Source organism: Cetorhinus maximus, chromosome 2 (genome assembly GCF_964194155.1).
Source record: "Cetorhinus maximus chromosome 2, sCetMax3.hap1.1, whole genome shotgun sequence".
NCBI lineage: Eukaryota > Metazoa > Chordata > Chondrichthyes > Lamniformes > Cetorhinidae > Cetorhinus > Cetorhinus maximus.
In genome coordinates, this window is record NC_135880.1 from 79644075 (window position 1) to 79716163 (window position 72089).

Consider the following 72089-nt stretch of genomic DNA (forward strand, 5'->3'; position numbering starts at 1 on the left):
ACAAAGCATCCAGGTAACTTTACCCCTCCTTGATGCATCACCGAGTCCAAAGCTCAGGCTCCAGCTCAATAACTAAGAGCTGAAGTTCCTCAAGCTGCAGACACTTACTGCAAATGTGGCTGCTATGGATCACACTGGTGTCCACCAGCTACAGCTGCAACACATCAACTGTCCTGCCATCTTTATTGTGTTTAATTTACTTAATTAGGTTTCAAGTTTTGAAATATTACTCAACTGTTGTCTGTCATTATACCAAGTAGTTTAACTGGTTAAGCTATAAATTTAATGCAATATTTATATCTCCCCAATATCAGTTTAAACTATTGCCCATGTTTCAGAGGGATGAAATCTTAAAAACTCACCAATTACCTACCTGCTCACCTAATTAAAGCCTCGAATACTCACCAGCTTCTGGAGAATGGGAAAAAAAAGTATATAAGCAGCATGCATGCTGCCACTTTCCTTGCATTCCATGGGCTTCAATTTTGCTGATAAGCCTATTTAATGCATACCTTTTGAAAGTCCATATGTACGACGTCAACCACATTATCCTCGACAACCTCTGTCACCTCATCAAAAAACTTAAGTTAGTTAAACACAATTTGCCTTTAACAAATCTGTGTGGGTTTTCTAAATTAATCCATATTTGTCTAAGCGATTGTTAATTTTGTCCTGGATTGTCGTTTTTAAAAGCTTTCCTAACACCACGGTTAAACTGACTAGCCTGTAGTAGTTGGGTTTATCCTTACACCTTTTTTTTTTAAACAAGGGTATAATATTTACAATTCTCCAGTCCACCACAGTATCCGAGGAGGATTGTGGCCAGCACTGCTGCAGTTTCCACCTTGATGTCTCACAGCATCCTCAGATGTATTCAATCTGGCCCTGGTGATTTATCAATATTAAGTACAGCCATTCTTTCTACCACCCCTGCTTTATCAAACTTTGGCCCATCTAGTATCTCAACTGTCTCTTTCACTGTGGCTTTGGTAGCATCCTCTTCCTTCATAATACAGATACAAGGTGCTTATTTAGCACCTCAGCCATACGCTCTGTTGGTCTCTAATCAACCCTACTCATTTTATAGTCTATCATTATTCACTATCAAAACAATAATTTGCATTTATATAGTGCCTTTGACATACAGAAACATCACAAGGCAAATTAGAAATATGATCAGAAAAAAATGAGCCAAAGAAAAAATTATTAGGTGGTGTGGCTGAAGTTCTGAGAGAGAGGTGGGTCTGAAGGAGAGTCATAAATTAGGTTAGAGACATGGGGAGGGAATTTCAGTGCATGGAGTTTAGCAGCTGAAAGCACAGTGGTCAATACTCAGGCAAAAAGAGTTGGAGATGCATAAGAGGCTAAAATTGGAGGAACAGAATGTTGTAGGACTGAAGGAGTTACAAAAGGCTAACATAGCTCCGCAAGGCCAGGGTGATAGTTGAGCGGATTACTGCCAATGTTTACTGTTTTATTGTCTTATATCTCTGCTGAACCACCTAAAAATCTCCACTCTTAACTTATCTCAACTGTTGGTGGTTTGTAATGTGCACTTTTGTACAATTTTTAGTATGTTTTTGGTTCTGATCAGAGTAGTAATTCGCTCCTCAGGAGTAGCACTGCCACCTCACCCCCTTGTTTCCCTGTGTATTGTTTCCAAAATTGTTATAACCTGGAATATTAAGCTCTCAGTGCTGTCCAAAGCAAAGTTTTGTCTGTTTTGGCCACTATATCATTCTGTTCTAGTTATTAACATTTCTAACTTTCCAATTCTGCTTTGATTGCTTTGTGCATTCACATGATACCACTCAATCATGACTCCAATTTTTGGACCATTAACCCTTTACTGATTTTTTTTTCCCCAAATGTCCCTTTTCCCCTTTCCAACTTTCATTAACTCATTGACTCTTTATTTAATTTTTTTTACAATTTATTTCATAATGCAAACAACAAAGAATTCTAAAACAAAAACAAAAATAGCTGGAAAAACTCAGCAGGTCTGACAGCATCTGCGGAGAGGAACACAGTTAACGTATCGAGTCCATGTGACTCTTCATCAGAAATATTTTGCTTTTATCAACAAAGAATTCTGCTGGTCAGTTCAATTCTTTAGTATTCATAAAATGATACAGTTAGATCCCTTGCCTCCAAGATGGAATAGCCCTGAAAAACAATATAAGAAGCAAATGTTTATATGAAGAGACAAAATAAAGGAAATTTTCAATTTTATTTAATCTTATTGAGTTTTTTCATACTAATCACTTACCGATGGGGAAGAAACAGCATAGGCCCACCGCCATTTTGGCCTGTATCTTTGATGTGTTCCGCCCAACCTTTAGTAGGTTTCAATAGTCTAGATGGGTCTCGTTGTATTTGAGCATCAACCTGGGTAGATTTACAGCATAACAGAAGTTTAACGCGTTAAACCTCTCTCTCAAGGAAAAAGATACTTCAAAATCAGTTTTTCTTCCCTCTCCTAAAGGTGGTGACTCAAATTGCTCTGGAGACCAGGGTTCGAATCCCACCACAAGAGGGTGGAATTGGAATTCAATAAAAATCTGGAATTAAAAGTCTAATGATGACCATGAAACCATCTGGTTCACTAATGTCCTTTAGGGAAGGAAATCTGCCGTCCTTACCTGGTCTGGCCCATATATGACTCCAGACCCACAGCAATGTTGGTTCTTAAATGCCCTCTGAACAAGGGCAATTAAGGATGGGCAATAAATGCTGGCCTAGTCAGTGACGCCCATATTCACTCAGCACAAACCAGCGATTGAGCCTGGGGCCTCCTTAGCCTATATGGGTCAGTCAATACCACATCAGTTGTCAATGACTCAATGAATGTTGTGTTCAAAATCTAGTTGAATGGGCATTTTACCTAGCAAAACAATATCCAAATTCAAGATGAAATAAAGTTTCCTATTTTAGTGTTTGTGAGGGTTTTCAGTATCAGGATGAAGTATTCAAACTTCAGAATTTTATTCATTTGGGACAACAGACAACAGTATTCACCCTGTTTACCTGCTCATTACCTCAAATATACCTTCAAGCCAATTCTCTCAATGTAATCCAGGCTACCCCGTCTGTACCATCTGGCTGCATTTAAAAAATGTAAAGAGCCATCAATATCAAATCCCGCCTACTTAGGTTTTCAAATAATTTACGAACAATTTTTTCTGTTAATCTGAAGTGAATGGGGCCTGTGATCAGGATACTAATCACTGAACCAACTATCAAAAGAGCATTAGAGCATTTTGTGTAAATCATGGTATGGAATAAGAAATATATTCAAGTAACAATACTTTGTATTTGATCTATTCCCTGGTGAGTGGATATAAATTGCATAGCATACCGCTAGATGTGTTTATATTATCCTGTAAAATGAACTTTTGCGACTGCCAACAGGTGCAAGGGAAATTCCACGTTCCTTGATTCAGTTGTTAACTGTACCATGTGCTAAAACAAACACCCAGTCTAGTAAATAAGACAACTAAGATATTAGAACCTTTATGGCTGCAACATCTAACTTAAACTATAAATATACAGGAAGATAAATTTGTTTAACTCTTCATTTGTGAACTTTCTTTCCTCCATTACCTATTGTATTATTAAATTTTACATTTTTGCTTCACCTAATCTATTCTAATTAACATTTCCTTAAATGGACTCTTGGGGGGGGAGCGATTCTCCCATGTATTTGTGGGAGCAAAACCTACAGTTTAATTCGAAGCTTGACAGCCCTCAGTGCTCCAGACTCGAAGACATTCAGTGAATTAGTAGACCTCGTTAAGGGACATTTTCAACCCAAGCCCTCAGTCACAATGCAGGAGTTCAGGTTCAATTCACAAAATAGAGCCCTGAAGGAGACCATTGCTACCTACATGGCGAAATTAAAACAACTAACGGAATGTTAGGATGCTATTTAGCAAAGATTGCTGGATGAAGTGGGTCTTGATTTTAAGAAAGCATTAGAAATAGTGCTTGCGATGGAAAGCGCTGTAAGGGATTCAAAAGCGATTCAAGGTGCACAAAATGGCGCCGTTCTCCTTGTTGGTCAGGAACAGTCAGCCATAAGTTGCTTGAAAAGCCGGGATTCTGCCACGAAGTGGGAAAAAGCCCCCGCTAACCAAAAATTTAGAGGAAACAGCTTAGCAGCAAAGTCAAAAACTAATTTTTATTGACATGAAAACAATCATACTCCTAACTTTTGGCAATTTAAAAAGGTAGAGTGTTATTTTTGTCACCAAAGTGGACACAGTGAAACATTGCAAAGCAAGATTTAAACAGGTTTCCAGGCAATAAATGAAGCCTAATGGTGTGGAAGAGCCAGAAACAACTAATTCTGACATTTATTGTTTTTTATTCATTCACGGGATGTGGGCTTTGCTGGCTGGGCCAACATTTATTGCCCATCCCTAGTTGCCCTTGAGGAGGTGGTGGTGAACTGCCTTCTTAAACTGCTGCAGTCCATGCGGTGTAGGTGCACCCACAGTGCTATTAGGAAGGGAGTTCCACAATTTTGACCCAGCGACAGTGAAGGAATGGTAAACTTTCAGGTGGTGGTGTTCCCATCTATCTGCTGCCCTTGTCCTTATAGGTTGTAGTGGTCGTGGGTTTGGAAGGTGCTGTCTAAGGAGACTTAGTGAATTCCTGCGGTGCATCTTGTGGATGGTACACAGTGCAGCTACTGTGCGTTGGTGGCTAAGTGAGTGAATGTTTATGGATGTGGTGCCAATCAAGTGGACTGCTTTGTCCTGGGTGGTATCCAGCTTCTTCAGTGTTGTGGGAGCTGCACTCATCCAGGCAAGTGGGGAGTATTCCATCACACTCCTGACTTATGCCTTGTAGATGGTGGACAGGCCTTGGGGAGTCAGGAGGTGAGTTACTCGTCACATGATTCCTAGCCTCTGACCTGCTCTTGTAGCCACAGTATTTATATGGCTAGTCCAGTTCAGTTTCTGGTCAATGGTAACCCCCAGGATGTTGATAGTGGGGGATTCAGTGATGGTAATGCCATTGAACATCAAGGGGCAATGGCTGGACTCTCTCGTTGGAGATGGTTATTGCCTGACACTTGTGTGGCACAAATGTTATTTGTCAGCCCAAGCCTGGATATGGTCCAGGTCTTGCTGCATTTGGACATGGACTGCTTCAGTATCTGAGGAGTTGCGAATGGTGCTGAACATTGTGCAATCATCAGCAAACATCCCCACTTCTGACTTTATGATGGAAGGAAGATCATTGATGAAGCAGATAAAGGTGGTTGGGCCTAGCACACTGCCCTGAGGAACTCCTGCAGTGATGTCCTTGACCTGATTCCTTATTCAATATGAAAGTTGGGAAGACAGAGCCAATTACTGTCACATTGCAAGTGAATGGTAAACCCTTAAAAATGAAAGTAGACACCGATGTTTCTACCACTGTGGTAGGGGGACACACTTTCAGATATTTAAATAAAGGAACCCAATGGTTAAATTTGGAACAAGCTTCTACCACGTTGAAAACGTACACAGGCGAAGATATCCAGGTAAAAAATATCACCAGAGTAACTGTTCATTATACACACCAAACAGCACAACTACCAGTGATGGTGGTAGAAGGTGAAGGACCAAGCTTTCCAGGTAGTGATTGTTTGAAAGAGGTTAAATTAAACTGGTCCGAAATCCTCCAGTTGTGAACAGATGGGCTGTCAGAGTTGCTAAAAAAACAAAACACCGTCTTCAAGGATGAACTGGGGAAAATCTAAGGCATTATTACAGGCCAAGATTTACATGGACTCAGAAGCAACTCCTCACTTCATGAAAGGAAGACCGTTGCCATATGTCCTGAGAGCGAAGGTTGACGCTGAGTTGAACTGGCTAGAAAGGGTGGGTGTCATAAAAGCAGTTCAGTTCTCAGAGTGGGCAGCACCCATAGTCCCTGTCCTTAAACAATATCAGACTGTCTGGATTTGTGGGCACTATAAACTAACGGTCAACAAAGCAGCTAAACTGGACCAGTAACCTATTCCCAAGATTGAATACCTCTATGCCAAACTAGCAGGAGGGACAACGTATACAAAACTTGACATGAGTCACATATATCAACAAGAACTGGATGATGCCTGCCGAGAATTTGTGACCATAAAGACCCATAAAGGGTTATATCAATACACGCACTTGCCCTTCGGTGTTTCTTTGGCCTGTGCCATCTTTCAAAGGACCATAGAGAGTTTGCTACAAGGACTACCTCATGTTGTGGTGTACCTGGATGATGTACTGATAACAGGATTAACAGAAAAGGAACACTTGGCTAACCTAGAGGAAGTCCTAAAATGATTTTTAGAAGGAGTGTGTCAAAAGAAGGAAAAATGCACTTTTCGGGCATGTGAAGTAATTCATTTGCGCCACTGGGTAGATGCCCAAGGGTTACACTCTGTTGAAGAGAAGGTTAAAGCAATCAGAGAGGCACTTGCACCTAAGAATGTCTCTGAACTTAAATCATTTTAGGGATGGTAAATTATTATGGCCAATTTCTACCAAATTTATTTATTTTTTATTCATTCATGGGATGTGGGCTTCACTGGCTGCACCAGCATTTATTGTCCATCCCTAATTGCCCTTGAGAAGGTGGTGGTGAGCTGCCTTCTTGATGAATAGGATGGGAATAGAGGGATACGGACCCCGGAAGTGCAAAATGTTTTAGTTGACGGGCAATATGATTGGCGCAGGCTTGGAGGGCCGAAGGGCCTGTTCCTGTGCTGTACTTTTCTTTGTTCTTCATCTTGTTCTTTATCAACATTTCTAGCCCCTCTACATTCACTGCTAAAGAAAAACCAACGTTGGGTTCGGAAGTCATCCCAAGAAGAAGCCTTCATGAAAGTAAAACAGCTACTGCACTCTTCAAATTTGTTAGTGCATTATGACCCGACAAAGGAATTGTGCTAACCTGCAATGCGCCCCCCCCGCTATGGAGTGGGAGCAGTACTACCTCAAGATGGACAATGGTATAAAGAGGCCGATAGACTATGTATCCAGGACACTTACCACAGCTGAAAAAGGATATTCTTAGGTTGAAAAGGAAGGTCTGTCTATTATTTGTGGTGTAAAAAAATTCCACCAATGCATGCATGGGTGACATTTCACGATAGTATCAGACCACAAGCCTCTTTTGGGGTCTGTTTAGCGAGGAACAGGCTATCCCTCCCATAGCTTCTGCACAAATTCAAAGATGGGCTCTAATTTTGGCAGCATATGAATACATCTTTGTACCGATGCCCTAAGTCGCCTTCCTTTCTTTCTTTGCAAGAGAACAATGACCATGTCCCAATTCCCCAAGAGTTCATATTAGTGATGAATTTCCTGGATTCCTCACCAGTCTGTACCAGGCAGATAGGAAACCGGATGAATCTTGATCCAGTCCTATCTCGACTGAGAGACCAAGTGTTACATGATTGGTCCCAGGAAACACTCTAATGAATTGAAGCCATTTTTCAACCGAAGACACGAGATGAGCAGTCATCTCATGTAGTCTCAGTCAAGTAGCAGTGGCTTCACAAGGAAGGGAACAACTTTTAGTAGAGTTACACAGTGCCCATCGGGAATCTCACAAATGAAGACGATAGCGAGAAGTTATCGTTGGTGGCCGGGAATGGATGGCGATATTGAGAAGGTGGTTAAAGACTGTGTGCAATGCCAACAGCTACAAATGTTGTCAGTGGCAGCCCCATTACACCCATGGGAGTGGCCTGGTAGACCCTGGGTGAGATTGCACATAGATTATGTCGGTCCTTTTCTTGGAACCATGTTTCTACTGAATATAGATGCTCATTCCAAGTGGTTAGACATTTATGAGGTTAAGTTGCTGTCAGGCGCTACTATAGGAAAACTATGCCAAAGCTTTGCAATCCATGGATTGCCGGAAGTAATCGTCTCAGATAATGGTACTGCATTTACGAATTTCAAAGATTTGTCAGCCTAAATGGCATCAACCACGCGAAGGTGGCACCATACCATCCGTCATCTAACAGAATGACAGAAAGAGCAGTACAAACCTTTAAGATTAAAGTTAACAGGTGAATCATTGAAAACTAAACCTGCTCGTTTCCTATTTCACTACAGAACAGCACCCCACACTACAACAGGTGCAACACTTGCAGAATTACTGATAAGGCGCTGTCTTTGAACAAGACTAAACCTGATACTTCGCAATTTGGAGGGGAAGGCGGAGAAAAGTCAAGGGAACCAAAAAGGGACTCGTGATTTGCATAGTCATGAATGACAATTTACTGTTGGAGAAGCAGTGTATGTAAGGAATTTTGATGGGGACCGAAGTGGTTACCTGGTAAAGTAAAGTACCATTGACGTACCACATGGAAGTGGAGGGCCAGATCACCCGTAAGCATGTGGATCATTTAAGAAGGGAGATACCCCAACAAAATGATGTTCCACCTGTAACCATTGCTGAACTTGTGGTTCCTGTTGAAGTTGCTCAACCAAGGATAGACATGCCCGATGTCTCTGTCAGAATGGACAACATTGAACTCCATGTACCTAATGAGGTATCTGATGTTAGTGCGGTTCTAGAGAATGTGGTTCCTGCAAAAGAATCGGAAGTTGTGGAGCTACGATGTTCCACGTGGATCAGGAAACCACCTGAAAGACTGAACTTGTAATTTCATGACCTGTGTAAATTTTGCAATGTCATGAGATAAATATCCTTGTAAATACAAAATCTACAAAAAGTTAAAGAGGGAGGAATGTACTAATTATAGTTTTGATAAACGTAGGGCTGTAGCTTTAAGAATACTCCTGTGTTGTAAGATCATATGATGTGTAAACCAATTAGTTAGCAACACGGGAAACATCTAGGAGAGAGTTCTTCTTTAGAACATAACACAATAAGACGTAGCAGCAGAAGTAGGCCATTCGGCCCATCGAGTCTGCACCGCCATTCATGGATGATCTGATAATCCTCAACTCCATTTTCCTGCCTTTTCCCCATAACCCTGGATTCCCTTACTGATTAAAAATCTGTCTATCTCAGCTTGAATATACTTAATGACCCAGCCTCCACAGCACTCTGGTAAAGAATTCCACAGATTCACTACCCTCAGAGAATAAATTCCTCCTAATCTCTGTCTGAAATGGGCGACCCCTTACTCTGAGATTATGCCCTCTGGTCCTAGGCTCTCCCACAAGGGGAAACAACCTCTCAGCATCTACCCTGTCAAGCCCCCTAAGAATCTTTTATGTTTCAATAAGGTTGCCTCTCATTCTTCTAAACTCCAATGAGTGCAGGCCCAATCTACTCAACCTCTCCTCATAAGAAAATCCCTCCGTACCCAGGATCAACCTAGTGAACCTTCTCTGGACTGCCTGTAATGTCAGTATATCTTTCCTTAGATGAGGGGACAAAAATTGTTCACACTATTCTAGGTGTGGTCTAACAAGCGCCTTGTATAAAAATAAAAATACCTGGAAAAACTCAGCAGGTCTGACAGCATCTGCGGAGAGGAATACAGTTAACGTTTCGAGTCTGTAAGACTCTTCAACGGAACTAAGGAAAAATAGGAGACAGGTGAAATATAAGCTGGTTTAAGGGGGGGTGGGACAAGTAGAGCTGGATAGAGGGCCAGTGATAGGTGGAGATTGCCAAAAGATGTCATAGACAAAAGGACAAAGAGGTGTTGACGGTGGTGATATTAGCTAAGAAATGTGCTAATAGGTGACATTAAGGGTAGAAAGTAGGCCGAGCAAGGTAAATAGTCCTAGTGGGGGTGGGGGGAAAGGATCGAAATAGGCTACAAAGTAGAGATAAAACAATGGATGGAAATACATTTAAAAATAATGGAAATAGGTGGGAAAAGAAAAATCTATATAAATTATTGGAAAAAAGGGGGATCGGAAAGGGGGTGGGGATGGAGGAGAGAGTTCATGATCTAAAGTTATTGAACTCAATATTCAGTCCGGAAGGCTGTAAAGTGCCTAGTCGGAAGATGAGGTGCTGTTCCTCCAGTTTGCGTTGAGCTTCACTGGAACATTGCAGCAGGCCAAGGATGGACATGTGGGCATGAGAGCAGGGTGGAGTGTTGAAATGGCAAGCGACAGGGAGGTCTGGGTCATGCTTGCGGACAGACCGAAGGTGTTCCGCAAAGTGGTCACCCAGTCTGCATTTGGTCTTTCCAATGTAGAGGAAACCGCATTGGCAGCAGCGAATGCAGTAGACTAAATTGAGGGAAGTGCAAGTGAAATGCTGCTTCACTTGAAAGGAGTGTTTGGGTTCTTGGACGGTGAGGAGAGGGGAAGTAAAGGGGCAGGTGTTGCACCTTCTGCGGTTGCATGGGAAGGTGCCGAGGGTGGGGGTTGAGGTGTAGGGGGCGATGGAGGAGTGGACCAGGGTGTCCCAGAGGGAACGATCCCTGCGGGATGCTGCCGGGGGGGGTGAAGGGAAGATGCGTTTGGTGGTGGCATCATGCTGGAGTTGGCGGAAATGGCGGAGGATATGAATGTGGAGGCTGGTGGGGTGATAAGTGAGGACAAGGGGGACCCTATCATGGTTCTGGGAGGGAGAGGAAGGTGTGAGGGCGAATGCGCGGGAGATGGGCCAGACACGGTTGAGGGCCCTGTCAACCACCGTGGATGGAAAACCTCGGTTAAGGAAGAAGGAAGACATGTCAGAGGAACTGTTTTTGAAAGTGGCATCATCAGAACATATGCGACGGAGGCGAAGGAACTGAGAGAATGGGATGGAGTCCTTACAGGAAGCGGGGTGTGAAGAGCTGTAGTTAAGGTAGCTGTGGGAGTCGGTCGGCTTGTAATGAATATTGGTGGACAGTCTATCACCAGAAATTGAGACAGAGAGGTTAAGGAAGGGAAGGGAAGTGTCAGAGATGGAGGGGTGGAAATTGGAAGCAAAATTAATAAATTTTTCCAGGTCCAGACGAGAGCATGAAGCAGCACCGAAGCAGTTATCGATATACTGGAGAAAGAGTTGTGGGAGCGGGCTGGAGTAGGACTGGAACCAGGAATGTTTCACATACCCCATAAAGAGACAGGCATAACTGGGGCCCATGCGGGTACCCATAGCCACACCTTTTATTTGGAGGAAGTAAGAGGAGTTTCAGGAGAAATTGTTCAGTGAGAGAACAAGTTCAGCCAGACAGAGAAGAGTAGTGGTGGATGAGGATTGTTCGGGCCTCTGTTCGAGGAAGAAGCGGAGAGCCCTCAGACCATCCCGGTGGGGGATGGAGGCGTAGAGGGATTGGATGTCCATGGTGAAGAGGAGGCGGTTGGGGCCAGGGAACTGGAAATTGTTGATATGATGTAGGGTGTCAGAGAGATCGCGGATGTAGGTGGGAAGGGACTGGACAAGGGGAGAGAGAATGGAGTCAAGATAGCAAAAAATGAGTTCCGTGGGGCAGGAACAGGCTAACATGATCGGTCTGCCGGGACAATTCTGTTTGTGGATTTTGGGTCGGACGTAGAAGCGGGCTGTCCGATCGGTCTGCCGGGACAATCCTGTTTGTGGATTTTGGGTCGGACGTAGAAGCGGGCTGTCCCAGGTTGGGAGACTATGAGGTTGGAAGGTGTGGAAGGAAGATCTGCAGAGGAGATGAGGTCAGTGACAGTCCTGGAAACAATGGCTTGATGTTCAGTGATGGGGTCATGGTCCAGGGGGAGGTAGGAAGAAGTTCAGAGTTGACGCTCAGCCTCTGCGAGGTAGAGGTCAGTGCGCCAGACAACAACAGCACCACCCTTGTCAGCAGGTTTGATGACAATGTCAGGGTTGGATCTGAGAGAACGGAGTGCAGCAAGTTCAGAGAGAGACAGGTTAGAGTGGGTGAGAGGAGCAGAGAAATTGAGACGACTGTTGTCACGCTGACAGTTCTCAATGAAAAGATCAAGGGAAGGTAAGAATCCAGGAGGAGGGGTCGAGGTGGAGGGAGAATATTGGAGGTGGGTAAAAGGATCCTTTGAACAGGGAGAGGACTCCTGCCCAAAGAAATGAGCACAGAGACGAAGGTGGCAGAAGAAGAGTTCAGCATTGTGCCGAGCCCGAAATTCGTTGAGATGAGGGCGTAAGGGTATGAAACTGAGTCCTTTGCTGAGCACTGAACGTTCAGCATCAGAGGCGGGAAGATCAGGGGGTATGGTGAATACACGGCCGGGGCTGGGATTGGAAGATGGGATGGGGACAGAGGGACGGGCAGGGGTGGAGGGTCCTGGATGGGCGTTGGTGTCGATGAGTTGTTGGAGCTTGCGTACCTTTGCACCTGAAAGAGAGACAAAGTTTCTTGTTGAGGCTTCCGATGAGATGAAGAATAAAATGAAGCTGGGGGCACGGGCAGCTTAGAAAAAGGGTGCGTCGGTGCTGCTGGAGGGAGAGGTCGAATGTGTTCATATGGTGGCACATGGCACTGAGTGTGGGTCTCAGGATGCGACGAGAACAGCAGTCCGAGGAGGGTTTTATGTCCCAGATATACCTGTAATCCTGGGTGGGTTCGAAACATGAGGGATGGAACTTCAGTTGAAATCCATGTGGGGTAAGTCGGAGACGGTCACTGAGGAAGGAAATATGGCTGTGAAAGCGGGTTTTAGTAAACACCTTGTCAAACACCAGGAGAGAAATGGAAAGCAATGAAGGTGAACAAGGCAAAAGAGAGAAGCGGAAATCCTGTTGGAGAAAAGAGCAATACTTCTTCAAGGTAGGCATTGTATAGTTTTAGCAAGACTTCCCTATTTTTATATTCCATTCCCTTTGAAATAAAGGCCAAAATTCCATTTGCCTTCCCTATTACCTGCTGAACTCGTATGTTAGCTTTTTCGGATTCATGCAAGAGGACCCCAAATCCTCTTGCTGCAGCTTTCTGCAGTCTTTCTCCATTTAAATAATATTCAGCTACTATATTCTTCCTGCCAAAGAGCATAACCTCAAATTTTACATTATATTCCATCTGCCAAGTTTTTGCCCACTCACTTAACCTGTCTATTAACCCTCTGCAGACTCCGTGTCATCCTCACCACTTGCCTCCTCACCTAATTTTGTAGCATCCGCAAACTTGACAACAGTATATTCACTTCCCTCATGTAAATCATTAATATATATTGTAAATAATCGAGGCCCCAGCACTGATCTCTGTGGCACTCCATTAGTTACAGGTTGCGATCCCAAAAATGCCCCCCTTATCCCAACTCTGTCTTCTATTAATTAGCCAATCCTCTATCCATGCTGATATACTACCCCCAACACCATGGGCTCTTATCTTATGAAGTAGTCTTATGTGCGGTACCTTATCAAACACCTTTTGGAAATCCAAATATATTACATCTACTGGTTGCCCTTTATCTATCCTGCTTGTTACTTGCTCAAAAGAATTCTAATAAATTTGTCGGGCATGATTTCCCCTTCATGAAGACATGCTGACTCTGCTTGATTCTAAATGCTCTGCTATTACATCCTTTATAATAGACTCTAACATTTTCCCAGTGTCAGATGTTAATCTAACTGGCCTATGGTTTCCTGTTTTTTGTCTCCCTTCCTTTTTGAATAAGGGTGTTCCATTGGCAGTTTTCCAATCCTCTGGGACTTTTCCAGAATCTAAGGATTCTTGGAAGATTACTACCAATCCATCCACTTTCTCTGTAGCTACTTCCTTTAATATCCTAGGATACAACCCATCGGGTCCAAGGGCATAATCGGCCTTTAGCCCCAATTGTTTCCAATAGTACTTTTTCTCTAGTGATAGCTATTGCATTTATTTCCTTTTTTACATGCCCTCATTATCTACTGATTTACTCTCTGTCCTACAGAATAGCTACTGTTAGGGAGCCTATAGGCTGCTCCCACCAGTGTCTTCTTCCCCTTGTTATTTCTTACCTCCACCCATATGGTTTCTACATCTTCCGACCCAAGATCATTTCTTGCTATTGTACTTATTCCATCTCGTACGAACAAAGCTACCCCACCACCCTTTCCTTCTTACCTGTCCTTTTGAAAAGTCACATACCCCTGAATATTTAGTTCCCAACTTTGATCTCCTCGTAACCATGTCTCCGTAATAGTTATAAGGTCATACCCATTAACCTCTATTTATGCCGTTAATTCATTTATTTTGTTCTAAATACTACGGTGCATTTAAGTAAAGAGCCACTAATTTTGCCTTTTTACCATTTTTTTCCCCCTTTGACCTATTTTCTGCTTTTTAAAAAAATGTTTGTACACTCTGTCCCTCCCTGTCACAGTCTGGGTATCATTACCTAGTGTTTAGTTATAGTGTTTGATGCACACACACTGCTGTTGCTGTCTTGTAAATAAAGTTCAATGTTTCCACCAAGAAAAGTTGCCTGAAAAATCAACTCTATAACAGGTCCCCAAGACAAATTTTGTTTCCTAGCCACCAGCTCCATCCTTCACTCTGGCAACTGGCTGAGGCTGAACCAAACTATTTGCAATCTTTCTCTCTCTCTCCTTCCAACAACTATTCTGTCATGAATTAGCTCCTCTTTTACATTGTCTTACTCGCAATCTTCTGTTAATCGCTACAAATCATTAATAAGTGCGTCAATGCTTTCTGAGCTATTAGTACTTCCTTAGCAGGACTTCCTCCCTGTTGCTACCTGTGCTTTTTGCTCCAGCATGGGACAAGGCAACTAGATTTACCTCTTTCCTTTACAAATTTGTTTCCGGTCACTTTAAGATATCCTTTCACAGACCTGTTCTTCCTCCCCACTTTTCACTTGCTCAAAGCCTATTATATTTCTATCTTCCTTCAGTTCTGAAGAGAGGTCCTTGACCTGAAACGTTAACTCTTTCTCCCTCCAAAAATGCTGCCAGACCTGCTGAGTATTTCCAGCATTTTCTGTTTTTATTAAGATATCCTTTGGCACTGGACAGGGAACACACCCTATGGAACTGTCATTCATCTGCAGAGCGTGCCATCTATCTCCGATCATGACCACATTTCTATTCTGTTCTTCCCCCTCGGACAGTATTCTAAGCCACTGTGCCTTGTGGCTGTCCTCTTTGCAGTCTTTCTCCATGTCCTCACAGGTAGCAAGTACATTGTACCTATTGGACAGGACCAGTGTCTGGGGGACCTCCCTTTCAACTTCTCTAGTTCACTATCCGTCTCCTGAACAGTCACACATCCCCCTCCCCTCCCCCCTTTCTGAACCTAGGCTTTCCTCTGGGCTGTGACTGTGGACTGTGTTTCTTCAAGAACAACCCAGAAATTCCTCTCCTCCCTCATCTTTTGAAATATCTCTTGTACTATAATGGAGTATGTTAAAGTAAGTCCCATCAAGGGTTAACTGTAATGGTCCATGATGTCATAGAAGGGAGCAACATATACTAATGTGATGTGACACCCTGGGACAGTCTAAAGTAAATGAAAGAGGAAAAGCATGCATGGTCAGAAGTTTGTAAGAGTGTTCACCATAATCTTTAAATAGATTAAAATAAATGTAATGGGGAGGATTTTCCCCTCGTCTGGCGGGCGTGGCAGGTGGGCCCGGGAGCAGCCGTGAAATGTGCTGCCCGTGATCGGGCCCCGATTAATAGCCAACCAGCATGAAACAAGCGCTGGGAGCCTCAGCGCTGCCAGGGCGGGGCGGGAGCACAAGTGCTGAGGCCTGCGCATGCACGGGGCAGCCGTGCTGAAAGCTCTCTGAAGGCACAGAGCTGCCTCAGGGAGCTGAAGATTTTAAAAAACAAAATTTAAAGTTGTTAAAGTCCAGAAAAAATGTCCGCACAGCGAACTCATACCTTTACATGGTGATTATTAAAATCCTGCCCAAATGTTTTTATTTATTTTTTAATTAATTACTGAAATCTCATCCCACCTGTGGATGAGGTTTCACAAAAATTGCAAAGGCTGCCTAGCCTATTCGCCCACCTGCCAACCAAGCGGTTGAGCGGGCAGTGAAAAATACAAATTAATTAATTACTTAAGGCCCTTAATAGGCCTCTTAATTGTTGGCAGGCGCACTGACACCTCTCAGGCGCGCCCGCCGACCGAAAGATCGCGAGAGTGCGTGATGACGTCCGGGCACTTACCCAACATCATTGCGCACTATTTGACTCCAGTTTGGGTCGGGCACACGCCCGCCTGCGGGATGAAAAGTTCTGCCCATAGTGTTTATAGCTAGCAGTCTTCGGAAATCATTGAATCTACTCCAACCCAACAACAGAATAATATATGGTGGCAAGCGGTAAAAAGATGGGGCTAGAAAGATCTCTACATCTATCAGAGAGTCGAGAAAGTTGCAGGCTGAATCAGGCTGAAACGTAGCTAACGTGGTAGGAGAGATTTGATTGATTTCACACTGCATTGGGTGTTGCAGTGAAGCCAGACTGTGAACAGGTCAGCACACTGTTATGCATAATGGGAAACGGTGCGGATGACATTTTAGTTACCCTGGGAATGAATGAGGGTAAAGCCATAAAGGTTTGAAATTACTGATGCATTAATCTAAATAAGAACACCACTGTAGAACACACAACATTCTATAAATATACCCAGAAACATTAGGAAAGCATTAACGCGTTATTAATGATTTGTAGTGGTTAGCAGAAGATTGCAAGTACGACGATGTAAAAGAGGAGCTAATTCGCAACAGAATAGTTGTTGGAGAGAGAGGACAAGACCAAATCTTAAAGCAACAGATACAGATGAATTCGTCAGATATAAAAAGAGATAGGTGCGGCATGAAAAGCAATTAATAGCAGCAACCCAAACTAGCTTTTGTTGGCACGAAAGAGAAAGAAACGGGAATTGTCCTGCCAAAGACTTGCAATACCAATGGTGCAATTTTGGGCAGACCATGCAGAAAGAAAAGTTTTAAAAGGAAACAAAGTCCATGAAGTTGAAACTCTTTCGAGTTATCAACAGTCACAGATTGCAACTCTTTCGAGTACAATCACAGTTCTTGGTTTCCGGGAGTGCGACATGAACCCACAACCCTCTGATTCAAAGGCGAGGGTGCTATGAACTGAGCCACAGCTGACATCTCGTCCATGAAGTTGAAGATTCACAAGACAGAGATACTACTTTAATCTCTCCTAAGAATGTAGAATGGAAACTTTTGCAGTGCAGACATCCTGGTAGAAGGTCTTAGAACACACTTTAAGTTAGATACTGGAGCAGCAGTTTCAGTTCTTTCGGATGCTGAACCATGGTTAAACAAAGACAGTTCTTCAATCATCCTAAAAAAAGCTACACGGACGAGGAGGAACAGAGCTGAAGGTTCAGGGAGAATTAGCAGTTACTTTACAGCACAGAGAGAAAGTAATTACTGAGTTCTGCATGTAATTTAAGATCAGAGTTGTTCACTTTTAAGTAGAAAGGCATATATGGAATTGGATCTAATCTGCAGAATAGAAGAAATAAAGAATAGTGAAGGTAAATCAGGAAACTTCAGAACAGAATTCCCAAGGTTATTTACAGGATTAAGAGAGTGGAGAACAGCTGATCATATGACACTAAGGCCAGATGCAAAACCAATGTGCATACATACACCCAGATTGATTCCACACCATTACTTCCAAAGGTAAAGAAAGAGATTGACTGATTGGTAAGAAAAGGAGTCATTTTACCCATAAAATAGCCAATAAGTTGGTGCTCAGGGATGGTACCAGTTCCAAAGCCACACTGTTCCATAAGAATGTGTTTATCTCACACAACTTAATAAAGCTGTACAAAGTCCATCCAATGATATCAGTAAATGAGAGTTTAGCAAAATTAGGGCAGAGCTCAATATTCTCTAAATGAGGCGCAAACAATGGATTCTGGCAAATTATGTTACTAATGCTATATTACTACCATTATACCATTCCCCTCGTGTACTGCTGCTCAGTGTTGAAGGCACTTTAATCAGCTGCTCATCCTTTCTTCTTGTAAGCACTTTAAATACCAGTTGCTCTTAATATCACTTTATATCTTTGCAATGCTAAGGCAGGAGAAGAGGTAATTAGACTTGGAAACATTGTCCACAAAAACAGACAAGTTTCCAAGATGAAATGATTGGCCTTTTGTCTGTCAAAAATGCAGCCCCATGGAGATTCACTATCTGCTTGGTTAATGCAGAGGATGGCTTTGATTCCAGCCAACTTAAGGGGAGGTGGTGGCAGTGGTATTGACCCAGGGTAATGCTCTGGGGACCTGGGTTCTAAGCCCACCACAGTAGATGGTGGAATTTGAATTCAGTAAAAATCTGGAATTAAAAGTCTGATGATGAAACCATTGCCGATTGTCATAAAAACTCATCTGGTTCACTAATGTCCTTTAGGGAAGGAAGTCTACTGTCCTTACTTGGTCTGCCCTACATGTGACTCCAGACCCAGAGCCCTCTGAACAAGGGCAATTAGGGATGGGCAATAACTGCTGGTCCAGCCAGCAACACCCACATCCCATGAACAAATAAAAAAAATTACTATTAAAGTGATATTTCTCAGTCTTAAAGTTCATATCTTCAAAATTAACAAAGTGCTGAGTTGAATTTGAACATTCAGAGTGAGATCAGACTCGGAAGAGTCAGTAGAGAGCGCCCTTTATTGGGAGAACTAAAATAGCAGATGTCCATCAGATTCCATTTTGACTGAAATGTATCTGGAAGGACAGCTTTAGCTTATTTTCAGCCTTTCAATGAATAGAAATCTGAGCTATCTGCCAGAGCAATACTTCCCTTTAGAAAGTTTATATTAACAAATAGGGATTAATCACAGTGAAGCCCAATGAGCATGTTGCTTTTTCTCATATTAAACTCAGTATGTTTTTAACCTTCTCTTTAAGCTTGGCCAATCTCTTCTCTCGTTCATCCTCCTCCTCTTGCTTTGTTCTTTTCTCTGCCAATTTGCACTCCAACTTTTGAAAATCCTGTATGGTATAAAAAGATAATCAGGAATTGCTTCTACAAAATATCTTCCTTTTTTCTATCTTTCATGAGAAGTTGTATGTGGACGCACTGGCAAATTGAAAATATTTCTACAAAATGTAAGGAGACGACATATCTTAGGATTACACCTCAAAACATTTCTTTAAAATGCAAAATTTTACTAAAACTGATTTATTAAGTACAGAAAAAAAGTATAAGGAAGTGTTTCCATATTTGACTATTAAAAAGTGAAATGAAGTACGTTTTATTTTATCTTAGCAATAAATATTGCTAAACATTATGAAATAGTGTTTATAAACAAATCTAAAAGACTCACCCTTTCTTGAAACCTGGAGATTTCCCTTGCTACAAGCCACTGTCTTTCTTCTTTTTCAGCTTCCTCTCTCGTTTGTGCTTCCAGTCGCAGAAACTCCTCCTTCTCCTTCTTTTGTTCAGCACAATCTTTGAGCATTCTTTTTATTTCGAGCCGCCTCTGATTTTCCTTCCTTTGCCTTCTCATTTTCTCTATTTCTTCCTTCATTTGTTGCTCTGTCTCAAGAGCAAGTTCCAGTTCTTTCTGTTTCTTCCATGATTGCAGCTGAGCTTCCCTTTCTTTTCTCTCCTTCTCAAGTCTGAGCTGTTTTGCCTTTTCTTTAGCTAGATGCACTGCATCCAGTTCCCCTTCTGCCTGTGCTTGCATCCTCAGCAGCTTCACTTTTTCATAGTGCTTTTTTGTTTTCCATTTCTGAATAGCCTGAAAAATAAGTTCATCGGAGATTCAGGTTGACAATTGTCTCAGAGCTATCGGTTCCAATTATGAAGATCCAAGGCTTAATACTGTAATGTAATCTCAAATAATTTCATTCCACATGCTAGGATTTGCACAAGAGCACTACGGTACTGACCTTCTGATTTTCCCTTTCTGCAGGGTTCCTTAATGGGAAATTAAGGATGCGAATCTAAGTTGCACCTCTAATTTATTGAAGCTACTTGCTGCACTACTGAACTGGGTGTTTTGTGATTTTCTTAGTTTCAAAATCAATAGATACATTAAAAACTTCAGCTTGCTACTGAATAGGAAATATAGCCATCAACAGAAACGGGAGAACTCATAATCTCATAATAGAGAACAAGGAAATGGCAGAGCAATTAAACAACTACTTTAGTTCTGTCTTCATGGAGAAAGGCACAAATAACTTCCCAGAAATGCTGGGGAATTAAGGTTCTAGTGAGAAGGAGGAATTGAAGAAAATTATTTTAAAAAGTAGTGCTGGAGAAAATAATAGGACTGAAAACCGATAAATCCCCAGGGCCTGATAACCTACATCCCAGGATACTAAAGGTGGTGGCCATAGAAATAGTGGATGCGTTGGTTGTCAGCTTCCAAAATTCTGTAGGTTCTGGAACAGTCCCAGCAGATTGGAGGGTGACAAATATAACTCCACTATTTTTAAAAAAATGAGGGAGAGTGAAGAAAGGGAATTACAGACCGGTTAGCCTAACATCAGTAGTAGGGAAAATGCTAAAGTCTATTATAAAGGATGCGATAACAGGACACTTAGAAAATACCAACAGGATTAGACAAAATCAGCATGGATTTCTGAAAGATAAATCATGTTTGACAAACCTACTGCAGTTTTTTTGAGGATGTAATTAGCAGAATAGATAAGGGAAAACCAGTGCATGTGGAGGATTTGGATTTTCAGAAAGCTTTTGATAAAACCCCACAAGAGGTTAATGTGCAAAAATAAAGCACATGGGATTGAGGGTAACATACTGACATGGATTTAAAATTGGTTAGCAGACAGGAAACAGAGAGTAGGAAAAAACAGGTCTTTTCTGGAGCGGCAGGTGGTGACTAGTGGGGTACCATGTGGATCAGTGCTTGGGCCCCAGCTATTCACAATATGTATCAACAATTTGGATGAGGGAACCAAATGTAATATTTCCAAGTTTGCAGGTGACACAAAACTTTGTGGGAATGTGAGTGGTGAGGAGGATGTTACAAAGCTTCAAGGCGACTTAGACAGGTTGAGTGAGTGGGTAAATACATGACAGGTGCAGTATAATGTGGATAAGTGAAGTTATCCACTTCAGTAGTAAAAACAGAATGGCAGAGTATTATTTAAATGTGATAGATTGGGAAATGTTGATGTACAAAGGGATCTGAGTGTCCTTGTACACCAATCATTGAAAGTAACCATGCAGGTGCAGCAAGCAGTTAAGGAGGAAATTAGTATGTTGATCTTCATTGTGAGAGGACTTGAGTGCAGGAGCAAGGATGCCTTGCTGCAGCTGTACAGGGCCTTGGTGAGACCATACCTGGAATGTTGTTTGCAGTTTTGGCCTCCTTACTTAAGAAAGGATATACTTGCCACAGAGAGAGTGCAGCGAAGGATCACCAGACTGATTCCTGGGTTGGCAGGATTGTCGTATGAGTAAAGATTGGTCAACTAGGTCTGTATTCACTGGAGTTTAGAAGAATGAGGGGGGATCTCATTGAAACGAATAAAATATCTTTAAGGAAATAGATTTTGAGACTCTAAAGGCATCAAGGGGTATGGGGAGAAAGCAGGTGTATGGCGTTGAGATAGAGGATTAGCCATGATCATATTGAATGGTGGAGCAGACTTGAAGGGCCAAAAGGCCTACTCCTGCTCCTATTTTCTAAGTCTCTATATTTCTATGTTTTTAGAGCCAAAGAGTGTTCTCTGTGTAGTAAATCTTACCAGAAAGAATAATGTGGCAGGGGAAAAAAAACTGAGCTCCTAAATTACAATTCTACTCAACACTTTAAAATATTCTAACCAGATATTTCCTCAAATTCCTACCTCTTTCTGCCTCTCTTCTAGAAAGAGAAACTCTTGGTACCATTGCACGTGCTGCATTATATCCTCATGGGTCCTCCCAACCAAATATTGCAGAGCCTCTTCAATGAATGCTGCCTTTCCTTTGTGTTTTACCCAGACCTTGATAAAGTTTTGATGGTCAAAATCATCCCAGCCACCTTGGCGTCCAGTCCGCTGAAGGAACTTATCAAATTCTGCAATTTCAGCCAATACATTGTCTGGACCAGATTTAATTGATGCTCCTTTTGCCAAAGTGGTCTTGGGTGTCACAGTTGCTGTTGGAGTCTGGGCCCATACTTCTATTCTTTTTTCCACAGCTGAAATTTCCTGACTGCTAGTCTTTTCTTCCTTCAGAAGTTCTTCATATCTTAATTAAAAATGGAACAGAAAACATTTAACAAGCTATGTGGATAAAGGGGAACCTTTGGATGTGCTAAAGCATTTGACAAAGTGCCACATCAAAGATTACTACTGTCAGGGGACTAAGACCTCACACTATATATTTTAATTAATATGTATATATAGATAGATATTGTCATCGATAATTTATAAAATTTTAAAAACTGGACTCATTTTAAAATGGCTGAAGCTATGTCTGTCTGTGACCCTTGAACAAAATGAACTTTCTGGCAGTATCAGGGGAACTTGCACCTCGTTATCTCTGAAGAGACTCTAACAACCCCTGTGGGCTACAGAGACCAAGTTCAAAGGAAACTATACAAAGACAATTTGCATTTCATGAGCCAGGCCTGGCCCACCAGAGCCTACTTGTCTGCTAGGACAAAGGACCCCACGACCTTCCTTTCAAGTCTCAATGGTTCAAACATTTAACCATCTCGGGAACCCAGACGGGGGATACACACCCTTTGTCAAAGACACTGAAGAGTTGGGAATCATGTGGCATGGAATCCTCAGCTTGTGTAACCAGAAATATTGCCTTGCTGTACTCAAAAAAACCTCAATCTGCCATTTTACCATCTACAAGCAGCAGCACAGTAAATGGCCCCATCTACACTGTTTCTACTGGAACTGCTGTACCATTACCTACAAGGCATGCAGAAATGAATCAGCCTATTTCGTTGTGTGAAGTCAATGCCACTGGAAAAGTGAATTATAAAGAACTGCTCTCAGCCTGTCGACCTCCATGAAGAAATAACTCATTGGACTTTGATTCTGAATTCTGGACTCAGACAATAATAATTCTTTTCTCTATGCTCTTTGCTCTGTAAGTCTTTCTTTTCTCTATCCCTCTTTTACTGTATGAGCGCACAGGGGGCTACGAGGCAAAACGCCCCCCCCCCCCACCCCCCGCACCCCCCACCGTGTTTTGAGTGTGGAAATAAACTTAACCCTTTGAGCTCATCCTAGCTCAAGTTTCCTATGGGTTTATTAATAGAAAATTGCATCACACGAAAATTGACGGGTTGGGAAATATGTCACTGCTTTTAAAGGAGGAAGCAAATCAAAACACCTGTTTACGGATGAGTGGCGAGAGGAAAAATCAGGGCTGTTTAAATTAACCCCCTTCCTGCCCACAACATTAAATAAAATAAGAGCTATGGTGCAGGGGGTAACATATTAATATGGATAGGATTGGTTAGCGAACAGGAAACAGTGAGTAGGCACATATATGTCATTTTCGGGTTGGCAAGATGTGACAAGTGGAGCACCATAGGGATCAGCGTTGGGGTTTCAATTATTTACATTATATATCAATTATTTGGATGAAGGGACCAAATGTATGGTTTCTAAATTTGATGATACACAGATAGGTAGGAAAGTAGGTTATGCAGAGGACATAAGGAGTCTGCAAAGGGATATAGAACAGTTAAGTGAGTGGGAAAAAGTCTAGCAGATGGAAGTATAATGTGGGAAAATATGACTTGTTGACTTTAGCAGAAAGAATAGAAAAGTAGAATATGATTTAAATAAGAGGGCTTTTGGAGAGCTCTGAGGTACAGATGGATCTGGGTGTCCCGGTACATGAATCATAAAATGTTAGTATGCAGTTACAGCAAGTGATTAGGAAGGCAAATGAAATGTTATTGTTTATTGCAAGGTAAATTAAATATAAAAGTAGGAATATTTTGCTACAGTTGTAGGGTGTTGGTGAGACCACATATGGAGTTGTGTACAGTTTTGATCCCCTTATTTAAGAAAGATATAAATGCTAATTAGAAGCATTAGCAGGTTCACTCGACTTGGTACCTGGGATGGTTGGGGTTATCTTATCAGCAAAAGTTGGACAAGTTGGGCCTGTATCCATTGGAGTGAGATCATATAAGATCCTGAGGGGACTTGACAGGGTGGATGTTGAAAGGATGTCTCCCCTTGTGGGAGCGACCTGAACTAGGGGACACAACTTAAAAATAAGGGTTAACCCATTTAAGACTGAGATGAGGAGAAATCTTTTCTCTCACAGGGTCGAGTGTCTTTGGAACACACTTTCCCAAAGCGTGGTGGAGGCAGGGTCATTGAATATTTTTAAGGCAGCGATAAGTGGATTCTTGACTAACAAGGGAGTCAAAGGTTATTGGGAGTAGGCGGGAATGTGGAGTAGGGGCCATGATCTTATTGAATGGTGAAGCAGGCTCGAGGGGCCAAATGGCCTACTCCTACTTCTAATTCGTATGTTTATTTGTACATTGAAATTATAACTAAATGGAGCTCAATGGTAAGTTCTAAAGGTAAGTTTTAAATAAATGTGTATTTATACATACATACATGTGTATATTTTATATATATAATACATGTTATAATATTTATATATATATATAATATACACACACACAAAGACACACACACACAACGCTTTTATTTGTCTTTCCCCACCCTCAGCCTGAACTCATTCCTGCATTGGTGAATCTGACTCAATTCTAGACAAAATCAGCTGATCTAAACTTTCTGGTTTGTCATCTCATCAGTCATTATGGATCCTTTTATACTGCAATGCTTGTGCTGCCTTGTCATGTATCTGCGAGTGAAAGAAACAAGATCTCTGCTGCCCCACCCTGTAGAGGATTCACTCCTGAACAAAAGCTACAAGAAAAAACTGAGTAAATGGAGAACATAAAAGTGTTTATTCTAAATTTTCAAGAGGTTGGACAGTTAGGCTTGCTGTTATTTTAAGTTAACTGAAATTTACTGAACTTGGAAGATATGTAAACTTGTTTTCTAACAGATGCATGCATGGTAACCAGTGAAGCTTGTGGACTCTGATGCAAACTTCCTCTACAGCATTTCATGAAACTTCCCCAGCAGAGGAAGAAGGGATGGGAACAGTGGTGGGTTGGAGCAGGTGGAGGATTCAAAATTCCTCAAAGGAAAGGCAAAAAAACTGGCATGACTGGGTGATAGGAAAGGAAGGTGACAGGAGAGATGGCCCCTTTATCACTGCAAATTGCTCCCAGCTCTACACCACCAATGACCTACATGTGCTTCATCCTAGTTTTATAACTTTCTCTCTCGAGACATAACCTACATTTGTCATTTCTAATTGTACTACTGGCTGTTTTTCCACATTCAAATGGAAATAAGTACAAAAGTTTCAGGTCCCCTGGGACTTAAACTCTGGAATCCTAGTAACTATGACAAAGTGGCACCAAAGCTTAATGCAACCATTAAATTCATTTTTTGCTAGGAAATGTTAAGCTTTTCTGCACAGATATTGAAAAATATATTCACCAACTGGAAATGTATGTACCATTATTAGGTTATAACAAATATGCAGGGACTTCAGGGTGGAAATATCTGCTTCAAAGATCCAAATTTGACTTTCACTGTTTCTTCCTGTATGTTCTTCTCCCTATTTGCAATTTCAATTTTGTTTTCAGCCAAAGCATCAACACATCTAAATGCAAGTCACTAGAAGCTTTGAATTGTTGTAGTGGCACTGAGAAGTCCAGACATTTAAGAACTTACATCTGCCGTTGTTCTTCTTTAAAGACACTGATTGCATCTTCAACTTCTTCCATGATTTCTCTCAACTTTTCTATAACTGAAAACATCACACTTCTTAATCCATTAATAAATACATGAGAGCAAATATCGTAATTATTATCATCGATAATAGTTCACAAACAAAGCATTAGGAGAAATAATCCAATCCCAACTACACTGAAGTAGGAAATACCAAAATGAAACTGAGCATCTTTCTACCAGAGAGGCACAGGGTGCTGAAGAATCATCACAAGTCCACCATCACTCCCCTCCTAAAAGCTTTAAAATCAGGTTTGTGGATCACGACAGCAGGATAATTCAAGAATAATTTAAAAATAAACTGGAATCCTAAATTACACAGAATTTTAGTGTCAAGCATGTTATCCATTTGTTAGAAATTCAGGTCTGCTGTAGAACTAACTTGGTTTCAGTGGCATTAGCCACTTACTGAAGCAACGTTATGGAGGTTGACTCTATATTGATGTGTAACAGCGTAATCCACTGTGATCTGGACCAGTTATTATTTTATGCACATGTAATTCTTTAAACTAACAAAAACAAAAAACTGCAGATGCTGGAAATCCAGAACAAAAACAGAAATACCTGGAAAAACTCAGCAGGTCTGGCAGAACAGTTCTGTTGAAGGGTCATGAGAACTCAAAACGTCAACTTTGCTCTTCTCCGCCGATGCTGCCAGACCTGAGTTTTTCCAGGTATTTCTGTTTTTGTTCTTAATTCTTTAAACTCTCTGACGACAGAGTGAACATTTAGCAAAATTAAGTTTGATACAAATTATTAAGCTGCTTTATTTCACAACGTACAATGTTGCCCCAAATCAGTGGATTGTTTCTCAACTTAAAACAGAATTGCTCCTCTGAATTCTGGCCCACAGCTCAGAGTATCTAATTTCCCTGCTGCCTCCTGTCCTCATCTGAACCTGCCCTTCTGAGCCCTCTTTATCTTGCACTTGTCTCAGCCAAATCATCTTCAGTCATTACAGCAATGATCGCTTCTCCATCATAAAGGTCAGAAGTGGGATGTTTGCTGATGATTGCAATGTGCAGTACCATTTACAACTTCTCAGATATCGAAGCAGTTGAAGCCCACATACAGCAAGACCTGGACAACATTCAGGCTTAGGTTGATAAGTTGCAAGTGACATTTACATCACACAAATGTCAGGCAATGACCATCTACAATAAGAGAAAATCTAACCATTTCCCCTTGATGTTCAACAGAATTATCATTGCTAAATACCCTGCCGTTGACCAGAAACTGAACTGGACTAGCCATATAAATACTGTGGCTACAAGAGCAGGTCAAAGGCTGGGAATTTCTCAGTGAGTAACTCATCTCCTAACTTCCCAAATGCTGTCCACCATCTCCAAGGCACAAGTTAGGAGTCTAATGGAATACTCTCCATTCGGCTGGATGAGTGAAGCTTCAACAACACTCAAGAAGCTCAACACCATTCAGGACAAAGCAGTCCAGTGGATTGACACCCCATCCACCACCTTAAACATTCACGCCCTCTACCACCAGCACAGTGGCAGCAGTGCATATCATCTACAAGATGCACTGCAGCAACTCTCCAAAGCTCCTTCAACAGCACTTTCCAAATCCATGACCTTTATTACCTAGAAGGAAGGGCAGCAGGCCCATCAGAATACTGCCACCGACAAGTTTCCCTCCAAGCTATGCACCATCCTGACTTGGAACTACAACACCACTCCTTCACAGTCACTGGGACTCTGGATCTCCCTTCCTAACAGCACTTTGGCTGTACCTGGTTAGGGATGGGTAACAAATACTGGCCATGGAACAATGCTCACATTCCATGAAAAATACTTCAAAAAAAGTTACCTCACAACATGGACATGAAACTCCACGGACCTGTTGCTTCGCCTACTCAAGTTAAACACAGCAGGCAGGAAAGTGTATGCTTCCAGCCAGAACAGAGCTCTCAGCCAACTGTCAGTAATAGATCTGGGGGAGGAGTTTCCTATCCTTCAACATCGGTGACAGTGGAGTGGCACTTTTTAATTTTCCTTACAATCTTATGCTTCTCTCTATGTTAGGAGTGTGCAATTTCAGGATGTGCACTCCAAGTGCATGTCAGGAGTAGTGCAATGCAATTTTTAAAAAGATGCTGATTTCGAAGTGCCCTTTAAACTTTCTCATGGACACACGCTCAAGATTCTCTGATCTACAACACAGAAATAGGCCACTTGGCTCAACTGTTCCATGCCTGTGTTTATACTCCACAGAAGCATCCTCCCATACTGCTTGTACAGAAGACCTAGAGCACTTCTGCACAGCTTTAGATAGTATATTATATAAGACATAATCACAATCATGGATACACATACATTTTTGTTTGCATGTTATACATACATTCTGGAGTGGGCTTGACATCCATTAGCTGGCTCTGGAATCTCTTCACATTATGGTGTATTTTTGCAAGTTGTTGTTGAACCTTCAACTCTGTTGTAAAAAAATTCAAACAAGAAATTACGAATTAAATTTACAACATCTTATATTTATATAGCACCTTTAACTTAATAAAGTATCTCAAGGCATTTCAGAGAAATGTTATAAAGCAAAGTTTGACACCAAGCCATGTGAGAGGACAAATGGCAGATGACCAAAAGTTTGGTCAAAGAGGTAGATTTTAATGATCATCTTAATGGAGGACAAGTAGAGAATCAGAGTGGTTTAGGGAGGAAATTCAAGATTTCAGGGTCTAAGCAGCTGAAGGCACAGTCACCAATGGTGGAACAATTAAAATCAGGAATACTAAAGAGGCCAGAATTAGATGAGTGCAGATATTTCAGTGTTTTAAGGCCAGTGGAGTTTCTTAGATAGGGAGGGACAAGGCCATGGAAGGATTTGAAAACAAGGATTAGAATTTTAATATTTAATTGGTATAAATTTTTGCTCATCCAGTGCTAGTAATCCAACAAACCGCCTGATAATTTAGCAACAATGGAGGAGTCAAGAGAGGTCGACCTGAAATCCTGAACTTACCTTGGAAAGGCAAAGTATCTCAAAAATTTGAACAACAGGCTAAGCAAGACGTTTAACGTTGCTACTATGCAGTGGCTATGTGAGTGGTATTTTCCACTAACAGAATGCTGCTGTCAGTCCAAAAAAATACTCTTCTAGCAGCCGACTGGGTAACGTCATGTATGAGTTTCAGTGCCAGTGTAATGCCAGGTACATAGGCCGTACAGTTCAGCAATTGGCTGATCGAGTCAAACATGTTCCTTTGGTCAACCAGCTCGAGCTTGCAAAACCCAAAATATCTACTGTCAGATGTAATTCCGCAATTAGTTAGACTTTCTTAACTGTTCCGAGTGCAAAAACAGCTAGAACTAATTTAAGATAATCAGTCAAACTCATAATGTGGTTCATTTACGCTTGCAAGAAGCGACATGCATTCATATGCAGGGAACCGTTCTCTGCAAACAAAAGGAATATGTTCAAGCCTGGTGTCTTTTTTTGCATTACCTGGAAGCTTGGGGAGACTATGGTTCCCTGTTGCTTTCTATGTGGCAACACCTTGTCCAATCAGATTTGATTTGCCAATCCATCAGCATCCTTTTGTCCTGTACTTTAAATTGGTATGATTGTTTGAAATTTGACGTTCTTGCATTTGTCGTGATGAGTGCAAGATGAAAAGTTTTGGCAACATGTCTCTTTTCAGCAATATTCAACATGCATTCTATTCTTAATTACATAGAGAGGAAAAGCACAGGTTGCCATGACAGCAGAGAAAATTCGGAATTGTGATTAACGAAAAGTAAAATACCCAAAAATAAATTATGAGTTCCTACTTTCTGTTTTTCTGTTGTTTGTCAGTTTCAGCTCCAGTTCTTCAAGAGTGCTATATTCAGCTCTAAACTCATTCCTTCTATTGAAAAGATGGGTATTCTTGTCCTTTTCCAAATTGGCTATTCTGAATTGGGGGAAAAATATCAAAAAATGTGAAGAATCCTAATTTATTTTGCGCAGAAGCTTCCCAACTAATAGTGTATTTTCAAAAATTATTTTATTTGTACTACTTCATATTTGAGTTAACAGTGGCAGACGCTCCTGTATTATGGATTTCAAACACTCAACTAGTTTTATTTATTCTGCAGTTATGCTATATCCAGCTTGGTAATGTCTACATACACCAGAAAAAGATGTTACTCTAGATACTAATAACAAGCGCTTATATTCTCTCCTGAGGGACTGGCTTTAGGTCAAATACAATTCCATGTGCACTAGCAGCCTTTTGATATCTCAAAACATGATTATTCTTCACATCCCAGTCTAGAAAATGACTATCTGTCAGTTAATGGACTATTCGAGGGCATTACAACCAGGCTTAATCATCTCTTTTTCTAACATCCACAAAAGTACACATTTTAACAGATGGCATGAAAACACAAAAGACTAGAATTCTGAACCTCACTCCCACAAACAATTGTTGAAGCTAGGTTAATTGGAAATTTCAAAAGTATGATTGATAAGATTGTTAGGCAATGGTATTAAGGATTACAGAACTAAAGTGAATAAATGGAGTTATGATACAGATCAGCCATGATGTAATTAAATGACAGAACAGGCTCAAGGGACTGAATGGCTTACTCCTGTTCCTAAGTTGTTGTGAAGTGTCTTGGGAATTTTCTACTTAAGAAATATACTACATAAATATGAGTTTTCCTTCATAGAAATTCCAGAAGCAACAGTGTCTTTACAAAAACACTGTTGCATTGCTCAAATTTGACATTATCCTAACAAGTGAAACATGGTCATTTTTCTTCTCTAAAGGTGCTTTCAAGGTAGTTTCTAGAGGTGATCATGTTTCATCTTAACAACGTGCAGGCAGAAGGTATCAGACAGACAGCCAGTCAAGCAGGGCCAGGGGAAGGTAGTACATGAGTTCTGAGTGATTCTAGCTCAACAGTATTCAATTGTGAATATTGGTGATGTGATAGCTCCTCTGGGAGTTATTCTCACAGCCAGAGGTAAGTACACTGCATCATGAGTGGCTCAGCCATGCAAGAGGTTGGAGGAAAGTCAGAAAAGCAATTGTGATCAGAGATTCAATAGTTGGGGGGACAGACAGGCAGAGGTAAGAGGTAATTCCAAGCTGGTGTTGCCTCCCTGGTGCCAGGATCAAGGATGACACATAGGCTGCAGAACAGTGAAGGTGAGTTGGGGGAGAAACGTGTCTGGCTGGAGAGATGATGCAGGAGGGCCAACTTTAAATTCCTGGGGCATAGGGAACAGTTTGGGTGGATGTGATACCTGTACAAGTCAGAAGGGTTGCACTTGAACAGGGCTAGGACCACTATCTTGACGGGGAGGTTGGCTTCTGCTATTGGGGAGTTTAAACTAAGATGGAATCCGGAGCATAGAATCAGAAGAAAGAGTAGCATAGAAGAAAATACTGACAAATAAAATCAAGGAAAACCCAAGGATGTTTTATAAATACATAACGAGCAAGAGGTTAACAAAAGCAGAAGAGTGGGACCAATTAGAGACCAAATTGGTAACTTGCACATGGAGACAGAAGACATGGCATGGTAACGGACATTGGAGTGCATGTCAATAGATTCCTTAAGGTAGCAGGAGGGATGGAGAGGTGGTCAAAAAGACTTACGGGATATTTTCCTTTCCTTCTACTCGATGGCTAGAGCATAAGAGCAATGTTAGATTGCAGCTAGAGTATTTTATATAGTTCTACATGTCACTGCATTACAGTTAGATGTGATTGAACAAGAGAGGATACAGAAGAGATTTACGAGGATGTTGCTAGGAATGGATAATTTTACCTATGAGGAAAGGCTGGGGTTGTTTTCTTTGAAATAAAGAGGGCTGAGAGGAGATTTAATTGAAGTGTATAACATTATATGAGGGGCCTAGATAGAGTAGATAGGAAAGACCTATTTTCATTAACAGAGATCAATAAAGAGGGAACATAGATTTCTAGACATTAAGGACTGCTCAAAAGGATGGAGTAGAGGCAAAAACCCTCAACGCATTTAAAAAATGTTTGGGCAAGTACTTGATGTGTCAGGACCTACAGGGCTACGGACCAAGAACTGAAAGGTGGGTTCTGAAGAAGAGTCATACGGACTCAAAATGTTGACCGTTTCTCTCTCTACAGAGGCTGCCAGACCGGCTGAGTTTTTCAAGCACTTTCTGTTTTTATTTCAGATTTCCAGCATCCACAGTATTTTGGTTTTATTCATATCACTGAAAGGTGGGATTAGGCAGGATAGCTCTTGTTCAGTTAGCACGGAGACTGTGGGCCGAATGGCCTCCTTCTATAAATTTCTCTGTATAATGATGTCTCATTATCAGGGCCAGATAATAATGAGTGAACTAATCAAACCCTCTTTTAAGTGCAGGAGTTCCTGGGGGCCTTCATTGAGGTCGCATATTCGCCACGCTCTGTGTTAGGCGGGCGGGGTTGACACTCACTGCAGGCAGAGTTTGCGGAGCTCCCGGCTGAAGGCGGCTTTCCCACCCGACTCCCCGCGGCCGGCGTTGAGAACCTTCTGTTGCTGCTGCCCCGACACTGAGCCTGGTATCCAACCGCAATCGCCAGCCTGTCACAAACAGAGAGAGAGAATTTAATCACACACCACGAGCAGACAAAATGCACACCCAGACAAGACCATCAATCACTCCCCACCGTTGCTAAGGCCGCCATCTTTGTCAGCAAAGTCCCGGGCCCAGGGACGCGCAGGCGCAGGTGCAGACTCACGCCCCGGGGCCGGAGGTGCGCAGGCGCAGACTCGCTCTTCGTGTTCCCACGCGCGGCCACAGTGTCCACTAGAAGGCGCTGGGACTGCAGCAGAAGAAGCAGCAGCTCAGCAAAAAAACAGCATTGCAAAGCAAATATGCTGCAGACAGCTCACTACAAGCTAGCACAAATCCTGCCGTAAATTGCTGTCGACCCCCGCCTACAAACTCCTTCCTCTCTTTCTGCACACATACACAGGCCCATTTTCTGCAAGTTTTCCGCAAACGCAGTTTTACGTTGCGGAAAAATTGCGGAACACCTCGTAATTCACGACCCATGCGTATAATTGATAAAGAGGTATTATTGTTAAGTCTGCGGAATCTGCAAAACAAGCTTTCGGGCATGTTGACAACATGCAAATGAATATTCTGTTGGGAGTTAGCCACGTGGTGCAGGGAGTTTGCAGATTTCAGCAAAATGGCAGAACAGCAGCAGAGGAGACAGAGACTGCCCAAATTCAGCTCAGATGAGCTGGAAGTACTGATTGCTGAAGTGACCACCCATAGGGATCAACTTTTCAGTCGTGCCCACAGGCTGTCGCAGGGAGATCGTGACAAGATATGGCAAGATATCACTGCCAAGGTCAACGCAGTCTCACGGGTCAAAAGGTCCGTAAAGGCCATCAAGACACGTTGGGATGACCTTATGCGGCGCACCAAAGAGGTCGCCCATTTGGCACGAGAGGCACGCCAAATTCAAGTAGGATCCTGTGGAGCAGAAGACCTAACCCCGGAGGAATGGAGAGTCCATCAGGTCGTGCACCCTCAGTCCATAATTTGCATGGGGGGACTAGATCCTGCGGACTTTCCATATTGGAGGGCAAGTAAGTGTTTCTGTAAAGCTTCTAAATGTAATCTAATTTTATTGCGTTAACTTAATGGTTATTAAATTAGGACAAGGTTAAATTATCATCTGAAATAATTCATTAGTCTCAAATGCAAGTGATCATATTTGGACTATTGAATTACATTTTGTATGAACCCACTCACCAGGAGATAGTTCTAATAAGTGTGTTTTTTGCTGCCACTTTTCCTACGTTACAGCAGCGACACTTCAAAAAGTAATTCATTGCCTGTAAAGCGCTTGGGGATGTCCTCAGCTCATGAAACGTGCCATACAAATGCAAGTTTTTCTTTCAGTAGTAGCTCAGGGTATAGAAATTTATGGGTTGCCTAGGCTAAATGACCTGTTTCTATGTTGTAACTTTTATGTGTCAAGGTTCAGATTTGAATTGACTGAACCCAAGCTGTTCAAATAATAATTTCAAATACAAAACTTGAAAATATATTATCTTGGACTGGAAGTGGAAGTATTCCCACCACAACTGTCGTGGAAATATAAGGGTTCAGAATCCATACTCATATCCACAGAATCCATTAAAAAAAAAATCACATTGAATCCAAATCAGCTACTTCTGTAAGGTTTTCCCCAAACACAAATAGGAAAAGCAATCATCTCTCTCTTTCAGCTCTTATTAACCAGAGAAACCGAAGACAACTTGGCACAAGGTCAAACTGTAGTAAATAGATCCATTGTCTACTTCGTCTCTCCTTTTAGTTTGTTACCAATTGTGTCAAGGTCAGAGCTTCCAGTGCAAGTGAATGGAACACTTTATTCCCCATTTTGAGCACCTCTGTATCCCTCAGCTGTTTGCCGAATCAGATTTAACATGATTAGGGTACAGGGTAAAACTCAATCTCTCCCCAAGCAGCAAGCTTTAATCCCAATCTGAGAAGAACATGCCTTATTGTATGGATGTGAATGGTCCCACTTCCCATTTCAACCATTCAAATGGCACCTGAATGAGTTTACCAAATAAAGTTGAATTGTTGTCATATTGTCTCAAATCTGTGACCATAACAACTAGAAGGGTAATTTTATAATTATAATTTTAATTATAAATTGGTGATCCTGGCATTCACCACCAGGACTGCATATTATGAATTTGGACATGCACCTAAATTCATGGTTATGTTTCCCAATGGGTGAAAGACTGTGCTGGGATTGTGAAGTTGTGTAATTCCCCCTTGGATTGAGACTTCCCAACTCACTTCTCATATCCTTACTATTACTAGCATGGAGCTGCTTTCAGCACATCAATCGAGGTTGGATTCAAACATGAGACTGGGAAAGGCAAGGCCAATACCTGACTCTTGTGTCAATACCTGGCATATTGTTTTGCTTTATTTTAGGAAGTACTGACTGAATCCTCATCTAAATGAGATGTCTGATGATGGTTTTAATCGAGTGAGTCAGAATTGGGCCCAGCAGGACCAGACATGGAGCATGCTTTGGAGCTCATTCATAATGACAGTTGTTATCAACAGAATTACCAGTCTCATCTTGCTTCTGTGTAATAAGATTCTGTATTCAAACACCACACAGGATTTGATCACATAATCTCAGCTAGCATTCCAGTGCAGTGCTGAGGCACTGCTGTACTCCTAGAGATGCTGGCCTTTTGATGAGATTTTAACCCATAATCCTGATGGTTCAGATTGATGTTCAAGATCCAATGGCACATTTTCTATTCAATGTTCAATTAATGTCACCATAATTCATCTCATTCTTGGGATGTTGTTGACTCAGAGTAGATGCTACTTTTACCCAGATAACAACAATCACTGCACTCTAAAGAGTAGTTAACCTATGTAAAATATTTTGATCTGATTGAGATGCCATATTAATTCAAATATTTATTTTGACTTATCCACTAAAATATAATGTGCGCTGGGATTATATAAATGGGATAATATGAATTTAAAAGGAGTAGATAGAAAGTTCATCCCTTCCCCAGGTTCTTTTTGAAAGAAGATAGATCTTACATTCATATAGTGCCTTATATCATCCTTGGGTCATCCCAAAATATTTAAGCAGTTATTACCTTTGAAGTGTAGCTGGTGGTGTTTCATGTGGAAACGCAATGGCCAATTTATGTATAACAACATCCACAAACAGTAAATTTTTTAAAAAGCTAATTTCTTTTTGATAGTATTGTTTGGTGGAGGGGTGTTGGCCAGGTCAGGGTATAAGCTCCCTGTTCTATTGCCATGAGATATTTTTTGTTCACTGAGCAAACAGGGCCTTGTGTAATGTTTCTACCAGTTGATGGTTCTCAGCTATTGAACTCTCTCAATGCTTCACTGAAATGTAATTCTAGATTTTGTGCTTGAGCCTACAAATGTCTGACTCAAGCAAGAGGGCTACGCACTGAGCCAAGCTAATGCTTTTTATGTTTTTAAAAGCTTTAATTCGTTCCAATTATGTTGAATAACAATATATCATTCTGCTGGAATTTATTTGGTTACTTGGGCAATCTTTGCAGAGAATATGGCCTAAAAAGAGTTGGAAAAAGCCTCCTGAGAGCTATTTCTGTTTTTAATTTGTCCTTTCCTCTATTTGGAGACCTTTCATTTTGTGGCTCCACATACAGTTAGAAGCTACTTCTCATAATACAAAATACATTTATGGATGTCATGACAGAAAAAGAAGAGATGTATGTTCCCAACCCAAAAATTTTGACATCATTTTTGTTTTCAAGTGTGCTCAATGACCTCAATTACTATTTGACATCAAAAGTTCTAATTTGGAATGAACTTGACATCAAATTTGATAGTGCACTCACACCTACATCCAGCACGCTCACACCTACATCCAGCACGCTCACACCTACATCTAGCACGCTCACACCTAAATCCAGCACGCTCACACCTACATCCAGCACGCTCACACCTACATCCAGCACGCTCACACCTACATCCAGCACGCTCACACCTACATCCAGCACGCTCACACCTACATCCAGCACGCTCACACCTACATCCAGCACGCTCAAACCTACATCCAGCACGCTCACACCTACATCCAGCACGCTCACACCTACATCCAGCACGCTCACACCTACATCCAGCACGCTCACACCTACATCCAGCACGCTCAAACCTACATCCAGCACGCTCACACCTACATCCAGCACGCTCACACCTACATCCAGCACGCTCACACCTACATCCAGCACGCTCACACCTACATCCAGCACGCTCACACCTACATCCAGCACGCTCAAACCTACATCCAGCACGCTCACACCTACATCCAGCACGCTCACACCTACATCCAGCACGCACACACCTACATCCAGCACGCTCACACCTACATCCAGCACGCTCAAACCTACATCCAGCACGCTCACACCTACATCCAGCACGCTCACACCTACATCCAGCACGCTCACACCTACATCCAGCACGCTCAAACCTACATCCAGCACGCTCACACCTACATCCAGCACGCTCAAACCTACATCCAGCACGCTCACACCTACATCCAGCACGCTCACACCTACATCCAGCACGCTCACACCTACATCCAGCACGCTCACACCTACATCCAGCACGCTCACACCTACATCCAGCACGCTCAAACCTACATCCAGCACGCTCACACCTACATCCAGCACGCTCACACCTACATCCAGCACGCTCACACCTACATCCAGCACGCTCACACCTACATCCAGCACGCTCAAACCTACATCCAGCACGCTCACACCTACATCCAGCACGCTCACACCTACATCCAGCACGCTCACACCTACATCCAGCACGCTCAAACCTACATCCAGCACGCTCACACCTACATCCAGCACGCTCAAACCTACATCCAGCACGCTCACACCTACATCCAGCACGCTCACACCTACATCCAGCACGCTCACACCTACATCCAGCACGCTCACACCTACATCCAGCACGCTCAAACCTACATCCAGCACGCTCAAACCTACATCCAGCACGCTCACACCTACATCCAGCACGCTCAAACCTACATCCAGCACGCTCAAACCTACATCCAGCACGCTCACACCTACATCCAGCACGCTCACACCTACATCCAGCACGCTCACACCTACATCCAGCACGCTCACACCTACATCCAGCACGCTCACACCTACATCCAGTACACTCAAACCTAAAAACAAAAAGCTAAAAGCTACTGCAGATGCTGGAAATCCAAAACAAAAACAGAATTACCTGGAAAAACTCAGCAGGTCTGGCAGCATCGGCGGAGAAGAAATCAGTTAACGTTTTGAGCCTTCATGGCCCTTCGGCAGAACTGAAGAATAGTTAGAAGAAGGGAGAAATATAAATTGGTTTAAGGTGGTGGGGGGGGGGGGGGGGGGGGGGGGTGGAGAGAGACATTGAGGGTGTGGTGATTGTGGAGATGAGCAGGTAATCAAAAGATGTCACAGACAAAAGGATCAAAGAGGTGTTGAAGGTGGTGATATTTGTCTGAGAAAAGTGCTAATTAAGAATGGAAGACAGGATACTCAAAGTACAGCTCTAGTGGGGGTGGGGTGGAAAGACTAACAAGGTTTTAGTTTAGATTTAAAAATAATGGAAATAGGTGGGGAAAGAAGAATCTATATAAATTATTGAAAAAAAAAGCGGGGGTGGGGGGTGGGGTGGGGGAGAAACGGGGTGGGGATGGGGGGAGGGGGAGTTTAAGATCTAAAGTTGTTGAATTCAATATTCAGCCCGGAAGGCTGTAAAGTGCCTAGTCGGAAGATGAGGTGCTGTTCCTCCAGTTTGCGTTGGGCTTCACTGGAACAATGCAGCAAGCCAAGGACAGACATGTGGGCAAGAGAACAGGGTGGAGTGTTAAAATGGCAAGCGACAGGGAGGTTTGGGTCTTTCTTGCGGACAGACCGCAGGTGTTCCGCAAAACGGTCGCCCAGTTTGCGTTTGGTCTCTCCAATGTAGAGGAGACCGCATTGGGAGCAACGAATGCAGTAGACTAAGTTAGGGCAAATGCAAGTGAAATGCTGCTTCACTTGAAAGGAGTGTTTGGGCCCTTGGATGGTGAGGAGAGAGGAAGTGAAGGGGCAGGTGTTGCATCTTCTGCGTGGGCATGGGGAGGTGCCATAAGTGGGGGTTGAGGAGTAGGGGGTGATGGAGGAGTGGACCAGGGTGTCCCGGAGGGAACGATCCCTACGGAATGCCGTCAGGGGGGGTGAAGGGAAGATGTGTTTGGTGGTGGCATCATGCTGGAGTTGGCGGAAATGGCGGAGGATGATCATTTGAATGCGGAGGCTGGTGGGGTGATAAGTGAGGACAAGGGGGACCCTATCATGTTTCTGGGAAGGAGGAGAAGGCGTGAGGGAGGATGCGCGGGATATGGGCCGGACACGGTTGAGGGCCCTGTCAACGACCGTGGATGGAAAACCTCGGTTAAGGAAGAAGGAGGACATGTCAGAGGAGCTGTTTTTGAAGGTAGCGTCATCAGAACAGATGCGACGGAGGCAAAGGAACTGAGAGAATGGGATGGAGTCTTTACAAGAAGCGGGGTGTGAGGAGCTGTAGTCGAGGTAGCTGTGGGAGTCGGTAGGCTTGTAATGGATATTGGTGGACAGTCTATCATCAGAAATTGAGACAGAGAGGTCAAGGAAGGGAAGAGAAGTGTCAGAGATGGACCATGTGAAGATGATGGAGGGGTGGAGATTGGAAGCAAAATTAATAAATTTTTCCAGGTCCCGACGAGAGCATGAAGCAGCACCGAAGTAATCATCGATGTACCGGAGAAAGAGTTGTGGGAGGGGGCCGGAGTAGGACTGGAACAAGGAATGTTCCACATACCCCATAAAGAGACAGGCATAGCTGGGGCCCATGCGGGTACCCATAGCCACACCTTTTATTTGGAGGAAGTGAGAGGAGTTAAAGGAGAAATTGTTCAGTGTGAGAACAAGTTCAGCCAGACGGAGCACGCTCAAAGGTATCAAATGTGCTCAAAGCTATTCAATGTGCTCAAAGCTATCCAATGCACTCAGCAACCTGCATTGAAAAATATAAGGAAATTAATCACTTAAATAATATCCGGATTTACTCAGTTTGTCATTTAGCCCAAAAAATTGTTCCGCTATACAGTACATGCTTGACAGCACCACTAGACCCCCATTAGTTCTTAATTCATTTTAGTCTCAGGGTCTATACTTTACACCCACACACCGCCTCAGGTCTCAGGGTCTAAATTCGACCTCCCCTGCCCTCTCCCTCCAGTCTCTAGGCCTTGTGCCCTGCTAAATTCTAGGCCTTGCCAAAGCTGCAAGGCCTGCCAACCTTTCTCTTGGGCCCGCCGACTCCTCTCTTAAACCCCCCTCCCACCAACCTCTCTCGCGAACACCCCCTCTGCCCCCCGACGTCCCCAATAGTTACCTCGTTGCGACGATCCTTGCAGCTCTTGCGCCGGATTCAAAACCGGGGAAAGCCAGCCGGAAGATGTCACTTCTGGTTTCTGGCCAGCCCTGTAAGCAGAGATCTCTGGTTGGTGGGGTGAGGGAAGGGGAGAGGGGAAAGGGGGAAGAGGGGAGGAGGAAAGAGCAGGGGGGAAATGGGGAAGGAGGGAAACAGGAAGAGGGGAGGGGGCAAAGGAGGGAGGGGAATAAGAAGGGGGAGGGAAGGGAGTGATAGAGAGGGGCTTGGGGGAGAGAGGAAGAGAACTGCTGCAATCTGGACTAAGGGAGGCAAATGGGCTTTTTTTTTCTGGCTTGCATTTACCTTGATAATTCTAAAAATCCAAAAGATTGAAAGACCTTCCTGCCGGGATTTTCTGGTCCCACCAGCGATGGGCCCCACTGCTACAGGGACTGGAAAATCCCACCCTCCATTTCAGACTCCAGGCCAGGATTTTTCCATTAAGCTTCAGGGTCCTGGCGCCTGTGTTAAATAGGGGTCAGAAGCCTGCATTGTGGGGAAAGCGGTCCGTGATTTTCCCTGAATCTTTAAAGCCCATTTAACCTCTTTGACCAAGCTTTTGGTCATATGACCTAATACTGCTTTATGTTGGCTCACCCTACCTGATAGGTTTAGGTGAGTCAGGGGGTGCAGAAGAAAATTTCTCTGGGGCGAGGGGTTTGGGTGCGGAGGTGGAAGAAAATTGCCGGTGGGGGAGAAAATTTCTCGCTGGGGGAGAAAATTGCTCCAGGGAGGGGAGTTGATGGGGAGGAAATAGCTGCAACCCAGTGAGGGGGAGGGGGGGATGTTAGGCAGATTGTGTTGCACGAGTTATCGGTTACAAAGAAAATCATAGAAGTACCTCATCAAAACACGGTCTACTTTTTCTAAGGTTAGCTCAGTTTTATGATGTTTGAAGCTATCGAAGTTCAGAAATACGGAAAATAAACTCTATGATTGATTTTAGTGTCCGAATGCTTAAGTGATGTCACTAATCACAAATGTTTGAGCACTGTGGTTTGGGGCAGTTGATGATATTGATGTCAGTTATGGTACTTATCATGTTAAGTGATAGTGAAATGATTGCTTCTGAGTGCAACTGATGTCAAATGATATCTAAATTAATGATTGGTTTTGAGCGCAATTGATGTTAAATGATAGCTAAATGATTGCTTTTGAGCACAATTGATATCAGATGGGTGCAAATGAACACTGTTGAACACAAATACTGTCAAACTTTTCAGGTAGGGTTGGAAGGTGAAAATGTTTTTCAAACAGAGAGATATCCATTGACCTATATATTTCATAAACCCTGGAACCAAAAACGCGTCACCTTTTAAACAATAAGATAATGAAAACATGACATTGCTTCAACAAAAAGTATAATTACCAACTGATTTGTTTCTAATCTTTAAAGGGACAATATTGCTATGAAATATGATTCTTTCATGATATATGTTTATAAATTGAGAAGATTGCAATGATTCAACATGCTGCCAGTTGCATCTGAGGCCAGAAAGGTATTTATTTTTAATTGAGGTGCTGGTTAAATGTTTTTTAAAAAATAAACACTGTGAAAATTTCCCTAATGGCTGACACAGTGATGACAGTAAATATTTTGCAGCATGCTGTTCAGTGCATTGAGCCTGCCCAAAAGCTCCCTTATAAAGCAATATAATTTAAACTTTGTTCCCATCTTAAGTGATGATGAAGCTTGAATTTTTCAAACTCATTTTTAAGCAACTTACTGATGTAGAATAGTATTATTGATTGAAATTTAAGTGTTCTTTAGTTCTCGTGATTTAATACGAAAACCTCCAATTGCCTTTTTTTCCAGTAAAGGAGGAAGGAGGATCCTCTGCAGAGGAAGCTGGACCATCAGGAAGACAAGTCATTTGCAATGAGGATGGAGCAAGAAGTTGGACACCAGCCTCGGAATCTCCATCATCTGCTCATGTGCCACCCTCATTACCAGAGGCATACCTTTCCCACAGGGACTCATGCCCACCACCCAAGGCCAGTTTAATTAATGAGTTTGATAAGCAACTGCTCACATCTCAAAACCAGCAGACTGCACTCTTGAGAGATTTTTGGGAAGGATTCCAGCCCCTCATGCAGGACCTCATACAGGCAACCCGGGAGTTAGCTCATGAAACTCACTTAGTTGCTGAGCATACCCATCAGGTGGCACAGCAGACAAAGGGAGTGGCTGAGAACACCAGAGAACTGGTGCTGCAGAACCAGCAGTTAGTCCTTCACACCCAGGAAATGGCTCAAAACATCTCAGAGATACGCCTATCCATGCAGCAGCATTTCTCCCAAACATCCCTCCAGCCACTAAGGTTCATGGGGTCTGTGCTTGAACAACCAATCCACACAGCAAGTTTACAAGGGCACTCTCCCACACATCTTCCTCAGTCCAAGAGTCCAGGACCTCCTGGGGCGCAGCAACCTGACACACTTGGTTTGGCACTAACAAGGAGGAACTCTAGGACCCCAGAAAAGAAAAGACGATTAGTCTGAGGACTATGCTGCTCTGGGGAAGTTTGGAATAGACTGCAATATCTCAAATGAAGATGCTGAATTCTTTCATGTATATTTTTACATATTTTGTTATATTTTTGAATTCAATGTGTTGTTCAACTTTCTTTTTCTATTTTCCAAAGGACAAAAGTATATGCAAAAATATAAGGTAATTTGTTAATTTTGTTTAAACCTTATTTAAAAAATCTGTTACAAAGTAGTATTGTGCAGATCTAAGGCAAGATAGGAGAAAGGATTCTTGATCACATACATAGGGCAGGATTTTACACGTCGGCGAGCCCGCTCAACGATACGTAAAATGACGCACGGTGACGTCAGGGGGAATCCCAACGTCACCGCGCCCCATTTAAATTTTCAGGAAGGCGGGGGTGCAGCGAAATCAGCTGTGCGCCTGCCGACCTGTCAATGGCCAATTGAGGCCATTGACAGAGGCAATTATGTAATTAAAGGACCTGCCCGTCCAACCAAACTAGAAAAAGCATGAAACCTCATCCACAGGCGGGATGAGGTTTCATGTAGGGTTTAAAAAATTTTAATAAAGTTTTTGTGACAATTATGGACATGTTCCAACTCATATTAGGGAAATTTTACTTTTCTACTTTTAGGTTTTGTATATTTTTAGCCGATCTCCCTGAGGCAGCACTTAGCCTCAGGGAGATGAGTGCGTTCTTTCGTGCACCTGCGTGAAAGAGCGCACTCTCGATTTTGGGATTCCGCCCCACCCCCCACCCTGCCCGCACAGGGAGCGCATAACGCTTCTGTGCGGACGTCACGCTGGATGGGCCTTAGTTGGCCCGCCCACGTGAAATGGCGCCAAGCCTCCGATCGGGGGTGCCAATCGGAAGCCCGCCTGTGCGCGCCCGCCCATCAACTTCCCCCCTGACAGAGGGAAAACTCAGCCCATACATTACAAAAGCCTGGAATCTGATCTATATTCATGCTATCTTCAGCTCCTCTAGGTGGCACACTCTTCATTATTTGATGATAGAATTAGCAGTAGATATTTATCATGAGAAGCTGGTATACAGGACGCTGTCTAGTTCTCCCCTATTGTCACCAAAGCTGCAGCCTGTGCTTCTATTATTGCAAAAAAGAGAAAGCTCCCCTGATATTGCTGCAATAATGGGATGAGCAATAAATGCTGGCCTAGGCAGCGCCATCCACATCCCAAGAAAAAATTTTTAAAAAGTGAAAGTTGTGGAGTGCAGTCATGTGTTTTGGGTTGCACAACTATGAAGTTATGGGTAGCCTTCTCCTCAGCCTCTACTGGGAAGATGGCACATCCTCATTCAATGCCCACTCTTCCAGCAACCTTGTGCTGTGTGAATCGCCCAACGTCCCTTCCTTACCAACATTATCTAAATCCCCAGGCGAAATTATCTGAACGGAAGAAGCAAGTGATGCAGGGGTTGAGCTTGAGAAGTATGGGGCAGAAGAGGATGGGGCAGGGGGTTTGTGCAGGAACTCATAGGGGATTTAATCCAAGTTGATCTCCTGCTTCACCCTCTTCATTATCATCCTCTTTGTTTTCCATATCACCATTGTTTACAAGGAGATAGTTGTGTTCTTGTTCCTCCTTTTCTCCTCCTCATCTTCCTTTTCCTACTGTGGCATCATGCATACCCCAGCCCACTGCTATGGTTAATCTGCAGGAAAGGAAATACAAGTTAAGAATGGGATAGAAGCATGTGGCAGGCAACGGGTTGTTGAGAGGTTTGCTCTACTTGCCTCTTTTCCGTGGTTATGTCCATTCCATGGTATCCCTGAAGAGCACACAGTTCAAAGACAATTAGGGATTGGCAATCAATGCTGGCCAATGACGCACCCCATGAAAGAACAAATTTTTTAAAAAGTTGTATTGAGAGCTGAAGTGATCAGTAGGCACCAGAATAACTGAGTGAGGTCTGATGATATTACCCTGTTTAAGTGAGAAAGGAGCTATGGGGATGTGCATTTAGTAATTGCTGTTAGGGAAAATAGGTAGCCATAATGTGGGATCCCAAATTAGTTCCTCCTTAACCGGATTACATGTTGAAGGGGTAATTGTCCAGCTGTTAATTTTAGAGAGTGAAGAATGTGCTGATGCCCAAAGAAGAAAAGGTAGAGTGGCTGTTTGTTACCTTGCCTACCCTAGTCAGATTATTGAACATTTTCCAGCATTGGATTGGGTCCTGGTTGTGAAAAAATTGGCACACAGTGCCAGTGCCACTTCTCAAGGCATAAGCAACCTTGTTATCACATTTACTACCTCCGAAACACAGCACTCTGCCTCTCCTGATTACTTTTTAAAACTTGTGATGTATTTTCTGCTGTTTCATGGCCTTGTCCCTTCTGTGTTAGATATTCTTATAAAAAGACACAAAAACAGCCATGTGACATGCTATCAAACTAACTGAGCCAAACACTCTTTCTTACTTTCCTGCTATTGCCCAGCCTGTTGCTTCAACCTTCAACTAAAACTGCCTTTTTAAGAGCTGTGCTCTAATTTCCATGCCCCCTAGGAGATTACTCCTGTTTATTTGGGTTTTAAGCCAATTGTTATTCCTTTATACACTTGAGCTGCCCCACCAAATTCTCCTGTAAATACCTCCAGACCATCCATTATGTAACAGTGGTGTAACCCATCATATGGCATTTCTAAGCCAATATTTTTTTTATTGGTGCTTTATCATCCATTTTCCCATGTGGATGCAAGGTGAACCAGAACTACGCACCAGTTACATGACCTCATATTTATACCTCAGAACTCTCGTCATATTTAGGATGATGGTCCAGGAATTATGGGTATGAACTTCCTCTAGCATTAAAAATCCATAATCTGGAAAGATGGAGAATGAAGGGGCAGCATTGATTCCCCAAGTCCTTTCCCCTATTTCTGCCCTTCAGAATTTCCAACCCATGACGGGGCAAGCACACAATAGCCCCAGACCCGCCCCCCACCAAATAAACATTATGATGTAGTGCAAATGAGGAAATTTTGACACAACATTCCCAAGGCACAAGAGATATCTGAGCATAAATACTGTCTAGTAGCATGAAAAATTATCTATTGAAGAAATGTGGGCACTATTAAACATTTTTGAGGATGGCCAAGGGGCCCACAGAACCCAAGATGGATACCTCAGCAGTGCTGTACGTGGATGAATATTGGCTGAATATGTAGTAGTTGGAGGCCAATCATCACAACCCCAGGTCATTGCTACAGCAGTTCCTCAGGATAGCATTCTAGGCCTAACTATCCGCTGCTTCCATTCAGCATAGGTCAGAACTAGGGATGTTCACTCATGATTGTGCAGTGTTCAGTTCCAGATAACTGCTCAGATAATGAAGCTGTCCATGCCCACATTCAGACTTGGAGGCTGATAAGTAGCAGTAACATTCATGCCACACAAGTGCCAGGTGATGATCATTTCCAATAAGAAACATCCTAACCATATCACATTGACATTCAATGGCATACCACCAAAAATCCCCCACTAACAACTTCCTAGAAGCCACCATTGTCCAGAAACTTAACAGTCATATAAATATTGTGACTACAAAAGCAGGTCAGAGGCTGAGAATTTTGTTGCAGATCATTAACGTCCTGATTCTTCTAAGCCTTTCCGCTATCTACAAGGTACAAACCAGGAGTGTGATGAAATACTTTGCACTTGCCTGCTTGAGTACAGCCCCAACAACGCTCAAGAAGTTCAACATCATCCAGAACAAAGCTAACTTGATAGGTACTCCATCCACCACTTTAAACATTCCCTGCCTCCACCACTGGCACACAATAGCAGCAGTGTGTGCTATCTAAAAGATGCACTACAGCAAATTGCCAAGACCTCGTCGATCTTCTAAAACCCTGGCCATCATCACCTAGAAAGGCAAGGGAAGAGGTGCAGAGAAGTTCCCCTCCAAGTAACACACCATCTTGACCTGGAAATATATTGCCTCTCTGGGTCAAAATTCTGGAACTCCCTACCTACACTGGAAGCATCTTAAGACCATGAGACATAGGAGCTGAAATTAGGCCATTCGGCCCATCGAGTCTGCTCCGCCATTCAATCGTGGCTGATAAGTTTCTCAACCCCATTCTCCCCATAACTTTTGACCCCTTACCAATCAAGAACCTATCTACCTCGGTCTTAAATACACTCAATGACCTGGCCTCCACAGCCTTCTGTGGCAATGAATTCCATAGATTCACCACTCTCTGGCTAAAGAAGTTTCTCATCTCTGTTCTAAAAGGTTTTCCCTCTACTCTGAGGCTGTGCCTTCGGGTTCTAGTCTCTTCTACTAATGGAAACATCTTCCCCACGTCCACTCTATCCAGGCCTTTCAGTATTCTGTAAGTTTCAATCAGATCCTCCCTCATCCTTCTAAACTCCATCGAGTATAGACCCAGAGTCCTCAAAAGTTCCTCATATGTTAAGCCTTTCATTCCTGGGATAGTTCTCGTGAACCTCCTCTGGACCCTCTCCAGGGCCAGTACATCCTTCCTGAGATACGGGGCCCAAAATTGCTCACAATATTCTAAATGTGGTCTGACCAGAGCCTTATAAAGTCTCAGCAGCACATCCCTGCTTTTATATTCTAGTCCCACATCCCGTGAATGAATAAAAAAAAGAAGCATATGATGCAGGATTGGAGACACAGGTAACACAGACCAGGATTAATAGGTTTCCTCCCTTGTAAGTCATTAGGGAATCAGTTGTGTTATACAGCAGATTTCACTGTCAGTTTCCTTGCATTAAGCAACAAAAGATTTAATTTATCAAATTTGATTCAATGACTTGGCATGGTGGAGTTTGAAATCAGGATCTCTAGGCTATTAGTTAGTATCATAACCACTGCAATACCATACCACTCAAAATGAAGGTGAATTGCTGTCTGGAAACTCCAAAGTTGAGTGTCAATCAGAAGGACAAATCACCACTGCAATAAGGTAACTGTACACTAGATGGAGCATTCAGATATATTTGTGAATGTAATTTTGATAATAGGTTTCAGTTAATCACTAAGGTTTACCACTATATTAGTTAAACGAGGTGTAGAGTGAAATTAGTTACTTTATACAAATTTACTTGTGTACAAAGCTTACATACAGAGCAATATCAAAACATTAATGGAGAACCTTATAGAACATCGGGCAACCACTGGATATATTAGAAACCTGGCACCTAACTGAAAAAGATTACTACAGTTTCCTCATATTAGATAGATATAGTTGGCATTGCTCCCCAAATACTAACAAGTTAAAATTATATTCACATTCAACCCCTGCACAAACAATCCTCCAATATCTCAGGGAAATGGCATTTTGGTGTAATCAAAAATCTTTCTGAATTATGTAACCCACCATCAAAAAGATTAAATGATTCAAGTAGTTAATATAAATTACAAGCCAGTTCCTAAAATACATGTATTTGTGGAATAAACAAAATATTTGCTGCAGCAATGTTGAATAACACATTTATCCTAAGGTGGGAGTGACCTGCATGTGTTTTGGGGCTGTGGCTGCACTGCAGTTTCTGATCTTAGATCAGCATCAATAAGCTACCAACAGTATCTGATTTATTTTCTGGCTGCAAATTTGACTGTGACATTAAAGAGAACTCAGGTGTGCATGTGCACTGCTCTGCTCCTGGCCACCAAACTTTACATAAATGAAAATATGCATGAGGCTATTCAATATCTCAAAATATTTAAATAAATTCTGCTAAAATTTATAAAAATTAAGCAATTGATTCCCAAAGCACTTTTCCTACTTGTTTTGACTTGGCTGGTGTTATATCGTATATCATTATTGAAATAGTACATGGTAAAGAAGACATATTAGGAGATCAGAGGGAATAAACCATGGTGTCGATATTCCTCCTGTTAGTACCTGGACATTGGGCATAATGCTGGGGGAAAACAGGCCAGAGCCTCAAATTTCTAGGCGTGTCACAGGCAGAGTCAGGAGCTTTGCATCCAGGTTCAATAGGACTATTTAAATAATATGATAATGACATAAAACAAAAACAGGACAGAAAAACATCTTCTGCATCATTTACCTCAGTTAGTGCCAGGCAGTGAACACCTCCCTTGTGAAGAGGGTGTTAAGGTCTGCCTGTCTGAAAGCAGAGAAAGGTTAAAGGTCAATCTTTTTAGCTGATGTTGTCCTTCGCTCTGTGGGAAAAATAATTAATGGACATGCCCTGTGGGACTTTTTTCCTTGGCAACATCCCTTTCTACAATTGAGGCCTTACTTGGAGAAAGAGGAGGATGAGCAGGTACTCCAAGATGCCAGGGAAGCCCAACAACATTGGAAGAAGGCTCACACCCACATGTACCTAGACAGCTGAATACATTGTGCCTGACAGGGTATATGGGTCCCATAGAAGGTAAGGTATCTTTACAGGCTCAGTTTCATTAAGGAAGGTGGTGGTGTAGTGGTATTGTCGCTGGCCTAGTAATCCAGGAAACCAAGGTAATACACTGGGGACCTGGGTTTGAATCTACCACGGCAGATGGTGGAATTTGAATTCAATAAAAATAGGGAATTAAAAGTAAATGATGACCATGAAACCATTGTCGATTTTTGTAAAAAACCATCTGGTTCACTAATGCCCTTTAGGGAAGGAAATCTGCTTTCCTTACCTGGCCTATATGTGACTCTTAAATGCCTTCTGAACAAGAGCAATTAGGGATGGGCAATAAATGCTGGCCTGGCCAGCGATGCCCGCATCTCATGAGTGAATAAAAAGAAAGCAGGCTGGTCACTATTGAGTCATTTGCTTCAGAAGGCCTTCCACCTGGAGAATGTGCCAGGCATGGTGCAATCAAAGTTGAATTCGCCTTGAATTTTTATTATCCTATTTTCTCTTTAGCTGGCCAGTGGGGATATCAATGGCATTAATCAGTTTCCAGTGCAACACTGGATAAAGCAGACTACTAAAGCATTGTTTGTTCAAGCAAACAACTTCGTTAGATTACACAGGGCAGTGGGAGAGAATTCTAGGCCTTTTTTCAAGTGGCAGTTTTCCCAAGTCCAGCTGTCTTTAATGGAATGAATAAGCGTATCAACATCAATGCCCCATAAATGATCCATAAGGGATTCTACTCAAACAACGTTCAACTTGTGACTGATCATAAGCACCTTAGGCTGAATTTTACCAGCTCCTTAGAGTCGGGCTGGGAGACAGGAAGGCTGACAGAGCGTCTCACCGTGCTTTTTTGCCTGTGGCAGGAAACAGGCAGATCAGCCACCTGCTGGGAACCCAATTGAACCCCTTCAGTGGCCAATTAAGGGTCTTCCCTTTGCATTGGGGTGGGCCCGGTTCCACATAGGGAGATGGTCCAGTGAAACCTGGTGGCCTTCCAGTGGGATCTGACAAAATCAGGTCGATGGCTGCACACTGTTGGCACATTAAAGCATCATTTCAGTTGTCTTGATTGCTCAGAAAAGTATTTTTCAGTATCACTTAATAAAAGGCTTGAATATTATTGTGTTGTACTGTATTTTTTTACAACATCATTTTTAAAAGAAGCATCGATATGGAGCCCCCAAAGTAAGAGCTCTGTGAAGAGAAGGTGGAGGACATCACTATGGAGCTAGCAAACAACTATTTGACAGGAACAAAAAATGCTGGAAAAACTCAGCAGGTCTGACAGCATCTGTAGAGAGAAAGACAGAGTTAACGTTTTGATTCCGTATGACTTCTTCAGAGCATACGGACTCGAAACGTGAACTCTGTCTTTCCCTCCGCAGATGCTGTCAGACCTGCAGAGTTTTTCCAGCATTTTTTGTTTTTGTTTCAGATTTCCAGCATCTACAGTATTTTGCCTTTAACTATTTGACAGGCCTTGTAGAGGGAATCTTCTAAGTATTCATTTAAATACTCTGCATTTCTAGGCCTCCATACATCTTTCCCTGTGCTCATCAAAAAATAAGTATTTTCTCCAATCCTAAAATCACCCTTTCAATCATCATTCTTCCAGATTACACACCTTGTTCCCTGGGCAACAAAAATCAAAAGGTACCAGGAGGCTACAAGTACAAACTAAGAATATTTTTTCTGCATTGACTCACCATCTGCTAATTATAGTGCTTTGCCCTCTGAGCAGCACATATGTGTCTTGAATTAGAATGTACACTGGTGCTTCCTTGAAGTGCTACCCCCATGAATGGACCTGTGCATTAAGATCTTTCCTTTGTAGCTGAACATACGAACATACAAAGATTCATATATTGCTTTCCCTGCTAGTTCTCTTTTGTGGGTGATCTATCATCCTTCATGGAAATCAGGTGCCTCCATGTCAGTGTACCATGCAGTGTCTGTAGAATGAAGTGGGTAAGTTTTGACCTTTGACTAACCAACTTATGGGGCATTCAGCTGGTCACTTGTACCTGGGTTGAATGGGCAGCTACAGTTTGTAGCAATGGCCACATTTGCATTGGGCCAGTGTGCTGTGGTGTCCTGAGACAGTTCACTGATTTAAGGCTGACCAATATTGGACAGCCTCACCTATCATCAAAGTAAGTGTGGGATGTTGCAATCATGGAGGTAAAGTCCGTGGGCTGCAATGGCCCAGATCAGTTTTGTGGGACACTCAAAAGAACACCACTTCTACACCATTTTCAATTTCAAACACGTCTTCATACTCTCTCTGAACATGATTGCCAATTAGTATCATAATTTGGGCACATTTGGCCTGTGGAGCTATTAATAATGGGAATTGGATTGAGACTGTTCCAGTTTATTACACACAGACCTCTTATACCCTTTGGAGAGGAGAACTGCATCCTATTAGTCTTGATTTGAATTCAAGTCATGGGATACTTTTCTTCAGGGTTTCTCCACCTACACCATGAAGGAAACATTCCCTATAAGTTGTAAGGGCAGCGTTCGCAACCACTTCTCTATTCAGGTTTTATCTGAAGACACGTGCTTTGCTTGGCACTGTTTGTTATGGAATTCTGACAGAAATAGTCTTGAAAACAGACCAGTTACTAATGGTCTTTTTCTTTTGAGCATTTGGAACAGCAAAGAACCTAGTAAAGAACATTCAAACAAATTATGTATAAGGGCTCCATTTCAGTAATTCTCATAAGCCTGATTTCACAATTCTGGTCAAGCTGGTTCTGGTATTTCTGCATACTATTATGTAAGTAAATAAGAATCTAAGGAAATAAAATAACCTAACTTTACCAACTAATTAAAATGATTTCTGTATGCTCCCTGCACAATTTTCACAAATATGCTTTGACTGTAGGCGAACTGGGAATGGAGAGAACAATTGTTCTTCCCTAAAACTGCTTCTTATATTTGCCTGATTGCTGCTGAGAATCTCACCAATGGGTGTTACAAATCATCTAACTTAAAGCTGCCAAATTATAGCCTATGGGCCATACCTAACACACAAGCCCTAGATATATGGCAAAAAGTGTATGTATGGCCTATTTACCATGAAGACTAAAGGATGCTCATTCAAGGCCACATTTAGAGAATTTGAGAGAATACCTGATGAATCAATAGTTGGTGCACTATTCTTATCCTTGCCTAATTCATCCGCTTTCTTCTTCTCTTTGATTAAACTGCAGACTGACCCTCTTGGTCGGCTGAAGGGTTTTGTCCTCTGATTACAACATTATGCAGGATGCAGCAGACATAGACATCTTAGACTGAATTTTACCAGCCCCTTAGAGTCGGGCTGGGAGAAATGAAAGCTGACAGAATCATGCAGAAAGGCATCGGGAGCGTCTCACCGTGCAATTTTGCCTGTGGCAGGAAACAGGCAGATCAGCCACCTGCTGGGAACCCAATTGAACCCCTTCAGTGGCCAATTAAGAGTCTTCCCTTTACATTGGGATGGGCCCAGTTCCACATAGGGAAACTGTTCAGTGAAACCTAGTGGCCTTCCAGTGGGATCTGAGGATGGGGCCGTAATTTTTGGGAACTCCATGGCCATTGAGGGGCTCTCTAACAGCAATGGCTGTCCCTGCGGCAAGGTGTCGCCTTTGCTCTGTGACCCCCTGCCCCCCCACCCCCACCCCACCATTCATCGGGCCTGCCTACCTGGGCTCGACGTCCTCCAACTCCACTTACTCCTCTTCAGGGGTGCCCTGGCCATTGAGTCATCCTCTCCTTGCAGCTGCAGCCTCAGCAATGGCCAACACAAGTGGTAGCACTGCCGAGGCTCCTAAGTTGCCACCTTCTGATTGGGCCGTCAGCTCTTAAGGACAGGTCACTGCGCTTAATTAGAATGGCAGCCCCAGTGACGACCACATAATTGGTCAGCACTGGGAATATGCATCCCTGGGTCCCACTGCCAGGAGAGGCAGGGTCACCTCCTGCTCTCAGCCCTGACAGTGGTAAGATTCAGCCTTCATTGTAAGATTCTGGCCCTTGCCAGAGCCTGCAGAACAATACCTCATGTGACCAGGCAGCATACTCGTTGAGCCCAATTGTTCAAGAACACAAATTTGGATTCAGCACACCCTTGTGACATGGGTGTATCGGTTTCTGGATATGAAGAGGATGTATGCCCAAGTGTTATGACCACAGCCGGTATTAATTGCTGCCCAAACCAAATCATAGAGGGAAACTTGGCTTACCCCATTTTTTTTTGTATTCTGAAAATGAGAAGAAAATGTACCAATCTCAGTAGTAAGGGGTCCAGTAACACTTTTGGGATTTTCAAAAATTAAAAGTAAAAGTTTTATTAACAATAATAAAAGAAAACTGCAGTCTTCTTGCTTTCAGGGCCATGTCTTCTATGCAGCAGTTCTGGTCTGAAACTCTGACAGGTATGCGAACAGTTGCACTTTAAATATGGCCCCCGGCGCGAGGAAGTGGCGAGGTGATGGCATGGTGAACGAATGAGAGCCCGCCCCCCCATCAAATTGGCGTGTTTCCTGGGAATGCATGATTGGTGATGTGGGATTGGGACAATATAGTGTGAAAAGCCGCCATTGTGGCTTACGGATAAAACGTCCTTTTTCCTGCTGCCAGCACACTTAGTGAAAATCTGGGATGATTCCACCCGTAGCTCACATGACTAGCAAATTATTTTTTCCTACTGCATCACAGGCATTTATAGTTTTCTAGCCAACTCTTTTAATTACACAGCTATTTAATTTTATAAAAGCTGACCTCTTGTACTTTTATCATCTTTCACCCTATTGGACAACATTGTTTTCTAATTTAATGGAGTAGATTTTCATCTTTATCACCTGGATGCAAAGCATTGCCATTCTCAATTTCCTTCCCATTAATTTATTTTCATCCATACATGTTTTCATCCTCCATTCATGAAACTTACCTATTACAAATAAGCGATCCAACCATCTTGTGAAATAGCTTTTAATATGTGAAGTTAGAGAATGTCTCAAGTAACTAAATTATTTATACAAGCACTTTATTAACAGAGATGAACAGTGCAAGCAAGAAAAGTAAGGAATATATTTTGAGAGAATAGTCCCAATGTTGTAGCGTTGGATTCTTAACAAAGGAGATTCAAGTTGGAGTCTTTTTCTTTACCTGCCCTTATTGGTTTTGCCATGCTGGACAGAATGAACGTCAAGTTACCAGGGGTTAGATTTTCCAGATCCCAGTTCAGCAGGGTGGGAAGAACTTATGCCCACTACTTTTTCCCTGGTGTTACCTGAGTTCAGCTTCTTGTTTGTGTTTAATTAGGTATTCATGTAGGAATTCTTGCCAGCAAGCAGGAGCATGTCAACAGACCCAAGAGCAATTGCAGCATCTGAAGAGGTGGAAGGCATATGAAAGGGGCCACTGACCCCCAGAACTTGGTCTGAAGGTCTTGACATTGACAAAGGCGGCAGAAGATAAATAATTGGAGGGATAGGTCTTCTCCCTCTATTTGCCATATGTGGAGCCACTACCCCACATCCACACGCATGGTTTACAGCGTGGTCACAGGAAACAGCAGGAATGGAGTGGATAGCAAGGAAATGGACTGGGAATTCTTGACCTACCTCCTCCCCTGCCAGCATTTGTGCAGTTTGCAGGGGTGGAATGGCAAGTGATGGTCCTGCTAGGCATCAAAAGTGGGAAACTCAGGTCAGGTTACTGAGTATATAATAGGTCTCATCACCTAATTTTTCCGAATTCTCCATTGGTACAACCACTATGGAGACCTGTAAATCAAACAAATCAAGTTTACTGAATGAGTCCCAAATGAAAAAAGTCACCAAACAAGATTTCACTTTTTATAACTTTTACTTTAACACATATCAGAATCAATGTAAATTAAACAGCAGCTCCCCCGATTTAGTCATGTGTCTTTTGAGCGCCTTTTGGAAACTGTGGAGGGCCACCGTGATGTCCTCTACCCTGGTTCTGGGCGAAGACCAGCAAGCAAGGTTGCCAATCTAGCATAGGAGGTGGTGGCAGCGGTGGTCAGTGCCAATGCCCCGCAAAAGAGGACAGCCACCCGGTGCTGCAACAGGATGGTCTCATCTGTTCTACCAGGGTAAGTCACTCTCCTCATCACTCTCAACTCACAAACTCACAAACCCATCACACATCCACAGGGATCTCACACCTCAAACGACAACACCACTAACTCTCACACACTCCCCCATATCTCCATCAGGCTCATACCCTCTCAAGCTCGCATCCTCATCCTGTCCATGGCTCCGCTCACCACACAAACATTCCATGCAGTGCCATGTGTCCTGCTCACACTCTCTCCATCCGTTTTCATGTAGGAGAAGCTGACTTAAAGCCGCAGGGAGAGATCCCAAACCTGGGTTGGAGTGGCCCACATTAGGCCCCTCACTCACTTTGAGGAGTGTGCCATCGTGCTAACTGGTGAGGTTGTGGACCGTGCCTGCGGAGGCGGTGAGGTCAGCGGTGAACACCCTCATGAGGATCCTGCACCACATCATCCCTCTCTCAACGCAAATGTGTGTGCTCTCTCTCCTGCTTTTCACTCTGCTGCCATGCACTAATTATCTCTACTTTGGTTCACAGGGAGCTCTGCTAAGTAACCGACACCCTCAGCCAGCCAGTCCTCAGCTCCATCCAGGTCCTCACCTCCAGCCAAGAGGGCACTACTTCCATTGAAGAGCTGGAAATAAGCAGCCTGGAAGACCCGTCACAGTGCTTACCCACACCTTGCACCAGCACGGAGACACACACCTCGGTGGGACGTAGAACTAGAGCAGGCTCAGGTTCACAAACTGGTAGTTGCCGCAAGGACAGATATCCGCAGCAGGAGGAGGCAAGTACAGGCAAGCAGACCTGCACTCCATTGCGGTGGCCATGGGTGAGTTCCTGCAGTGGCAACGCAAGAGGGAAACGGGGCACTTTGACACCTTTCCAGGTGCTCCTTCCCTTCAAAGAACCAGGCCGGGGCCCTCGAGCACTCGAAGAGAGGAAGAGCAGCAGCTGGACACCCCTGGGCCATCCACTCAGGAATATCAGAGGCTGTCCTCTCCCCCTGAGTCCCCTTTGCCTGTAATCCCCTCAACCTTGCCCTCTGTCACTGCAGAGGGAGCAGCTGGCCCACAGAAGGACAGCCAAAGCGAGCCGGGACCCGCAAAGCTTCAGCAGGTCATGCACCGAAGCCATCAGAGGCAACAGGGCCAATCATTGCACAGACTGTCTCCACCTCTGCTGTGGATGTCAGGGCATCACCTAGAAGTCTAAGGCTTTCAAGAGTTAAGAAATTCTGATCACAGTTGGTCGCACAGGTGAACACATTTTGTCACTTAATAATCTGAAAATACATTCACTTTCACTGAATAATGTGTAATGATGTCTTTCAGCTTCATTGGCAGGCTTCGTGAGTCAGCCCCATGCATATTCCCCTCCCCACACTAGCAGTTCAGTTGCACGCAGCCAGTCCATGAGTGATTCTGGAGGAAGAAGTGTATATGTGGCAGGGCTTTTCGGAGCCTCGTGCAAGCACTCTCCCACACATGAGGATTCTTCCCATCTCATACTCATCTCAATGTCCTGAGCATTTTCAACGCTGCCTGCTGGGGTTCGCTTTCAGTTGTCCATCTGAGCTGACCTGCATCTCTACCCACTGATCACACTCCCATGCAGCACCTGTGCCCATCCACCACGAGTCTTGTTTCACTTTCAATTTAACAAGCATGGTAGTGCTACAGGTTTCCTTCAGATCCCCATCCTTTCCCCTCCCCCAGTCACCCATTTCCTTTCCCCTATCGCAGTCAACCCCCACCCCCCCAACCCCCCAACACTGCCGGCATCATCTTCCACCGCCACCCTCCCCAATCACCAGCCACAACCCTTTTCTTTCGGGAACAAAAACAGAAAATGCTGGAAAAGCTCAGCAGGCCGAACAACATCTGCGGAAAGAAAAGACAGAGTTAACGTTTCAGGTCTGTTCGACTCTTCTTCAGAGCTAAAGAGAAATAAAAATGTGATGAAATTTATACTGTTTAAAGAGGTGGAGCAGGTGAAGCTGGATAGAAAGCCAGCGATAGGTGGGGGCAAAGGAAAGATTGCCAAAGATGTCATGAACAAAAGGACAAAGGGGTGTTAATGGTAGTGGTACTGGCTAAAGCAGGTGCTGATGGTGGTATTAAGGTCAGAAAGCAGAATGTGATAATAGCAGGACAAGGGTAAGCACTCTGGAAAGAACAACATTAACAAGCGACATATGGCCCTTGGGGGTGTGGGGTGGGGGGAGGGGACGGTGATGGGGAAAAGATTGAAAATAGGATATAAAGTGGGGATAAAACAATAAATAAAAATGAAAATAAATAAAAATAAGTGGATAAAAATAAAAATAAAAAATTAAAATGAATATTTGTAAAAAGGGGATGGAAAGGCATGAGGATGGAGGAGAGAGTTCATTGCCTGAAGTTGTTGAACTCAATGTTAAGTCCAGAAGGCTGTAAAGTGCCTAATCAGAAGATGAGGTGCTGTTCCTCCAGTTTGTGTTGGGCTTCACTGGAACATTGCAGCAGGCCAAGGACGGACATGTGGGCATGAGAGCAGGATGGTGTGTTGAAATGACAAGTGACAGGAAGGACAGTCTGCGTTTGGTCTTCCCAATGTAGAGGAGACCGCATTGGGAGCAGTGAATACAGGAGACCAAATTGAAGGAGGTGCAAGTGAAGCACTACTTCACCTGAAAGGAGTGTTTGGGCCCTTGGATGGTGAGGAGGGAGGAGGAAAAGGAGCAGGTGTTGCACCTTCTGCGATTGCATGGGAAGGTGTTGTGGGAGGGGGGTGAGGCGTTGGGGGTGATGGAGGAATGGACCAGGGTGTCCCAGAGGGAAGGGTCGCTGCAGAATGCTGATGGGGGTGGGGGCGGGGGGTTGGAGGGATGATGTGTTTGGTGGAAGCATCATGCTGGAGTTGATGGAAATGGTGGAGGATGATCCTTTGAATGCGGAGGCTTATGGGTGAAAAGTGAGGACAAGGGAGACCCTATCATGGTTCTGGGAGGGAGAGGAAGGTGTGACGGCAGGGGTGCAGGAGTTGGGTCGGACACGGTTGAGGGCCCTGACAACCACAGTGGATGGGAAACGTCGGTTAAGGTAGAAGGAAGACATGTTAGAAGCGCTGTTTTGGAAAGTGGCAACATCGGAACAGTTACGACGGAGGCGAAGGAATTGAGAGAATGGGATGCAGTCCTTACAGGAAGCAGGGTGTGAGGAGCTGTAATCAAGGTAGCTATGGGAGTCGGTGGGCTAGTTATGAATATTCCTTTTACCCTTTCTTTTGGGGATGTCCAGGTGAACGTGCACATTCCCTACCTTCCTGAAAATACCACCCCCATCCACATTAACCTCTTCCTTCCCACCCCAGGATCTGTGGTCCGTGTCTGCCTCCGAGTCTCCACCAACTGCCCTTTCTGTCACTTCTACCGACACCATTGCACCTATACCCTCCCACCCTACCGCCTCACTCTGCCCTCGGTTATTCGCACCATTCCCTCCTACCATGCCCAATCTCAGTTCGCTCCCAGGAGGCAGTCATGGCCTCCACATGCCCCTCCCCTGCACAGTCATCTGGACAGCCCCCACCCAGACTCCTTCCCCCCTTGGAACGCCTTTTCCTCTTAGAACTCCTTCCCCCATTGGGACTCCCCCCCACCACAGACCCCTCCCCCCTCTGGACTCCTTCCCTTCTCCGGACTCCCTCCTCTCCCGGACTCTTTACTCCCCCTGGACTCCTCCTCCTCTCTGGACTCCTTACCCTCTCCAGACTCCTTCATACCCCCCAGACTCCTTTCTTCCCCAGACTCCTTCCTCTCTCCGGACTCCTTCCTCCTCCCTGGACTCGCTCCCCTTCCCGGACTCCTTCCCCCCTCTGAACTCTTTCCCATACACCTTCCTCTCCCCCCTTACACCAAACTCCTCAGTTGCCATATTCTCCACTGTTACCTCCTCCTCCCCATCCATATCTGCCCCCAACACCATTGTTCTCCCAGCCCCAACCTCATAACTCCCCACCCCCAGCACACCTCTGTCTCCCAGTCGAACCTATCTCCTGGTACAACTTCCTCTCCCAAACACAGCTGGACCTTCCTCTCCACCCCCTTGATGATCATCCATTGCAGATCATAGCCTAGACACAGAGCAAACCCTCAACAGTGACTTTCCACCTTTCATGAGCTGCTTCACAGTGGAACCATGTTCATCAGAATCCACCAAGCATTAAGTGGATATTTCTCCAGGAACCACCAGGTTCCTCCATTGCTGTCAGGCTCCAGCATCCTCTGCTCCTCGGATGTCCGCAATGTGAGCAAGGCCCTGATGGTAAATCCCGACTTCTGCACGTCACACTTGTCTTTACGTGTCGTGCACCGGCATGTTTCCCTGCCGACCAGTGGTCCAGCGGGGGCTGGGGGATGATTCCAGCGGGCAGGGCTTATGCCGATATGCAGGTGTGTTACAGTGAGGTTCCTGGTGTCCGACAGCGAAAAATGCGGCCTGTCACTGAAGGCAGAGTGGACAATTGCAAACTGGTTTCACGACTTATAACATATAGTGACAACTTTGCTGAAGAATATAATTGTCTATTGTATGTTTTATGATTCAGCTCAAGGCCTCTTGCAACATTATGTAAAACAGCCCTCAAATTATTCTGTCGTGATTCACTCAGTTATTCCAAAATGTCTTATTTGTCAGCATTTCTATTCATCGTGCCCCAGACTTCTTTGTAGGAAGTGGTTTATATGACAGATGTACATGAATCAATATATAACAATAAAAGAGCGCTTAACCATATTTTAAGTGTTTTACTGCTTTAGCTCTCGCGCACAATCCCACTAAAAATAATCAAAATCTTTGTATTAAAAGAATCTGTAAGTCATGCAATGGTAGCCAATGATTGAGAAATTAAAATCGGGAAGATTCAAGAGGCCAGAGGTTATCTCGGAGAGTTGTGGGGCTGGAAGAGATTACAGAGGTAGGAAGGGGCAAGGGCACAGAAGGATTTGAACACAAGGATGAGAATTTTAAAATCAAGGTGTTGCTTAACTGGAAGCCAATGTAAGTTAGCAAGCACAGTAGAGATGTGTGAATGGGATCTCTTTTTACTCCTTCATGGGATGTAAGCATCACTGGCAAGGTCAGTATTTGTTACCCATCCCTAATTGCCTTTGAGAAGTAACCTTATTGAACTGCTGCAGTCCATGTGTTGTAGGTACACCCAGAATGCTGTTAGAAAGGGAATTCTAGGATTTTGACACAGCTACAGTGAAGGAACGGTGACATAGTTCCAAGTCACAGTGGTGTGTAGCTTGGAGGAGAATTTGCTGGTGGTGGTGTTCCCATGCATCAGCTACCCTTGTCCTCCGAGAAAGTAGAGGTTGTGGGTTTGGAAGGTGCTGTCGAAGGAGGCTTAGCAAATTGCTGCAATGCATCTTGTAGATGATGCATACTGCTGCCATTGTCCGTTGGTTGTAAAGATCTACCCTGCAATTACAGACCAGTCAGTTTAACTTCAGTGGCGGGGAAACTTCTGGAAACAATTATTCAAGATAGAATTAATAGTCGCGTGGAAAAATTTGGATTGATTCGGAAGAGTCAACATGGATTTGATAAAGGAAAATCATGTCTACCTAATTTGCTGGAGTTTTTTTGAAGAGATAACAGAGATGGTTGATGAGGGCAAGGCCGTTGATGTGGTGCATATGGACTTCCAAAAGGTGTTCGATACAATGCCACACAACAGACTTGTGAGGAAAGTTATAGGTCATGGAATAAAAAGGACAGTAGCAACATGGATACAAAATTGGCTGAGGAATAGGAAACAGAGAGTAATAGTTCATGGGTATTTTTCGGGCTGGAAGAAGGTTTGTAGTGGAGTTCCCCAGGGGTTGGTATTGGGACCCTTGCTCTTCCTGATATATATAAATGATCTAGATCTTAGTGTGTGGGGAACAATTTCAAAGTTTACAGATGACACAAAACTTAGGAGAAGTGTAAACTGTGAGGAGGACAGTGTAAAACTTCAAAAGGACTTTGACATGTTGGTGGAATGGGCAGATTGGTGGCAGGTGAAGTTCAATGCGGAGAAGTGTGAAGTGATACACTTTGGTACAAAGAACATGGAGAGACAGTATAAAATAAAGGATACTATTCTAAAGGGTGTGCAGGAGCAGAGAGACCTGGGTGTATATGTACATAAGTCATTTAAGGTGGCAGGACAGGTAGAGAGAGCTGTTTCTAAAGCATACAGTATTCTAGGCTTCATTATTAGGGGCATGGAGTGTAAGAACAGGGAGGTTTGATGAACTTATATAAGACACTGGTTAGACCTCACCTGGAGTATTGTGTACAATTCTGGGCGCCACACTATAGGAAGGATGTGAACGCATTGGAGGGAGTGCAGAAGAGGTTTAGGAGAATAGTTTTAGGGATGAGACACTTCAGTTATGAGGAAAGATTGGAGAAGTTGGGACTGTTTTCCTTGGAGAGAAGGCTGAGAGGAGACTTGATAGTAGTTTTCAAAATAATGAGGGGCCTGGACAAAGTAGAAAGGGAGAAGGTGTTCCCGCTCGTAAACAGATCGAGAACCAGAGGGTACAGTTTTAAAGTGTTTTGCAAAAGAAGCAAATGTGACGTGAGAAAAAACTTTTTCATAAAGCAAGTAGTAAATGTTTAGAATGCACTGCCTGGAAGTGCGGTGGAGACAGGTTCAACTGAGGCATTCGAGAGGGCATTGGATGATTATCTAAATAGAAACAATGTGAAGGGTTATGGAGAAAAGGCAGGAGATTGGTACTAAGTTAAAAAGCTCAGAGAACCAGTGCAGACACAATGGGCCAAATGGCCTCCTTCTACACCGTAACAATTCTGTGATTTCTGGTGGAGGGAGTAAATGTTTAAGGTGGTGGATGGGGCGCCCATCAATCAGGCTGCTTTGTACAGGATGGTATTGAGCTTCTTGTGTGTTATTGGAGCTGCACTCATCCAGGAAAGTGGAGAACATTCCATTACACTCCTGACTTGTGCCTATAGATGGTCGACAGGCTCTGGGGAGTCGGGAGCTGAGTTACTCGCTGCAGAATTCCCGGCCTCTAGACTGCTCTTGTAGCTACAGCATTTATATGGCTAGTCCAGCTCAGTTTCTGGTCAATAATAACAGCCAGAATGTTGAGGCTGGGGGTCTGGATCTTCCCTCCAGGAGTGGGAAATGGAGGTTGGGGAAAGTGTTACTCATTGAGATTTTCATGAGGCAGCCCCCCTTAGTTGGAAGACAGATTCTCTGTCCAATTAAGGTGATAGGCAGGGTCTCAAAGTTGGAGGACCAATCAGAGGAGGCTGATCAGAGAGCACAGCAAGAGGGTATGATGGCATATAAGTAAGAGAATGGGTGCTTCAAAGTGGAGGTGCCGTTTTTTCAACAGTTTTATTTTCTAATTAAAAATAAGATTCAGTATTCAGGCTGCCACTATTGGTGGTGGGGGTGGGGGGGTGGGGGGGTGGGGGGAGGGGGGTGCGGGGGCACTGCTGGAATGCTTCTACTGGGTGGCCTGTGGCTGCTCATGCACCCAGGAAGGCAGGGGGATCCTCTGCTGGATGCCCTCCTCCAGGCACCTGAATTGGTCCCGCCAGTGTAGGAAGCTGGAGGTTGACTGAAAAATTGCTTTAATTGGACTCAATAAAGCTCTTTATGACACTAATCAGCAACCTGCTGTGTGCCCGCCAGCCCTGCTCCCACCTTTGCAAAAATGGCCTGGAGGTGGAATGGAGGCAAGGAATTGGCATGCTGACCGGCGAGGCTCCTGTGCAGCTCTGCTGCCTTCGATCCTGGTCCCAGCTGGGGCCAAAAATTCAGCCCTTGGTGTGAGTTAAGACACGGGCAGCCGAGTTTTGGATGACCTCAAGTTCATGGCTCACCCCAAATTCTCTGAAAATCTTTTCTAGTACTTGGCAGCACCTTATCAATCATTGACGTGAACCCACTCATCATAAAGTGTCACTATAGTTGAGTGACTGAGGTCAGCTGGATATTCAGGTCACAGTGTATCAAAGTTAAGAAATACAGGATTGAAGTATTGCCAATTATTTGTTAAACAAACATAATTTTTGAAGAGATTAATGAAAAGGGTTCATGCCATGCTTGTATTTACTTTAAATTAGCAGGAACTCTGAAAAGTTTAGACATTAGGTTGAACAAACTTGCCCGATTTTGCTTCACCACGTTCCTTAATTCCTATCACCTCCCTCAGTTTCCCCCCACCAAACTCAAGAAACAGAATTATTTGCCTCCTGAACCAGTTTATACTGTCTGTTTAGCAGTTCATCTATGGCAATAGATTTCTCTAAAGTGACCCAAGTGGGAGTTTGCAGGAATGCAGATTTGTCAGAATAACACAAGGACCTAATTGTAAGAATATAAGAACATAAGAAATAGGAGGAGGAGTGGACCTTACAACCCATCAAGCCTGCTCTGCCATTCAATGCGATCATGGCAGACCCTCAACTCTATTTTCTCACCTGTTCCCCATATCCCTTGATTTCTGGAGAGACTAAAGATCTGCTATGTCTATTATGCTTTGTCACTGCCAATTGCAGGATTTCCTGATTGGCCCAAAGGACAGAACTTCTGTCCACCATAACAAGTCCAATGACACTAAGAAGCAGAGCCAGAATTTGGAGTCCCTATGCTACATTGTCCAACATGGGATTCCAGTTGTAGCTAATTTTACTCCTGATTAATAAACAAAAAATATGACTAATAATGTTGCATGTTGTTGTGGTTGTCCGAGGAGGAGGTTCGGGGGCATAGAGTCTGAACAGTAACTATTAATTGAAGAACATAACTATGCACAGATAAACGAAACAGTAGGCTTATTCAGTCCAAAACCATGAGCTTTTGCCATTCAAACTTCTACTAGACTACTACTAATCATGTACATCTTTACATCACCATGTAGGTGGTACTGTTTCGCCAGTCCCACATTAACCCTTTCAGTCTGGAGCACCCTATTACTACATATAGGCACTGTTCTCAGGCATGTGATCTCATTAGCCATACTTGTTCAGGATACGCATGTGCACTTTAATTTTTTTGTGTGTTTGTTGGTAGAATGGCAAGATGAAAAGCAGAGTATTAGCTTATTTTAATCTTTGTGATCACTGCTTATTGGTTATCTGTTAAAATGGTGTATAGCACCAAAACATCCTCATTCAACATGATAGAAACAACAGCAATGTTGTACAGAGAGCGGAGCTGTCATTTTGGTCAGCTTGATCAATTGGAATAACTGCACCAGGACATCAAAAGAAAACTTGTCCAACCAATAACGAGCAGATCGAACAGAACATTTCTTGGCAAAGGGAAAGCAGCACCCAGTTGAGTTTTGGATGGAGAACAGTAGATTGGTGGAAAAAGTGTGCAGTTGTCTCATTGTGCGTGTTGACATTCTCAATGATCACTCCGATTAAGTCAGCGTACTGCGTGTGAATGTGAAAACCTAGAAATTGCACTAAGATAGACTATCAAACATTGGTGAAAGAAAGAATGCATGGTTTTGCACAGAATGGTGGTAATTGTTTGTTAAGAAAATATACACAAGTGAAGTACATTTGTCAATATTGTGTGTAAGGTGCATTCTACTAGAATTACTGCATGTTGCTGTAGCCATCCTTGTGGCTAGTCAGCAGCCTGTGTCAGAGTCCTGAGTAACAGGGTGTGACTACAGGATTTCCATGCTAATCTGCATATGCCCAACATACTGAAGTTGCGGTCATTTTCAGAGTAGTAATGAGAGCGTTCGCTAACAGTTCACCTTAAACCCTTCCTTCGAAATCCAGACCTTGATTCTATGATTATTTTTGTACTTTCATGGGATGTAGGCATCACTGGCCAGGCCAACATTTCTTCCTCATCCATATTTGCCCTTGAGAAGGTGGTGGTGAGCTGCTTTCTTGAATGCTGCAGTCCATGTGGTGTAGGTACACCCACGGTGCTGTTAGGGAGTTCCAAGAATTTGACCCAGTGTCAGTGAAGGAACGGTGATATAGTCCCACCTCAGGATGGTGTGTGGCTTGGAGGGGAACTTGCAGGTGACGGTGTTCCCATCCATCTGCTGCCTAAGTCCTTCTCAGTGGTAGAGGTCGCAGGTTTCAAAGGTGCTGTTGAAGGAGCCTTGGTAAGTTCCTACAGTGCATCTTGCAGATGGTATATACTGCTGCCACTATGTGTCGGTGGTGAAGGGAATAGATGTTGAAGGTAGTGGATGAGGTGGCAATCATGCGGGCTGCTTTTTCCTGAATGTCGAGTTTCTTGAGTGTTGTTAGAGCTGCACTCATCCAGGCAAGTGGAGAGTATTCCACCACACTCCTGACTTGAGCCTTGTAGATGGTGGACATGCTTTGGGAAGTCAGGAGGTGAGTTACTCACTGCTGACTACCCAGCCTCTGACCTGCTCTTGTAGTGCTACCAACCCAGCTGAGATTACCCCTGCACAAGCCTGATCTCAGGGTGGAACTCAGCTTGATAGGTCCCAACTTTTATTTGTTTGTTTAAATACGTGGAGAGTAGCTACTGAACGGAGCCACAGGGGTCAGCTGATGAACTTTTGACTAAAGTATAAAACATTTATTAAACAAGAAAAAATGAACTATATTACAATACTCTTTCACCCACAAATACACCTTTACAGATATATACAGATTTGTAAGGATAACGCAAGCTACAAAAGCTATCTTATGCTTCAATGTTCACAGTAAGTACACAGTCCATGTAAACCAATAGGCATCCTATGGTCAGACCCCCACACTCTGAAACCAAGTAACAGATGCCACCTCAACCGGATGCTATGGATCTCTCCTCAACTTCCCCCAGACGCTTGTCACACCATGAGCCGATCGGTCTCACTGCACACCGTCTTTCACATGAGGGTTTCCTATCTCTGCTTTCCAAGACCTCGCCTTGGATTCTTCTCCCAAACCAATGCTTTCACTCAGATGCCTTCCGCAAGGGTTCACCTCCAGGATTTCAAACTCTCCTTCGGATGTTCCTCTTTCCTGGGTCACCACATGCATTCAAGCTGTCTTCCACGCACTCTCTCTCACCAACTCAGCCATCAACAGTACTACTGCTTCACATGCCCATAGCAAAGAGTTACAGACCTTAAGTTGTCTCTTTGGATCTTCTTGTCTCTTGCAAGCTGTTCTCACTTTAAATCTGCTTTCTGCAGCTTTTGTATTTTTAAATCTGAAGCTTGGAGCCTTTCTCCCTGCCCTTTACTCTTAACTTCACTCTTCAGGACCTTTTCCAGGCTCCTGTCCTTCCTTTGACTAGAAGGTCTGCTTGAAACTTTCCCCTGCTTCTGTCTCACTCCTTTGGCCTTGGGACCTTTTGGTTCTTTTGGGAAAGCTGCAGCTCCCTCTCCTATTGTCTAGTCTCTCTGGGGTATTGGCTTTAAGCTGAACTTAAAACTGCTGTTTCTGTAGTTTGTCTGTGTGCCTATGGGATGGACCTGCCTCTTTGGACCCCTGTTGCTAGGCACAGCCCAATTCTTCTACTCTTGTTTGTTTAACCTAGCTGCAACAGTCATAAAAAAAACCTCATTAGAAATGCAGACACCTTTTCAAAATGAAACTAAAACTCAATTTGACCTTTCTTAACACACAGATGCAGAAATACAAATCACACTTAAACTTAAAAGCTAAAACTCATTCCTAACACCCACAAATACTAATATAACCTAACAGTAGCCACAGTATTTATATGGCTGGCTCAGTTTAGTTTCTGATCATTGGTAACCCCCAGGATGTTGATTGTGGGGGATTCTGCATTGGTAATGCTATTGAATGTCAAGGCAAGATAGTTGAATTCTCGTTTGTTGGAGATGGTCATTGCCTGGCACTTGTGTGGTGCAAATGTTACTTGCCACTTATCAGCCCAATCCTGAATGTTGTCCAGCTCTTGCTGCATATGGGCATGAACTGCTTCAGTATCTGTGTAATCATCAGCAAACATCCCCACTTCTGACCTTATGATGGGGGGAAGTTCATTGATGAAGCAGCTGAAAATGGTTGGCCACAGGATACTACACTGAGGGACTCCTGCATGATGTCCTGGAACTGATATGATTGACCTCCAACAACTCCAAACACCTTCCTTTGTGACTCCAACCAGTGGAGAGTTTTCCCCCTGATTCCCATTGACCCCAGTTTTGCTAGGGTTCCTTGATGCCACACTCGGTCAAATACTGCCTTGATGTCAAGGGCAGTCACTCTCACCTCACCTCTTGAGTTCAGCTCTTTTGTCTGTGTTTTTTTAATTCATTCTTGGGATGTTGGCATCACTGGCTAGGCCAGCATTTATTGTCCATCCCTAATTGCCCTCGTTCAGAGGGCATTGAAGAGTCAACCACATTGCTGTGGGTCTGGAGCCACATGTAGGCCAGACCAGGTAAGGACAGCAGATTTCCTTCCCTAAAGGACATTTGTGAACCAGATGGGGTTTTACGACAATTGGAAATGGTTTCATGGTCATCATCAGACTTTTTTTTTATTGCAAATTTTTATTGAGTTCAAATTTCACCAACTGCCGTGATGGGATTCAAACCTGGGTCCCCAGAGCATTACCCTGGGTCCCTGGAATACTAGAGCATTGACAATACCACAATGCCAGGTCAGGAGCTGAGTGGCTCTGGTGGAACACAAACTGAGCATCAGTGAGCAGGTTGTTGCTGGGCAAGTGCCGCTTGCTAGCACTGTCGGCAACACTTTCCATCACTATGGTGATGATTGAGTGGACTGATGAAGTAATTGGCTGGCTTGGATTTGTCCTGCTTTTTGTAGACAGGACATACATGGGCTGTTTTCCACATTGCCAGGTAGATGTCATTGTTGTAGCTGTACTGGAACAGCTTAGCTAGGGTTACAGCTAGTTCTGAAGCACAAGTCTTCAGTACTATTGCTGGAATATTGTCAGGGTCCATAGTCTTTGCAGTATCTAGTGCCTTCAGCTATTTCTTGATATAATGTGGAGTGAATTGATTTGGCTGAAGACTGGCATCTGTGATGTTGGGAACCTCAGGAGGAGGCTGAGATAGGTCATGTACTCGGCACTTCTGGCTGAAGAATTATTGCAAATACTTCAGCCTTGTCTTTTGCATTGATGTGCTGGCCTTGCCCATCACTGAGAATGGGGATATTTGTGATGTTTCTCTTTCTAATTGGCTATTAATTTACAAGCTGGACAGGAGACATATCCACCAATGTCGTACTCTGTTCCCACTGTCTTCTGTTCTAATCTGCTCATCCGAGCAAGTGCAAGGCAGCTGTATACAACCAGCAGAGTCTTTCTTTAAATATGTAGATCAGGATGTGATCAGCTAAGTTAATGAGTCCCAAATGCTATTTTAACCAGTGGCCTGAGCAAAGATGCCATTGTGGCTTTCTCACCAGATGAAGGTAGTGGGGAGAAGATCCAGGTATGGAAAAGGCCTAAAAAGATGTCATGCTGATATCCCTTAAAGGCATATTAAAACCTCCCTCTTTCTTTTTAAAGATACTTTCCCCCCTTCCAAAGAAGTATAACTATTTCTAATACATGTTCATGTTTAGTTATCATTACATAAGTGCATAGAACTGATGAGCCTATGAATCTCTAAAGCGTAAAGGTAATCTATTGGTATTCCCAGATCTTCTAATGGTAACGTTGTCTGGATGTTTCTTTAATAGCTCACAATGATCCTTGGGATTGTCATTCTTGGATGTTGTTCCCAGTTGCATTTGGGAACTTGTCCTAGATGCAATAGGATGGTATGGTGATTGAGGAGCTGAAATGGATCTGATTTGTCCTCAGTTACACCTCACTGTTACACCTTTGGATGTAATAACTTCATAGAACCTTGGTTCTGAAAAACTCCTTGCTACCTTGGCTGTTTGTCATGTACCTTCTGTGAATTCCTAGATGTGAACTAGTTGTCCCAACTGTAAACTTGGCAATTATGTACCTGCATTTTTATTGTGCACGTTGGCCATCTTCTCTTGTAGTTTTAAAAGTTACTTTCTACTTGCAGAGAGAGTAGAATGGGTAAGAGTAGGTAAATTGGTATGCACTGGCCTGCCAAACATGAGCTCTGTCAGTGATGGAATAGCTGCACTTAAAGGTGTCGCTCTCAGATGTAACAGGGCTACATGTAGATCTTGCTTGGTCTGTCTACATTAGCGGATTAAGAATTTCACCATGCAAATCATTAGTCCAGCTAGGCCATCAGATTTAGGGTAATGAGGAGAAGAAGTTGTATGATTGATATTCCATTTCTCACACATCTCCTGAAATGGCTTACCAATAAATTGCAGACTATTATCTGTAATGATCTCTCTAGGCACACCAAATAAACTGAAAATGGCACTTAGAGTGTGCGTGACAGTTGTGCTTGATGTATTGTGCAATTGTCAAATAATGGGGTGCTTTGAAAAGTACTCGACGATGATAATGAAGTCAGTGCCATGGACATGAATGAGGCCGGATATGAGTTTGGACCAAGGATAGTTAGGACTTCTTGATGATGACTTCATTGTCAGTGTTCATACCCAGCCAATAGACTGTCACTCTTGCGAGTCTTCTCATCTGATCTATGCCCATTTGTGAGTGATGAAGTAGTTGAAGAATATCATGTTTCAAAGATTCGATATGATGACCTGCCTGCCTTTAAAAATGATTCCCCAAGAGATGCCTAGCTTGTTCCAATAAGGCCAAAATGTTCTCACATGTTTGTGGACATGCTGAATTGAATCAGGCCATCCATCGATGATGGTTTTCCAGTACAGTCACTGTAGTGTAAAATCTTTTGCCATTTCTTCTTGTAGCTGCTGGCATTCGCGTTGCACAAAATGTACTATATCAATTGACAGACTTGCATTCTCCTACAAGTGTAGTATTGCAGCTCCCTTGAAACTGCCAAAAATTCTGGGATTTTTTGATGTTAAATCATGAACTGAAGTGATAGGAATAGTTTCTGAGGTTGATCTGCCTTGTGAGTTCTAACTGATTCCATGGACTATTACTAGTGTGAAGTCATGACATGCTAGTAGACCTACAATTGCTGGGTTTTTAGTTTCCATGATGTAGAATATATGTGACACCCAGGAGGATTGATTGTACTTGCACTCCAGGAAATTGGATCCTGTGTATAGAATTGGTGAACATTGTACACTGGAAGTTTCACAGCAGTAGGTTTTGCCATGGCCTTCCATGTCTGTGGAATCATGGCCTGAATCTTACCCTTGGTGGGCGCGCACGATCGGCGGGCCTGGGATCGGTTGGGAAACAGGCCCTGGCCATGATCAGCCCATGACCGCGATTTCAAGCTGGCTGACTAATTAAGGTCTGCCCAGCATGAAATGTGTCTTCCCAATGGTCGGGAAGGGCCGGGTGGGGGAGGCGGCCTGTTGGGCGCCAGGTCTAATGGCAACCTGGAAGGCGGTTTAAAAATGGCACAGGCAGCTCCTTGAAGGCTGCCAGGGAAGAACATATATTCTACAGTCTGGAGAGTGAAGCTATGACCTCAACAGTGACTGGAGATGCTACGCGGGAGGGCAGGTCGGGTGAGCTGTTATTTGGATGAATACCTCGCGGTGCTCTTGGAGGAGGTGGCTGCCAGGAGGGACACCCTCATCCCCAGAGATGGAAGGAGGAGGCCACCGCACCTAACAAAAAGAGCTTGGGAGGAGGTGCCAGCCAAGGTCAGCAGCCATAATGTTGTGCAATGCACATGGGTGCAGTGTCGCAAAATGTTCAGCAACCTGCTGCGCTCGGGAAGGGTGGGTATTGTGTTGATATGAATCAGTGTGGTGAAGTGTTATAGAAACATAGAAAATAGGGGCAGGAGTAGGCCATTTGGCCCTTCAAGCCTGTTCTGCCATTCATTATGCTCATGGCTGATCATCCAACTCAATAGCCTGCTCCCGCTTTCTCCCCATATCCTTTGATCCCTTTCGCCCCAAGAGCTATATCTAACTCCTTCTTAAAAACATACAATGTTTTGGCCTCAGTACTTTCTGTGGTAACAAATTCCACAGGCTCACCACTCTCTGGGTGATGAAATTCCTCCTCATCTCAGTCCTTAATGGTCTACCCCATATCCTCAGACTGTGACCCCTGGTTCTGGACTCCCCCACCATCGGAACATCCTTCCTGCATCTACCCTGTCTAGTCCTGTTAGAATTTTATAGGTTTCTATGAGATCCTGCCTCATTCTTCTGAACTCCAGCGAATATAATCCTAACTGACTCAACCTCTCCTCATGTGTCATTCCCGCCATCCCAGGAATCAGTCAGGTAAACCTTCACTGCACTCCTTCTATAGCAAGAACATCCTTCCTCAGATAAGGAGACCAAAACTGCACACAATATTCCAGGTGTGGTCTCACCAAGGCCCTGTACAATTGCAGCAAGATATCCCTGTTCCTGTACTCAAATTCTTTGGCTATAAAGGCCAACATACCATTTGCCTTCTTTACCACTTGCTGCGCCTGCATGCTTACCTTCAGCGACTGATGTACGAGGACACCCAGGTCTCGTTGCACATTCCCCTCTCTCAATTAATAGCCATTCAGATAATAATCTGCCTTCCTGTTTTTGCCATCAAAGTGGATAACCCCACATTTATCCACATTATACTGCATCTGCCATGCATTTACCCACTCACTCAGCTTGTCCAAATCACACTAACATTGCTGCATCCTCCTCACAGCTCACCCTCCCACCCAGCTTTGTGTCATCTGCAAATTTGGAGACATTACATTTAGTTCCCTCATCTAAATCATTAATATATATTGTGAATGGCTGGGGTCCCAGCACCGATCCCTGCGGTACCCCACTAGTCACTGCCTGCCATTTGGAAAAAGACCCATTTATTACTACTCTTTGTTTCCTGTCTGCCAACCAGTTTTCTATCCATCTCAATACACTGCCCCAATCCCATGTGCTTTAATTTTACATGCCAATCTCTTATGTGGGACTTTGTCGAAAGCGTCCTGAAAGTCCAAATAAACCATACCCACTGGCTCCCCCTCATCAACTCTGCTGGTTACATCCTCGAAAAATTCCATTAGATTTGTCAAGCATGATTTCCCTTTCGTAAATCCACGCTGACTGTGTCCGATTCTGCCACTGTTTTCCAAGTGCTCAGCTATTAAATCTTTTATAATGGACTCTAGAATTCTCCCCACTACTGACCTCAGGCTGACTGGTCTAGAATTCCCCATTTTCTCTCTATCTCCCTTTTTAAAAAGTGGGGTTACATTAGCTACCCTCCAATCTGTAGGAACTGTTCCAGAGTCTGTAGAATCTCAGAAGATGACCACCAATGCATCCATTATTTCTAGGGCCACTTCCTTAAGTACTCTGGGATGTAGATTATCAGGCCCTGGGGATTTATTGGCCTTCAATCCCATCAATTTCCCCAAC

General features: G+C 43.5%; 1 protein-coding gene across 2 annotated transcripts; it reads right to left on the bottom strand.

Moving 5' to 3' along the window:
* Positions 1 to 1931: 1931 nt before the first annotated feature.
* Positions 1932 to 32389, bottom strand: ccdc112 (coiled-coil domain containing 112). Of its 2 annotated transcripts, XM_078566395.1 has the most exons (10): positions 32337 to 32389; positions 32123 to 32250; positions 29482 to 29603; positions 28040 to 28129; positions 25628 to 25703; positions 21689 to 22073; positions 19195 to 19611; positions 18764 to 18859; positions 2270 to 2388; positions 1932 to 2166 (listed from the first exon to the last, which is right to left on the bottom strand). In XM_078566395.1, the coding sequence occupies exons 1-10, from the start codon at positions 32352 to 32354 to the stop codon at positions 2136 to 2138; spliced, it is 1482 nt and encodes a 493-aa protein (XP_078422521.1). In that variant the 5' UTR covers positions 32355 to 32389; the 3' UTR covers positions 1932 to 2135. The 2 variants fall into 2 exon arrangements, with proteins under 2 accessions (XP_078422521.1, XP_078422529.1); XM_078566403.1 differs by lacking the exon at positions 1932 to 2166 and having other exon boundaries at positions 2320 to 2436.
* Positions 32390 to 72089: the final 39700 nt, after the last annotated feature.

Coding starts and splice junctions, on each gene's coding strand:
- ccdc112 (XM_078566395.1), bottom strand. Junction 29,604..32,122: donor CTCCGCAAACTCTGCCTGCA/GTGAGTGTCAAC, acceptor CCCCCAATTCAG/AATAGCCAATTTGGAAAAGG. Junction 28,130..29,481: donor AAACAACAGAAAAACAGAAA/GTAGGAACTCAT, acceptor TTTTTACAACAG/AGTTGAAGGTTCAACAACAA.